A 72,089-nucleotide genomic window follows, 5' to 3' on the forward strand; every position below is an offset into this window, starting at 1 on the left:
ATGGAAATGTATGAATTGTTAAGGGCAGAGTAATTACACTAATGAATAGACCACCAATTTCTTAATCTTCCATTGCTGTATGCCTGACCACATATTTTTCAACAGATTAGGTTTTAATGCTATAAAGATGCCCTAGAAGTGAGTCACTGGGGTTTTGCAGCTACTCCAGGAAACTTTGAGACTGTTGATCTGCAGTGGAATTAAACTGTGCAGGCCTAGTGTTTATACTGAAAGAAATGAGATAGCAGTGAGCATATGATATATGGATAGAGATATAGGTATATCTGTATATGGATAAATCAAACTTTCAGGTTCAAATAATAAAAAAAAAAAGACTCCTAATTGAAAATCTTTAATTTTTTGAGTAAAACCTGGTGACAAACCATAATGCACTAGTAGCATACAAAGCAGTGTTCCGAGTTTAGGCTTGACATTAGAGTGTGTTTTAGGCACTTTCCAAAGATAAAGCTATTTGATAGTCCCTGATGAATGTCTTGAGCTGTAACAGTCCTCAATGAAGCACATGTCCAGGAACCTTCCTGGATCTGGGCCTGTGCAAGGAAATGAGTGAATGGGAGGAAACCAATGAAATTAACAGAGAGAGCTGAAGTCTTTGGGGCTTCCCTCAATCGTTAATTATGAAGAACTACTCTTGAACACACACCAATGACGTGTATAATTTATATGATGTACCTGAAGTTAATACTGCTAGAAGGTTAAATCACAAATTATTCCCTCTAGACCACAAGCGCTGGTCCTCTGACCTCAGCTAAATTATTGCAAGGGGCTTCCTAGCTAGGACAGGCATGGAGACATCTGAGGTCTTTGCAGGATGACAGTTTTATTTCCACGGTGTCTGGGAGTGGTTCACTGGAGGGCTCAGCTCTAGGGAGGTATCTAGAGAACCTAGAGAAATAACCAAGAATCTTAGAATCATAGATTAGTTTGTATTGGAAGAAACCTTTAAAGGTCACCTAGTCCAACACCCAAGAAGGCTTTGATGCAAGCTTGTGTCATGATGGGTACAAAGGAAAAAAACAGGAAAAAGGAGAACATAACACATCAGCAGAATGGTAAAGCCAAAAATCAAATATTCTACTTACCCCAAACCTAAAATAGCTCTTATCTCAGCTGCTTATAAGGCAGAAGAGGAGCCATCTCTCCTGAGCTGCAGAGACTTAAGGAGCTGTTCTGCAGGGGCAGATCCCAGGAGCTAAATCCCACTAATCCTAAGGTAGAGATTTAAGGTGCTATCCCTACAGTTAGTGAGTTAGATAGGAGTATGTCTCTGCACTGAGACAGTTCAGTGTGAGGTAGCCTTGGACCTTTGCAAGATCTTCATCAAGGAACCAAGGTCTTGGGATGTTATGCCCCAAGTTGTGAAGCCCTCAAGAGGAGGATGGCCCTCACCAAAAGTGACCTAGGAAGCTTTTGACAGGGCACAGAGGGTCCCAGAGCACCCACCCAGCTGGAACGGCCCATGCACACAAGAAGTTGATGGAAGTGGGCATCAAAGCAGGGGAAGCTGACTGTGCATCACCTATCCTTGTGATGGTACCCACACCCAAGGACAGCCACTGCTGAGAAACTGCTCTGCTATTGGGTGGCTCCTTCTGGAGGTCTCCCTCCATCAGGCTAGAGGACCTGCGAGTGCATTTACAGCACGCACTGCATTGCAGTGCTCTGTATTGCATGTCTCAGCGGCTGAGGATTCAGGATCCAAGTACTTTTCCAGTATTGAACAGGTAAGCTGATGTAAGGGGCCTGCTATTTTTAGAGCACAAACTTGCTGGAATCAGCAAAGTTTTTTAAGCCACGGGGTGACACTGCAGAGAGCTGGGGAGCCTGTTGTGGCTTTGCTATTTCTGTGCCTGGTTGCGAAGGGTTAGATGGCTATTCCAAAAAACCCCTCTATGGCTCCTCATATTCAACCAAGAGTATTTTAAGCCAAGAGCATACACAAAGTTTTTAAACTGATAGTTATATAGCAGTTCTTTATCCAAATTCAAATAATAATCCTACTTTTCCCTCATTTTCTGATTACCTGTTTATCCACCTTTCATTTTGCCAGGTTTAAGAGTCTCTGCTATGGGTTGTTCTTGAAAAACTTTTTCAGGAAGTTTTAAAATCAAATGCATGTACATATGTATCCCTAAGTATATGAATATAAGGGTCTATGTATGTGTATGTGTGTGTATTTGTCTTCATATGGGCTCTAATTAATATTCAAAACTCACTGTGGATTTTTGGCAAAAGTTGATGGCTTAGTGTGTTTCACTTTTTAATTTTCTTCTACGGGTGTTTGTGTGATTTTGAAATTATCTTTCTTAAGAACCAAACCCACAGTGTATCCACAAGTTGTGCTTACTGCTGCAAACAAAGCAGACTCATTCTTCACTGCCTGGTGTCAGAATATGTTGCAAAGCATGTTAAAATATTTATGTAAGTGCGCATTTAAGGGTTATGGCACATCTGGCACTGGCTGGACACTTCTCTGCATGATGTCTGTGCATGGTTTTGGCTTCTCACAGACTTGCACCTTGAGAACGGTTGTGCAATTTGTGCTGACTCAGATGTATCTACGTGCAGTGAACAAATACGTACGTTGAAAGGCGAAAGTAATCTACTTTCCTTCCAGCCACTGGTAATGCACTGCCTGGCTTCCTCAAGAACTTGGTGCAGATCTACCCACCTGTAATACAATGTCGTTTCTCCTACGGTGCCCTAACAGCTTCTTCTGGGTGCTGTCGAGGCACATTAGCTTGCATCACCTCAACACTGGAAATTCATTCAAGACATTTTTCTGGGCTCTCTGGTGGCCGCTGTTTGGAATAATCCTACTTTGCTCTCCAGCACATTCTTCTGTCTTTAAAATTGGACTGCTTGGACCCTGGAACTGTGACCCCTTCTTTTCCAAAGCCTTTCCCCATGTGGCTGCCAGGTTAGCTGTGGGACGAATAAGCCAAGATCCTTCACTAGATCTTGGCCACAGGCTGGATTATGTGATCCTGCAAGAAGAATGTGAGGCACCAAGAGCTCTGGTTAGATTCATTGACTTTGGAAAGCTTTCCTCAGCTTTCATAGGCCCTCTGAACCCTGGCTTCTGTGAGGTGGCTACACATTTAGGGGCAAACTGGAATAAAGCTATCTTCTCATGGATGTGCAACAATTATAAGCTGGATTCCACCATCCACCACCCTGCATTTGCAAGGACTCTGCCCTCTCCAACACACGTTTTGTTTATGGTAATGAAATATTTTAACTGGGCTCATGTTGGAATCATTGCGTCCAGTGAGGATATTTGGATGTACACAGCCAACGAGTTAGCAACTGCACTCAGGAGCCAGGGGCTACCTGTAGGCATTGTTACACATGTGCATAAAGGAGAAAAAGGCATTGAAGACACCTGGAACAAGATTAAAGAAGTTAATGACGTTAAAAGTAAGTGCTTTAAGTCTCATTCTCTTTCTTTTTTTTTTTAATTATTATGATTTTCTCTACAGTGGCACTGCATTGTTATAGTTTAGAGAATGGAAAATTTAAAGTGGTTTAAATCAAGAAGAACTTTACCTCTAACCTTAATGGAGCCAGGTCTTCACGTACAAGAGCGCTGGACATTTTGTGTTTGATGAAGATAGAGCAAAATAGTCTCCTACAACATGAAAGATTAGTTCCAGCTTATCTGAAAAAAATGATACTTAGTAGAGGGTTGTCCGTGCTTGACTTGTGTAAAGAGTAGTTTATAGGAAGGTTTTATATTAATAATGATTTGTATTCTGGATTATCAAAAATCTCACCCTTTGACACTGTGTCCTTGTTGCCTGTGTTCAGTGAAGATATCAGAAGTGAAATTCAGTGTTATGTAACAGTCTACTAAAGCAGTGGAAGGACTCTGACACACAGCTTGTAGTAAAGAACGATCTTCTCTCTGTTGAGAAAATGGGTGGGGGGAAAAGTCCTGTTTTTCTGGTTCAGAGCCTCGTTAGGAAATCTGTGATGGAGCTCTGATCCTGGATGTACACATCTGTAGTCATCATTGGGACTCCAGTGAGGATGCATTTTAGCTGACTTTGGATTTTACATCAAAGAATAACAAGGGTAGCAAAATGCTGTCTAACTTCAAGTTTTATCAGTACTCAAATCTGTGCTTGAGACCAAATCCACCTTGGGTGGGTTCATCTCCTCACCATCACAGCTCTCCATGTGAGTTACAGATGATGGGCTCCTTTCATAATAAATGGAGAGAACCAGTCCCTTTTCAAATATCATTCATTTGACCAACTTAAGCTCTCTGCTACAGTATGGGATGAACCACTGTCAAGAAGTACAGGTTTCTTTCCTGTAATTCAGAACCCTGAAAATACTCTTTTTCATTTTAGCTTCTACTTTTCCAAGGACACTTTTTCCCCTAAAAAGAGACTACAGCTACTCTAGGGATCCTGCTCTCTCCTGGTTTAGTAGCCATCAGGTCTCCTTTGCAACTTTCCTTTACACCATTGCCCTATTTTTCTTCTCTCGTTGACTTAGTCTTGAGATGCTATCTTGGATCAAATATCAGGAGTGGTTCCTTTCCTGAAGGCCCAGTGAGCACCCAGGAAAGCCTGTTAAACAGATACACCTGTATTTCAATTCTCCCACCAGACATGGGGACATTGGCTCCATGGCATTTTGCGGGCAAAGACACAGACTTTGTGACAGTCAAGCATGAACCAGATGTTTAAACACAACACAGTGTCCAACCTAAAATCTGTATATTTGGTGACAAGGTGAATGGGTGGAGGTTGGACATTGCTTGCAAAGGTGTGGTGTCTGTCAGCTCAGGGCACACAGAGGGAAAGCTCAAGTCTCATGGTCACTGACAACAATGACCATAACTACCCATCATGTTAACCCGTGCCTCACTTCTGTCAGAATTTCTCTCCATTCTTTCTTCTTTACAGCTCCAGAAATATGTACTACTCACAACCTTCTTTACTAGATATTGCAGACCTCCAAAGGCTGAACAAAACAGGTGTAGCTCCCAGCTTCCCTGACACATAACATAGGAATCTGACCTGTAGTAGTCAGGAGTAGAGTAGTTCAGACAGCTCTTTTATTGGGAGGGGAGGGAGCTATTTTGTGTTGAAAACCCCTCATAGATTAACAACACTCTCTGCTGTCCTTGTGTTCCAGTTATAGTCCTGTGCATGCATTCTGTTCTCATCGGAGGGGAGGAACAGGCCACCTTACTTACAAAAGCTCTGGAAATGGGACTAGCAGATGGAAGATACATCTTTGTTCCATATGACACTTTACTGTACAGTCTTCCTTACCAAAACAACTCATTCAATGTCTTTGATAATGACAGCAAGCTCCAGAAAGCATATGATGCTGTGCTGACTATCACACTGGAGTCTGGAGAAAGGACTTTCTATGATGCATTCAGGGAAGCTAAAGAAAGTGGTGAAATAACCAGGGATTTGGAAGCCACACAGGTAAATATTCTTTCTCTTGGGCTTTTCTGGGACCTGTCAACAAGAGACATGAGACAAGCAACCATGGCTAGGCTTCACAAACGAAGATTTGGGAAGGGCTCTACCCACATTTGTTACAAGCACGCTGGTGGCTAAAAAAGCCAATACAAGATAGGCATGTCCGGTTGCAAAAGGCACAGCAGAAGGACTCCTGAGGTGGTATCAGCAAGACATGATTCTTTCTGAGTTGTCTTTTCTCCTTGAGAGTGATCCTGCATGTGTTCTCAAAGGAAGCAGCAGTTTTATAGATAGAAGCAATAGTCATAGAGAAAGCACAGGGGAGAGTCAACCCAGACTGCATGCTTTCATTTTTTAGTGTAGCGTTTTGAGGCAGGTTGTGGTAAATTTCAGCTGAACATCAGGCTCAGAGTCTGGGCTTTTACCATCCTAAAGCAATTTTGCATGGTTTTAAAAATATTTTGAAATTGTATTTTGGGAAGCAACCATAGGAAAAGACAGGTGTTCAAAGTCATGCAAATATTGAGTCTATCCAGAGCTACCTTCGACCTGAGATTCTTCAAACCCTTTACTCTCAGAGCCTTAATGCTCAGCTGTCTCAGTACTTGAGTTTACAACTTAGCCAGTGGGACAATATTTTGTCACAAACCTCAAACTGGAGGTTGGGAACAGTCTATCCTGACCTCAATTTCTCCATGTATTTTTAGGTTTCTCCACTCTTTGGAACAATCTATGATGCTATTTACTTCATGGCAATGGCTATAGACAGTGCCCGGAAGAAAGGAGGCAGAGCCTCCGGAGCTAACATAGCTGAACACACAAAAAACTTCAGTTTCCCTGGATTTACTCACCAGGTAGAGACAGACAGCTGTGGGAAGGGGCTCAGCAACTATGTGATACTGGACACAGATGGTCATGGAAACCAGCTTTTCCCAACCCACATGCTGGACATGTCTTCAGACTCTGTGTTGTCCTTAGGCCAGGCCATCCACTTTCCCAATGAAGTTCCACCCAAGCCAGACTCCAGCTGTTGGTTTGATCCAGATGTTCTCTGCACTGAAGGTAAGGGGGAAAAAAAACCAAAAAAAGTGTCAAATGGCATTGAGTATCATTTCTTTCAACTTTTCTCTCACTCCAGGTGGTTACCCCTTTAGATCAGAACTCTCCAACAAGAAAAGTCTAAATTCAAGAAATTAATATAAAGATGTCCAGTCATCATCCTGTTCGTAATGGGAATTATATGCAGAGATACCATCACTGATCCAAAAGACTCTTTTATTGCTTGTTAGTCATAGAATCATGGAATCATTAGAGCTGGAAAAGACCTCTAAGAGCATTGAGTCCAACCATTAATCTATTATTTCCAAGGCCACCACTACCATATCCCTAAACACCACATCTACACATTTTTTGAGCAGTTCCAGGGACATTAATCCCATCACTTCCCTGCGCCAATAAAGTTGTTGCCACTCTACTGTTGTGGTGTGCTTGAAGGGGTTTTCTGGGTCTAACAGTCAATATCTGCCTATTTTAATAATAACCATTATATACCCAGCACTATGTCCCTGTCCTTCTGAGGGATAGGGCACTAAGAGGATTTGCCCGGAAGACAGTCTTAGAGAGCTGCTCAACAGCAGATGCTTTCACCACCTCTCCTGTTAACCCAGCTTTTTTATCCAGTTGTGGCATTAAGGACATCAGAGCTCACCTCTTCAAGAAAAAATGATAATTATTACTCAAAATAGTCTGAGTCACTGTGGACAACAGAGGTAGTAAACAAAGGCGTAGGGGCCAAGATATTTGTTCTGCTTCCCAGATTGGTAAGATTGGGCACTGTTTTTACTTATTGTTTTTAGTTTGAGGCAACTGTGGTGCAGTTTTAAAGTCACGGGGAAGCCAAAATCTCAGGGTAGGATACGTAGCCTCCTCTTGACATATTTACTTATAATATTAAGCATTTACACCTGCTCCAGGATATGACTGAAACAGACAAAATTAACCACATCTACAGAATACTTCATTCAGTAGCTGAGAAAAACATTCCCTTTGGCTCAGCCATAGCTGGTTTAAATCAGTGTCACTCTATGAAAATTTGAGATACACTGATCTTACAGCAGCTGGCAAGCTATAGAAGAGATAAATATAATACTATCATAGATCTAATTTTGCACTGCTACTAGGAACTATGTAGCAATTTAGCATCCTCTTCCAGTCTATGGAAAAATCCCACTGATTTTCAGGGAGATCAGATTTCATGTTCACACCTTTACAAAAATATAAAGCTCTAGGCATTTGTCAGTGAAACTTTATTATTATTACTAATATTTCAGAGACTGAATTTTATGACTAAAATTAAATCCAGGACTCACTCTGGCTTTTGAAGTTAGGGTTGGAGGGGGATTTGATGTGAAGTTGTCAGGCTGCTGTGGTTCCTAGCTCCAAGTTCACCTGGAGTGGGGCTGTGTTGCTGTTCCCAGTACGTGGACATACACACACACACACATACACACTGCAGAGACAACAAGTCACTGATAAGAGTAACAGATATAAGAGAGCAGTGTTTTTAGAGGCACCACACCTACAACCAGGATTGCAGACAACATAAATGGCCCCATCCTGTTCTCATGCTCCACATAATTAGGCTCCAAGCTTGCTACCAGATCTCACAGCCCCAGCTCCTGCAGACTTACAAACGCACCCTCTGGTAGATGGTCCCAACCTAAATTCCCTAATAGCCAGCTATCAAACCCTTTGATCTCTGCAGGAGGTGACTTCAGACTTGTGATTTCTCACGGGTTGCAGGCTCCAGGACTCATCTTACCTGTTCGTTTGATCAGTGTGAAGTCTGTAAACATCACGCGCAGTCAGACAGCACACTCACCCAGAAAAAAAAAAAAAGAAGGAGTAGGGGTTAAGAAGAAGGTAGGACAGATTGTGATGATCAGGTGCAAGGTTTGCCTGGAAAAAAGGCACAACATGGTTAAGTGTAACCAGCATCCCCATCCTCTCCCATACTTGACCATCCCTGACTCACCCTATCTGTTCCTTTCCCCATTTTTGCCCTTCCATCTAAAGATCCCATAAGAAGTTTCACATAGTCCCACAGTTCCCTTAAAACATTCCCTAACGACTTTAACACAATCCCACAAGTTCCCTCAAGTATGCCATAAGTTTGCTGTTTCCCATGAGCTCACGATAACCTTGCTTTCACTTCTAATTAATTATAAAGATCTGTTTGAGCTTCCTCAGGGCTTTGTATGGTCCCTGCAATGCCCCATTCATCACTGACATGAACTCTCTGGTGTTCGGTAGTGCCTTTGCTATCTCTCATTCCTCAGGGTTTGTTTATCTGGCTATTTTTTACTTTTCTTGTCCTTTCAGTGAGTGTATGGTTCACTGCAGTGAATGTTGTGCTCTGACTAGCTCTCATTCTCATCAAATCCTGTTTCAGTGAATAAAATTAGATGGACTTTGGATGTTTTTTAGCTGATTAAGTGTCTTCACATCTGTAATGATGTGAAACTGTTCCTCTACTTCAGCAAGGGACACGATCAGGGAGAGACCCTTTGGTACTCCTTGATTTTGTGCACTGCATTTCAAGTACCACGTTGCATAAGGGTCCTCTAAAGAATGATCAAGCACTTGTAGGTTATTCTAGGCAATGATAACAAACAAAAGAACTTCTCTTGGATTCTTTCTCAAAGGAGATTTGTTCAGACAGCAGTCTCTGGGGGCTACCTAAGGAAGTTTAGGAGACAGGATCAGTAAAAAACCCTGATTAAATACAAGAAGAGAGCATTACCAAACTCCAAATTATTCCTACCACATTGTGGTCTGGGTTACAGATTCTCTCTGAAAATGTTAGAAGGCCATGAAGGGATGTGAGATGGGAATTTTATACCTTCATCACTGGTTTGTCCAGGAGGCATTCCCTGCTTTGTCCAGCAAGAAAACCAACTCACAGCAGTGTGGCTGGGCTATTCAAAGCTCATTCTCTCTTTAAAAATAAGTTTCTTAGCAAGTGACCACAGCCCAGAGCACTGGGTTTCCTGCAAATCTGCCTCTAAGTGGGTCCAATCCTTCCTTCTCCATGTATGTAGCATTGTGCAAGACCTTTATGTGATGTATTCTAGCTTTGCATTAACACCATTCCATCTAGAGGGGAACATTTTGGCAGGTCCTTTGCCTGCCTGGAATGAACACTGGGTTGCTGTCACCCACTCTTATGAGGATCACAACAATCTGACTTTGTCCATGCTTGAAGAACAAAATGTGTCCTGCAAGCCAACTTGGTGTGGTTTTGCTCATTCCTGTATTCAAGGTGAGCATCTTCTGGAGAAAGGTATCTGTGTCTCCACTGCACTGTGGTGAAGTAAAACCTTGGTCTGCATCCACACTGTCTGCAAAGTGGAGAAATGGGCGTGAAGTATCCACCCCACAGTGCACAGATTTCTTCTCAGATGAAGGTATCCAGGGCTAGATCCAGGCTGGAGCATGAAAACAGAGTGACTTTTTTTACAGAATCATAACATCATAGAATCACAGAACGGTTTGTGTTGGAAAAGATCTTCAGATATTACCAAGTCCAACCTCACCTTTTATGGAGAGGAACACCTTTGACTAGAATAATAAAATAGTTTGGATTGGGAGGGACCTTTCAAGGTCATCTAGTCCAACCCCACACTAGACCAGGTTACACAAAGCCCCACTGAGCCTGGTCTTGAATGCTTCCACAGATGGGGCAGCCACAGCTTCTATGGGCAACCTGTTCCTGCATATGTGTGAGAACAGTCAAAGCCTGGGGATCTACCCTGAACCAGGAAAATTTCAGCTAAAATACTCTGTCTTTTCTGAAATGGACACCACTTTTCAAAAATGTCTTCAGTTTTCACTGGGAAGGTCTAGGTTTCAGAGGTTGCAGATAGGCCTGTGATTTAGGTGCAAGTGTGACATAAAGTCATGAACCTTTTATTAACCCAAATTTCTCCATGTTTGTTTGCATTTGTAGATCTCTGAATACAAACAGAATAAAATAGAAAAATCAGAAGACAGAAAAGGCAGACACAGCAAACAGCTCCCCCTGGAATTCAGCTCATTCACTCATGTTGGCTTCCCTTAGCTCTCTAGTAAACACACTCATGAGCAAAGTATCTGTCTCCAGTGCTTTCTGTCCATGGAATGTTGAGGAGAACATCAACATTCTGCTCCTCCTCTTCTGCTCTTTTCAGCATTAGAAATCTGAAGCAGAGAATGAAAAATCCCAGATGGGCCAGTAACTCACAGTGGCCATAAGTTTGGTACCACATGATAAAGATTTGTCAGCATTTCAGTTCCTGGAGTGAAAAGGGTCAAATGTTAAAAAGTTATGAACTTTGCAGAAACTTTCTCTAAAACTTAATATTTTCCTGTGAAAATATTATTTACTTGAAGAAAAACTATTTTTCCACTGATCCAAGGCTCTAAGTCTGGTTTAGGTAAAAAAAGTGCATGGAAATAAATAATTAGAGCAGTTGCAGTCTCGTGTAAACAAAGTCAGTAAGTATTTGTGTATTCACAAGTTAACATTGCATAAAAATTTTCTTTTGGCATTCTCCTGGCTGAATATTTGACTTTGTAATCTAATGGTCTGATATTGATGTTTTTAATATTGCTGCCTAAATCAAAATGATTTTCTAATTCACTGATTCTTTTCTCCCCTTTGCACAGGGATTGAGCCTGAAGTCATTACGTTGGGAGTAATGCTGATAGTTGCCCTGGTAGTGTGTGCTGTGGGCCTGGCTTCTCTCATCAGGTGAGGTTTGCAGCACATATTTGAGTTGGTGCCATTTTTAACTTCTGGGGGGGGCTCATGCTTTAACCAGCAGTTTAGACCATGCACACAAAGCAGGTGTGATTGTGCTCTCTGCTCTCCAGCCACAAACCACTTCATATTTATGGTGGGTTGACCCTGGCTACATGGGAGGCATCCGCCAAATCCACTCTATCTCTCCCTTCTTCAGCTGGACAGGGAAGAGAAAATATAACAAAAGACTCATAGGTCAAGATAAGGGCAGGGAGAGATCATTCACCAATTACCACAACGGCCAAAATGGAGTTGACTTGGGGAAACTAAATTTATTACCAGTCGAATCAGAGTAGGATAATGAGAAATAAAATCAAATCTTAAAATCAGCTTCTCTCCACCTCTCCCTTCTTCTCAAGGCTTCACTTTGCTCCTAAATTCTATACTTTGTCCCCACCAGTGGCACAGCAGCCAGGTAATGGGGACTGTGGTCAGTTTTTCACACGTTGTCTCTGCCGCTCCTTCCTCCTCAAGGGAAGAACTCCTCACACCCTTCCCCTGCTCCAGCGTGAGGTACCATCCACAGGAGACAGTCCTCTGTGTATGTTAGGAGTTCTTTCTACAGGCCACAGTTCTCCGTGAACTCTTCCAGCAGTCCTTCAGGGTGCAGTCCTTCAGGAACAGGCTGCTCCAGCATAAGTCCCCCACGGGGTCACAAATGTAGCCAGCAAACCTGCTCCAGCATGTGCTCCTCTCTCCACGGGTCTAAGGTACTGCCTGGAGTCTGCTCCAGTGCAGGCTTCTCAAGGGGTCACAGACTTATTTGGGCATCCTCTTGCTCATGGATTGCAAATGGATCTCTGCTCCACTGAGAACCTCCATGAACTGCAGGAATACAACCTGTCTCACCCAAGTCATCACCACAAGCTTGCAGGGGAATCTCTGCTCCATCACCTGGAGCACCTCCTCCCCCTCCTTCCTCCTTGATCTTGGTTTCTGCAGGGCTATTTCTCTCACATATTCTCACTCCACTCTGGCTGAAGTTGCCCAGTTATTTTTTTCCTTCTTAAATATCTTATCTCAGAAGTGCTACCACTGTCGCTGATGGCCTTGACCACCAGCAGGTCCGTGTTGGAGCCAGCTGGCATTGGTTCCATCAAGGAGAATCCCCTCCTTACAAAGGGAAAGGTTCTAGCAGCTTCTCACAGAAGCCACCCTATAGCCCCCAACTACCAAAACCTTACCATGCAAACCCAATACAACTTTACTAGGTGACAGTGGCTTGAGCACTGCAGGCGTTGGTTCTGCAGTCTCAGGAGCAGCCATTTTACTCTTAACACAGTCCAGGCTTGGTAGAAGATTGCAGTCTGTTGCTGTAAGGATTAGCTGGATGATGGGTCTGAAGCATCAGGATGATTATCACTTTGGAAGTGCAAAGGATGGCATATGAACCAAAGACAGGAATCTGCTATGAAAACATGAGGGTGGAGACCAACTCTTTTTCTTACTCCAGATCATTCTTCCCCAATATAATCATGTTTCCTACGCAAGGCTGACCCTCCGTATTTTCTCCATGTACTAAAGAGAAAGAAAATACCTCTAGAGAGGGTTTGGTCCAATTGTTTAGGATGCCTCTTTATTATCATGCTGATTCGTTCTCTGTTTTGAACTGGAGTTCAGATCCCTAATCATTCCCATTGTATAAATATTGGTCTGGGGATGAGACCTTTGGAGCAAATGCAGTAGTCGTCTGGGGAAGGAACTGTTTCCAATAATTGCATAGGTCACACTTGTGTACCAAGTGTGTGTGTGTGTGTGTCCCACTCTATACCCAGGGTAGAAATCAGCCAGAACGGAGTACTTAGTCCAGGAGCTATGGATTGATGTTTGGCAAGGACACTGTGGCCTCTGGAGTAGTCTATCTCTGATTATTGGTGTCTACATGACTGAAAGTAAAATGTAAATAGACTGAAAGTAAAAGGCATTTATTCAGCAGCAATGAGTTCAGCAAAGCAGGGTTCCTAGGTTGTTCCATCCAGCCTTACCTCTCAAATAATTCCCAAATATGTTTTCTCTTCAGTCCTGAATCATCCCTCTGAACCCAGATGATACAAGGCCATCCAGCAAGCAACACCCCAAACAGCTCCCCCACTTCAAGCACACAGATGCTTCTGATAGCATTGCAGGCACTGAGGAGGTTGCCTCCATCCACCCACACTTTGAAACCCAGCTCTATTCCCTGGCTACCAGCCTCTACAATTAAGTAAACAGAAGACAATCTTTCTGCCTACTCTATTTGTAAGCTCTTCCACAAGTACCATGATTGGGACGGCTCAGTCATGAGTAAAGATGTATGGCCATCTGCACAGCAAGAAAAAAGTCCAGCATGACTCAGATAATAATTTTTATTAGGAAAGGGCATATCTAGAACTAAATCTAAACCACACCATAGTCTGTGTTTAAATGTGAAAGCTCTGGTCCTAGCTCTGCCAGGGGTCTGCTGCATGACCTCCAATGAGTCACTCTACTCTCTATGCTTAGCTTTCGGCAGAGGGATGCTTTCCTCCATGCTTGTGGGAAAGGATGTGATTGATCAAGCAAGATTTTTCAGGTGGACCAGTGTAAGATACATAAGTTATGAGTTTTTTGCATGAATATGAGTTGGGTGGCTTGGGACAGTGTGGTTAGAGAAAGATTATAAAAACATCGTCCCAGGTAAAGCCTGTGGTTACATGGATAAGGCTCCCTCTGAGCCCCAGGAAACTCTCTGTGCTCCTGTAAAACGCCCCAAATGGTACATGGAGTGGAAAAATGAATTGTGGTGATGCGGGGGTATTTTATGGAATGGAGTTCTTCTATAGTAGAGTTAGCAAAAGACATTCTACAGTCCATCTTCTCAGAATCACAGAATAGTCAATACCAGAGTATATTCTGAGTTGAAAGGGACCCACAAGGAACATAGAGTCCAACTCTCACTTGAATGGCCAGGTGAAAATTGAAACCACAATCTTGGCATTATTAACACCATGCTCTAGCCAACTGAGCTAATCTCAGTGTCAGAAAAGTCTTAGGGGAGTGCAGAGCTGACACCTGCTTTAGTGTTAACAAAGTTCCTTAAACAAGAAAGTGACACTGAGGGCAATAGGGAAGCATTTCCTTCCCTTCTCTGCTCCTGCTTGGGGAGCTTTTGACTGTCTAATAGATATAGTCTGCTTTGTGCTCAGTGTTAGACCTTGATGTCCATTGAAACAGTGGGTTTAAAATGATGAGGTGTGATGTCACATGTGCCATACTGCTCATCCCATATAGCTTTTCCCTCTGTGTAACCTTGTGATCATTACAAGAGCATATCTTCCTCTGTGCTTCATACAACACAATACTGCAATGTATATACTCTGACAGCATATTTCAACAGTAACTTGTGTCCAGACAGCTTTTATACATTACCCACAATTCAGCATCGATTCCTAAGAAAGGCTGGTGTGTCTGAGAGTGGTTTGCTCACCAGCCAGGCCAGTTGGACTAATGAAACCTATTTTTGTGTCCTAATGGAGGATGATTTGGGATATGACAAATAAAACTGAGCAAAACAAAATATGCATTACACACACATCCAATTAATATTTGTAACCAGATTAAATCAAGTTGTCTATTTGTGATCACACCATTTTAGGTGGTATCTTTTGTAGTCTGTGAAATGGATAACTCTTGATTCAGGGGATTTCAGTCCAAGACAAGGCATTGTCATTTGTCCCCTGGTTTCACCAGTATCCAACCCCATTGCCACACCATGTGGTGTGGTACCTTAAAGACCATGTAGTTCCAACCCCTCTGCTATGGGCAAGGACACCTTCCACTAGACCAGGTTGCTCAAAGCCCCATCTAACTTGGCTTTGAACATTTCCAGGGATGGTGCTGCCACAGCTTCTCTGGGCAACCTGTGCCAGTGCCTCCCCACCTTCACAGTGAAGAATTTCTTCCTAATTTCTAATCTAAATCTGCCCTCTTTCAGTTTGAAGCCATTTCCCCTTGTCCTGTCACTCCATGACCCTGTCCAAAATTCCTCTCCAGCTCTCTTGTATCCCCTTTCGGCACTGGAAGGGGCTCTAAGGTTTCCCTGGAGCCTTCTCTTCTCCAGGCTGAGCAACTACAACTCTCTCAGCCTGTCACCACAGGAAAGGTGCTCCAGCCCTCTGAGCATCTGTGGCCTTCTCTGAACCTGCTCTGACAGGTCCACAACCTTCTTATGTTGGGGTCCCCAGAGCTGGAAGCAGTACTGCAGGCAGGGTCTAATACTGCAGGGAAGCCAGATGTGGGGAATTCAGAGGCAGTGCAAACTGGTTGCCTACCTAAAAATGATAACCGTGACTCTCCAAACCTTTCAGGCAGAGTATATTGAACAATCAGCTTTTCAAGGGTCCGAACAAGATAATAGTGACCTTGGATGACCTCATCTTCATCAACCCAGAGTTACATAGAAAGGTAAGTCTTCTACTCGTGAAAGTAATCTGGTGGAACACTAGAACAGGTTTGCTGTGTGGTATTTTCATACCCATGAAGCTCTGTGAAGGTATTCACTTCTCCATGTCATTTTTCCCTGCATATCAGAAAATTTCCCATATGTTGAGTGGTTTTGAGTCTCATATTAGATGTCAGAGCTTTTATGATGATGTAAAACAATATCCTTGATTGTGTTTATTCTAACTGCCAGGGCTTATTCTTTGTTCTTAAGGTTGGATGGTGTACTATAGTGCATGTCCATATAGACAAATCATTCTCTACAATAAAGTGTCTGCATTCAAACCTATTGGAAAATGTTTCTGGTCTGTGCTGGCTCCTACCCAGAGCTGGTGACCTCCTGGGGGATGATCCCATGATTTACTTATCAAGAAATCTGTGGTCCAAGACAGAGCTGGAGTGGAAGTCTATATCCAAAGGTGGTAGCTGTCTTGCACCTGCTTTCCTTGCCTTCCAGAGGCTGACCTTGGACAGTCTGACTGATGCAAACAGCATAGCAGTCAACTGCAGAAGCCTGAAATCTGTAACCCGCTCCTCTTCCTTGAAAAGCACAGTTGCCACCCACGAAACCTCCAATGTGGCTTTGTATGAGGTAGGTAGAGACCTCATGCAGCCTTCTCCCACTGCTTCTGTTCACTGAACTGCTTTAGTGGGAAAATCTTGGGTTACAGTACTGTAGGTCCCAGAACGGGAATTCTGTGAACAGACTCCAAGCATGAAAATAAGTTATTCCCAAGCATGGACTTACCAGTGCTTAAGGTAAGTAAAGGTTGGAATACTCTACCCCAATCCTCACCCTGACACTTGGATTCATGCGGGATGGTGATATTCAACATCCATATGCATTGTCAGGTCTGGTCCCTGTTAGAGAAGTCACCATCTAAAGGCACCATGAAGAACCTTTCTTACAAGACCATCTTTAGCTGGTGACATCTCTAATAAGGAACTTTCTGACAAGACAGCATCCAAATACACAAATAAAGGCTCTCAAATTCCCCTTTGTGCCACTAGGACTGTATGGAGCTTAAGCAGAAGCAATGGCCAAGAATTTTCACCCCGTCCATCAGTTCTTACCTGAAAATACAGCTTTTTGAAAAAATGGCACGGTAACTTTACCTGAAGACGAGCAAGATAAACTGGATCTATCATTAATGACAGAAAAAAGATCTGGCCAGAGTTGCTTTCCTTTTTAATCAATTTATCATTGTTTATCAGATACCAATACACCTTCCAGGCATGAAGTTCTGATCCGGGTGAAAGCCCTGCCTCACCCCTTTCTTGAGGATTTGTGTGAATATTCTTATTCAGGTGCAGTGTAGAAATAATCTACTGCCAAGAACATTAAAAATCCTCAACCACTTTGAAAGTGAAGGATCTGGAATTCATACCTGGGTCCCAATGTTAGCTGTTGCTCAGAGACTTGCTCTGTCATTCATCCACCTGTACTGTGATTAGGGGACTGGAGCATCTCTCTTATGAGGAAAGGCTGAGGGAATTGACCCTGTTCAGCCTTGAGAAGTGACAACAGAGAAGGGACTTCATCAGTGTGTACAAATATCTCAAGGGAGGGTGCCAAGAGGATGAAGCCAGGCTCTTCTTGGTGATGCCAAACAATAGGACAAGAAGCAACGGGAAAAAACTGATGCACAGGAAGGTCCATCTGAACATGAACTTCTTTACTCTGTGAGTTACTGTGCGCTGGGGCAGGTTGTCCAGAGAGATTGTGGAGTCTCCCTCACTGGAGATATTTGAGAACTGTCTGGACACAATCCTGTGCCATGTGATCTAGGATGACCCTGCTTGAACAGAGAGGTTGGACTAGATGATCCATCAGTGTTTATTCCACCCTTACCCATTCTGTGATTCTGTGATTATGGACAGGGAGACTGGGTGTGGCTGAAAAAATTTGAGACGGGAGTGATTCACAATCTGCGGCAAAGCTCCACCAGCATCTTAAGGAAGGTAGGAACAGGAGATAAAGAGATGTGTGGAGGGAAGGTTTCTCTGGGGGGACTTTTGCAGCTTCAGGGTGTTCTTATTCTCCTTGTCTCCTGTTTATCCATTGAATCCCACATCATGGTTGTCAATGAGTCTTGTCCAATCTGGTAGAATGGACCATGCATGACTGCATCTGACAAACTTACCAATGATCAATATGTCAGAGTCAGCAGTTTGCAAAACCTCACCCAGGACCTGCCACTTCAAAGCTGGTACAATGCTAAATGTACGATGAATCCTCCAAATGACCTTGCCTGCAAAGGCAGAGTGGTTTGGGGGAGCTCATCCCTGTGCGATGTGAGGCACTGGTAGACACTTTCATGTATTATATGTTGACAGTGTGACACAGAAACAGTTTTGCATTTTTCTGGTATTTGCTTTGTGTCTCCATCCAAGATGCCTGTTAGAAGTTGACTTTTAGTCTTAAATCTTATTACTGTTGCCAAATGACAAGAAAATATATTTATTTTCCAAACCCAAGGCCATTAGTTTTTGACAGCTATCACTGACATAGCAGTGGCATTTTAACGCATATAAATACAACAAATTTACCAGGTCATGTCTCCAGAGGCAGTGTTGACAGATAACTTTGGACCCTCTAGTATGGAATTGCTTTCCAAATCAGACCAGACCCAGAGCAAGATGCCACATGCTGAACTCAATCTACCCCAGCAAAGCCATTTTGGCCTATTGAAAGATTCAATCTGGCCTGTCTAAAGAGAAAACAAATTTCTGTTCAGTTTGCTTTTGATATCTTTCTTTCTTTGTCTTAATGGATAGACAAAGGAAAGCAAAGCTTGAAAAGAGCACTGAGTAGCCAAAAATAACCATCAAAAAGATTGTTTGCTTCCCCATCCTTATATGTAAGGCTGTTTGGGAGTACAAGAGTGATAAGGACATCTAATGATATGAAGAAGCTGCTAAGTAGATGTCTGGCTGACTTGGACTAGCTGTGATTCACTGTCTTGTTTCAGATGAAAGATCTGCGTCATGAAAATGTGAATCTGTTCCTGGGCTTTTTCTCTGACTGTGGCATCTTTGCCATAGTGACAGAGTACTGCTCCCGAGGAAGCCTGGAGGACTTGCTGAGAAATGAAGATATGAAACTGGACTGGATGTTCAAGTCCTCTCTTGTGATGGATCTAATTAAAGTAAGTCCATTACTCCTGCTGAGGCATGATCTGCATGTGACTTTTATATTGACAGAGCTATTTGATCCAGAACTTTGGGATTTTTATAGTAATGCAGGGAAAACCAATGTGAATGTAATTATACCGATACACAGCATCTTTAATGGAGAACTCTTACCCTTATTTTGTTGCTATCTGAGAGAGGTTAACTATTTCAGGTAACAGGACTACAGCCACACAGCAGGATAAGAAGTTAAAACTACACATCAGGCTGTAACTGATCACCTAGAACAAAGAATTTTGTGACAAATTCATACTTTTCAAAGGCCCTATCTTATTGGAAATCAGAAATGCATCCACCATAGAACCAGTGTCCATCCCCTGCCACAGGATATCTGCACATATGGTCACTTTAGTAGAGTGTTCGCATCCTTCCAATCATGTCCCACGTGTTTTCATCCCATAATGGTAAACTACTAATCTGGGACACACAGTGTTCAGAGGGTAGATTGCCAGAACAATTCTTGCAGCCTGTGATCCACCTTCTGAACCTCCTGCAGGGAGCTGGATAAGGGCATCCAGCTCTTCATGGTTTCCTTTGACCTAACCATTGAGTACTACTTGTGCCCGCTTTCTTACTCTTGCCTAAAAATGAGACTTATGAATGCACCGAGTCCTAGGGCTACAGAGGGAGGCATCTGACTGTTCCTAAAACTGTCAGACCTTTCCAATATTACTTGAGGGTGCAGACAACCTAGTTCATGTTCCTAATCCATTTCTGAACCTCCCCCGTAGTTTATTGGTTTGACCATGACTGCATTTGACATAAAGTCAATGCTGTATCTGATGCCATCTAAGGTGACAATCTGGCTTGGTGTCTCTGAATGCTGATTAATAATATAAATCCTAAGGAACAGCCTTGGGTTTTTTCTGTGTTTCATAGGGAATTAGATATTTGCATCACCGAGATTTTGCCCATGGACGTCTCAAGTCTCGTAACTGTGTTGTGGATGGCCGGTTTGTGCTGAAGATCACCGACTATGGTTATAACGAGCTCTTAGAAGCACAGAAATGCCCCTATATTCAGCCATCCCCAGAAGGTAGGTGACATGAGGAAATATTCTTTTCGGAAATATTTTTCCACTGATTTAACAAATGTTTGTCCTAATACAATTTCAGGCCAGTGGCCACATAAGGATTTACATGCTCAATCTCATGACATCTTGTTTCCTGTATGTCATTGTTATATGAAAGGATAAGCTAAGTTTTTTTTCAGACTTCCTAAACGTGAATAACAGAGTGTCATTGTAAGGAAAATAGATTTTATTGTAAGTTGTGACAGAATGTAAGCTTATTGCAATTGGAGAAGGATTTAACTGTCCCTGAAATCTTAACAGTACTGAATTTCTGTGACCAATAGAATTGGCTTCACATACTTAGACCCAGCCCTATATTTGAAGTTTTACACTAACCCACATGCAAAGACCCTTTTTGTTAAAAGAAGCTATCGGAAACACAAAATTATGCAGATGTCTTTGAAATAGGTCCTCTACACACCAGTTACCAAAGGCTATCTCATGAGAATCCCACCACTTAGGAAGAACATCTCATGGGACCAGGTCTGGAGACTTTGACAGGATTTCTTTCACATGCCCCTTGTTTTGGGATTCCTCTGATATCTCAATTTATTCTTGAAACATGGTTTCAAGTAGTAGGTAGTGTTTTGATCCTTCTGTTGTGGGATTTGATGCTTAAGCATTTCCAGTGTCTCAGATAGGGCAGTTACCAGATAGAAGACCTTCTCCTCTCTTACAGAAGTTAAACATATTCGCAGTAGTTGAAATGTTCATTATTTTCATTATTCAGAATGCACAGTTACCAGGGTAATAATAGCACAGTTTCAAGATTAATTTCTTGATGAGGCTGGATGTGTTTTACAGCTGTGTTCCTCATCACTTGAACTATTGGATTACAAAGACTGATTGTGCTTCAGATTGTCACAAACTGCTTTTGCAGAAACTACTTTCATCTAAGAAGTACTACAGAAATAATGGTATTAATTGTTTGCTTTTTAAAAGAGCAACAACAGTAACAAGAAATCCAGGCTTCAGTGCCAACATTTTGTCTCAAAGATATTTTAAATTAAAAAAAAAAATAGTTAAACCTTTTGGCAATGGTGAGATGACTTCTTATGCTGAAGTTCAAGGCTGCTGTTATGTGATAAAATTTGTTGGTATTGAACCTTTTTTTTAAAATGTAGAGTGAAATCTGGAAAATTCAATTTTTTTGTCAGGATGGAAGTTTAATATTTCTAATACATCACAAGAAGTAAAAGATTTGGTCCAGTAAATAATGAAGGACTTTCCAACCTTTCCTCAAATTACTGAAATAAGGTATTCCTTTAAGCACTTACTTTGCAAGAGTCTGAGATCAAGTGTAAGAAACGTGATGCTCTGGAATTTTTTAGAATTGCTCTGGACAGCTCCTGAGTTACTGAGGGACCCAGACATGCGCAGAAAAGGCACATTCAAAGGGGACATTTACAGCTTTGCAATCATCCTACAAGAAGTGGTTGCTCGGGGTCCACCATACTGCACATCAGAACTCTCAGCTGAAGGTAGGCAACAGTATATTTTTAAGGCTTTGGACAGAGCACTCAGAAAAAGTCTGGTCAAGCCCCTGGGCTAAAACATTAATATGGAAATAATGTATCAATCTCATGACTTTTGTCAGTGACAAAAGCTTGTTTTCAACAGTATATCCATAATAAAAATCAAACTGTGTAGTTCTGATCACAGCCTTGGGGCTCTGGGTACCCCTCAAGAGGCTTCAGGGTCGGCCTCAGTCAGGCCACTGCAGCACCTCCATTTCCCTGTCCAAACTCCGACTTTTTGCAGTATGGGTTGAAATCTGATGGTATAATTTTCCATAGCTTCCCACTCCTTAACTTCCCATTTGACAGTCCATTTTTATGTGCATAACGGGGGTTGAAGTTTTTGAGCTGGACTCCTTGCCAACATTCTATTTTGTCCACCTGCCCATCGATTTTTCCTTAATTCTTCCCCCTTTAAAGAGGTTCTCTCTTCAACAGAGTTTGAAGTGATATGTCATAACCTTTTACTTATATATAAAGTGACTTGGGAACTATTCATTGGTGCAACCATGTTGTGCATGCATGGAAAGAGTAAAGTCACTGCAGTCTGGGTCACGTCACAAGCAGTTGAACAGGGAGGGACTGAGAACAATCTAAATTGAGCTGATTCTAGTGACAACCTGTTCTTAACATGTTTTAAGCTGGGTGGTCACCAAATAGGGTATGGCCATTCAGTATCTGCCACTTCAGTGCCTGAAAAAACAGGGCCTCGACCTTGTTGCGCCTGAAGATGCTACAACAATGCAATGACAATGATGATTATGATGTATCCCACCCTGCAAATCAGAGCTGGACCTATGATATAGCCTATGATGTAATTAGCTCTTGTCTCCTGCAGAATCTCCAGCAGATATGAACACAGTTCAGTCCAATTTCCAGCTTGATAAAATGATAGATCTCTACTCGTTGCGTTTTAATCCTCAAGGGGCTTTCACTTCCCTTGGCTGCCTGTCGACTTATTTGGGCCAGGTGCTTCGATTAGTTCATTTGGTGGAGACTGGTGGGATGAACCAAAGAGCCTTAAAGTAAACTGTCAACACTGAAAAGCTTTGGGTACTCAAAGCAACAGCTGTGGAAATGCAGAGCTCCTGCCAGAGAGAGTGGTTTTCTCTCCATTTGACTGCTCGGCACTACACAAAATGAAACTTCCAAATAAAATAACTTTGGTGGGGTTTTTTTTAGGGACTGACTTCTCAGTGCTTAAAAGCCCAAGCCCAGTTCCTTACTAGTCTCATTTCACCTCTAGATTGGGAGTAATTTCCCAGATGTTTTGAACCCAAACTCTCCCCCTTAATATTGTTTCCACTGTCTCCATTCGCATAACCTCCTACATACTGGTTACCAGCTAACCATGAAGTGTCAGAGGCTGCTATTCTTCCTGTCTGGGCTCAGCCATAAACCTCTGCTGTTTTAGAAGACTGCCAATCCTAGTGGAGAGTCAGAGGGAATTTCATTAAACACACGCCTGCAGGCTCACACATCCATCTGTCACACATTCTACCCCCATCCAGCCACTTTATTGCTCATAACCTGGTTCTCCAGGGACAAGAAAGCAGATGAATCTCTTTTAAATCCTTCAAGAGACTCCTGACAGAGTAAAGCAGAAACCTCCAACTTCATTTGGCACAGACATTGGGTGCTGAGAAATAACAGTAACGGCTGAAGAAGCAAGCGAGGGACAGGTGAAAAGTCCTTTACCCCTATTAAGACCCTCCATCTCACAACATGCTTCCCATTCTTCTCTTTCTCACAGAAATTATAAAGAAAGTGAAGAAGCCCCCTCCTCTGTGTCGCCCAAACATAGCCCCCGAGGTGGCCCCCCTGATGTGCCTCCAGGTAATGAAGCAATGCTGGGCTGAAGCCCCTGAACGACGTCCAACCTTTGAGGAGATATTTCATAAGGTTGGTGAATACAGCAGTAGGTGTAATTCCATTGTTTGTACTTGGCGGGGAAGTGTTTTGTTGTTTTGGGTTTTTTTCTTTAACTGAGTTATTAAAGAATGAAGAAGTGGAAGAGCCCTAGACTTGTCCTGACCTTGAGGTGGTGAAGCAGCCTGGACATGGGCTTGATGTCTTCGCATCTGCAGTGTACCTTCACAGATTGTCTCATGGAGATCAATGATTTGTAAATTTTAATAGCACATTTATATCTTTTCCTTTTTTTTTTTTTTAATCTACCGAAGTGTTTAAAAGGTGAGGAAAAGGAAAATTTGCCAAAGATTGTTAAACACAAAGATACAACATTTGGCATAGGAGGTCTCTCAGCTCCAGATTGGTGGAGGACGGGAGAACATCCCAGGGAAATATGACTGTACTTGATCCCAGTTTGAAAAGCTTTCTTAGACATCTCTTACTGGCCAGTCTCATGGGCAGGCATTGGCAAAATAAGCCCCCTTTCTGATCCAGTAGTTCAGTTCCTATGTCCTTATGAGGTCATAGAATCATAGATTTCTTAAGGTTGGAAAAGATCTTCAAGATCATCAAGTCCAACTGCCAACCCAGACCACCACTATGTTTGACACTAAACCATGTCCTCAAGGGCCACATCCACAAGTTTTTCAAACACTCCAGGGACGGTAACTCCGCCACTTCCCTGAGCAGTTTGCCGCTATGCTTTACAACCCTTTATGGGAAAAAAGAATTTTCTTAATATCCAGTCTAAACCTTCCTTGACACAACTTGAAGCCATTTCCTCAAACCAAGTGTTAAACCCCAGTCTAGCTTTACTGGGTGCACACTTTGATTTTAGACTTCAAGAGATTTTGTCCATATGAATTCTTGCAACCAACTCTGGTTCTTTGATACTTTGAGTTCATGTCCGGAGAAAAGGCTACACACTTTTCTCTAAGAGACTTTTTCTTTTAATTTGGTGAGAAAATAGGCATTTTGGCAAAAAGGGGTTTACAGAGATTACATGCAACTTCACAAAAGTATTACAACAGGCTACTAGGACTTGCTATAGCGTAGGGAACTTTTGTTACACCCAGCAAACACAAAACCCTATACAAGCTAAATGAGATACCCACAACTTAAGTGAAATACAGAAAATAGGTGTTTAAGTTACCCACAAGAGGAAGAAAAGAGTAAAGGAAGAGAGATTAAGAGAAGAAAGAATAAAGAGAGAAAAATATAGTTACCACTGGAAGATCACATGTTGACAACTTCAAGGACCTTATGCGTGCCTCTTTATCTACTGTGGCCCCTCTCTCTTGGCAGGACCTTTGGTTCTCTGACCACTCGAGTGTCTTCCTAGCCAAAGGGAGGGGTTCTGAAGCCAATCAGGGGCTCCAGGGGGTGTGGTGTGGGCAGGCTACCAGTCAGGCCTTGTTGGTTGACAGGCCAGCCACATGGGTCTCAGTGCTGCCCTGTGCTCTTCATGGGCACAACCGTGTTGGCTACAGGCCTTACATGTGCCTTCCTGCCATGGGCCTGCAGATCATCTGCCTGCAAGCCTAGCCTAGCCCTTCCCCCAACACACATGCTCCCCCAGAAGGTGGTTCTGACCCAATAATTACTGATCTACTGATTTGCTTGGTCTAACACCAAGTAAACAAACATCCATAATTTTTACCTTTTGGTTCTATGAATCTGGGAATAATTTTAGACCCAGTGACTCCACTGTTGAATCTAAGGCAGCTTTAGAAGCCACAAGTTATCCAAAGGTTCCAGAGATTCAACTTCAGGTCAGGAAGAGAAATCACTACAAGAATAGAAAATGGAGGTGGCAGTACACGTACATGCCAGAGTGTAAAGCTGGATTTAAGTGCAGTAACATGTAAGCAGGTTGTAAGTGTTCCTAATACGCTGAAATTTGTACCTCTGAATGCAAAGATTTGCAAGTCACCCTAAAGATTGGTCATGGGATAAATGGGGTTGCAAACCTGCAGCCTGATAAGACTCCATAACAACAATGTTGACAACTACTGTAAGGTGATGTAAGGGAACTGTCACTGAAAGTTCATAGATGAGCAACATGCTCCTGGGCAGCTTCCATAGCTATTGATGCAAATTCACCTTCTAATTTGCCTTTTTCCTTTATTGTTGAACTCTTCCCATTGATAAAGCCAGTCCTTAGCACTGAACCTTGAAAATAAGTGTTTGCTTTTCATTCCTTTCCAAACTTAGAGTGATACAGTGGTGTAATGAGATGGACAAATAACTCTACACTTTTATTTTCCAGTTCAAAACAATCAACAAAGGGAAAAAGACCAATATCATTGACTCAATGCTCAGGATGCTTGAGCAATACTCAAGCAACCTGGAAGATTTAATCAGGGAGCGAACCGAAGAGCTAGAAATTGAAAAACAGAAGACAGAAAAACTACTGTCACAAATGCTTCCCCCGTAAGTACTGGTACTTTAGGTGGTATAAAGAAAACCCAAACCAAACCAAATAACCCATAGCTTGACTGGATAAAAATCTTCCCCAGAAGTGAGCAACACTGTACAGCTGACCCCTAATTTTGGCCAGCACCTTCCAATCAAAGTAAGAAACTTTAATCAGTACTTGTTACAGCCATATAGAACTTTGTATTTAGTGAAAGATACTCTGAACAAGCAGGACAAAAGAGTTTCAGCTCTTGGGCATGCAGCAGAAAAGGGTTTGTGCCCTGCCAACTTTGCTGGTGTTGTTATTTCAGATCAGTGGCAGAAGCCCTCAAGACTGGTGGCACTGTGGAACCGGAGTATTTTGACCAGGTGACTATCTACTTCAGTGACATCGTGGGCTTCACATCCATTTCAGCCCTCAGTGAGCCCATTGAAGTAGTTGACCTTCTGAATGACCTTTACACACTGTTTGATGCTGTTCTTGGAAATCATGATGTTTACAAGGTGAGAAGTAGTTTTATTCTATGTCTCCTTTCCATCTTTTTCAATTTTTTAATTTATTTTTTTTAATGTAATGGTATTTGCTAGGTGGAGACAATTGGTGATGCCTACATGGTTGCTTCAGGACTACCAAAACGGAACGGGAACAAGCACGCGGCTGAGATAGCCAACATGTCCTTGGACATCCTCAGTTCAGTAGGAACATTCAAAATGAGGCATATGCCAGACATTCCCCTCAGGATACGAATTGGGCTGCACACAGGTAAGCAGCAGCACCCACCTGCACCTGAACATCAAAGAACTCCTTCACAATTGTATTTCCAGCTTCAAATGCTTTATTCGCTCCTGCCCCCAAAAAAACACTCTTACAAGACACGTTAAAATCTTCCATATCAACAGGGGCATTAAAATGGAAACAAAGAGGGTTTGTGGAGGAGAATGGCTAAGTATCATTTCAGGGAGAAATTGTGTATTCTGTCCCAGTTAGGAACTGCATCCAGATTATTAGTCACAAGGGTTTCATTGTACGGATGGATCTTTGATGTGCCATAGGATCTTCAGTGGTGGGATACAAAGACATCCAGTGATGTCTACTCTATTCTGAAATTAAAAAGCACAGAAAAACTGGCATATAAAGTGAAAGAATAAAAAAATTGGTGATATTTATTACAGGTAGGACATACTGGAAGAAAAATATGATACAGATCTTAAGAAAAAGTTATGTTATAAAGAAAACAAATTATCTCTAATGTAGAAGTCATAATCTAGTCAATTAACAGAAAAACGGCTTGTTTAAAAAGAAAAGAGGAAGTTCTTTTCTTTTATAAATCTAAAAAATATAATTAAACTCCAAAATAAACAAAAAAAAAACAAACAAAAAAACCAAGTCTGCCATTACATAGGCAAAAATATGATTTTTAAATGTAGGAAAATACATCTGCTATTATCATGGAATCAATATTTTTACAAGAGATATGAACCTTCATAATTTTACACACTTTGTAGTCATCCACTAATAGATTTTTCCCATCTGTTTGTTACCAGACTTCTTGCCTCTTCCTCTACAGTATCAGGTAATGCCCATTGTGGGAAGCCAAACAATGAAAAAGACTGCCCAGGAATCTCACCCAATATTACAGGAGGTTTAATCCTCCTACCTATCTGATAATGTCCACATTTTTGCAACTGTGTCATGCAAGCATTTTACAGATGTCAGTACTCTGGTTTCTGTTATACATGTTGGGAGACAGAAGGAGAAGAAAGGAAGTATCTCACCCAGAATATCCAAAGAACAGACCTGTGACTTGAGCAGAGTTAAGATTAATGTTTCATATCTCCTAGACCTTGCAAGATCTTCCTTTGGGGATATCTCTTTAAAATTCATCTCCCTGCTGTTTTCTTTGAAGTTTGGGAGCCTTAGGTGGCCTTTCACAGAAGTCTAAAGTGTTAAAGGAATGATTGCAGGAGCACTGTGTATTTAATACTCTATCAGAAATTACGTGAGACTATGGCCCAGGCTTATCTTGCCCAGAACAGGAGTCTCTGGAGCACAAGGGGCACGTTTTCAACATGGAAAGAGAGGAAATTGATGTGCAACATCTGCTGCTGCCTGTTGACAGCAGGTCTGCAATGTGTCTTCCATACAGTATGCCAAAAAATCTATCCCTAGGTGATATGTACAGGGGGTAGTTATATTTTTTCTTGATTTTATGAACTCTAGGTAGCTGGAATGCAGAATTGCTAAGAATTGTTGTATTGGGTGTGAGAGGAAGAGGGGGAGGAGTTGGTGTTTTCTTTCTAAAGAAGCAGGAATCAGATCTTGTTTTGCACAGATCTAGCAGCATCGTACTGACATGGGAGCAGCCACAAATCCATGTTCCAAAGCAAACCAGCTCTCTGAGCCACTGAGCTGACAGCAGAGTTTGATTAACCTTAGACCTTATTTCTCCTGAGAAAAGAAGCATGAAGAGGGAATCATCAGCATCATGAAAGCATTGAGGAGGCACTTGGGGGAGAGGAGAGTTTGGCTGACACTTTCACTGTACTGGAAAGGATGGAGAATGGGTGTGACCCCCAGTTGTGCAGTTCAACTGCTCTCTGGAAAGTGGTGTCAAGAAAAGCTCATGATCACCTCTTTGAAAAAGCAATAAATGCAACTTGGGCATGTGCTGCCCATATCCTTTCAACCCCAATGGAGAGCTGCACCTCTGGAAACTTCTCCTGGCCCATGTCCGTGGTCCACTTATGGCAATGCATGGGTGAGGCAAAGTGGACAAGAAGACCAAGGTTTGGTCTGCAGTTTGTCCCCTGCTTTAAATGAATCCTGGAATCTTGTCTCTCCACTCTTGACTTCACTGCATGTCCAGGATAACTCAGTTGACTCAGCTGTTTCCATACCATCCATATCTGGGCTGGAGCTGGACAGCTGGGGAGAGTGGTGGTGAGAGGACAAGCTTTTCCGCTGAGGCTGAATATTTGTTTATCGGTCAGGCTCTCTGGCAGTCAACCCTGTACTTTGCAGCACCACTGATGGTTGTTGCAGAGTATTAGCCAGAACCTCTCATTAACTGATCCTTGCAAGCCCTGGCAAAGAGCCATTTCAAAGCAAACCTGTGAACCTATGTAATTAAATAACTAGGCCATAACATTCTCATCACAGGGTGTCTGGTTTCCTCTGAAACTGGTTACTGTGGGAGACTTACCACTGGAAATTTTTACTAGCCTTTTGCTGAAGCTGTCTAGACAAGGGAGAACACACCCAGGCAGTGAAGGCAGTGAGTGAATTAAGTCTTAGATGCTTTCAACACAGAGAAGTCTTTTGGGAATGGTTATGCCATAGGGTTGGTTTTGAACTAGGAATTTCCTGCATAGGTACCTCAGCCTAAAAATCTGGCCTCTCCTAGGTTCCCAGAAATGGCTAGATGATTGCACTGACTGAGTAGGAAACCTGAATTTAGGCACCCACATGGAGGTATTTCCAGGGTTTTTAGGGAGCCTGCATTCTTTTTGAGGACACATAAGTGAACCCTGGAGAACTGTTCAGGTGCAGGAATAGAAAGTCTCTCACAGCTCAGTTGACCAGATGACTTGTCTCCACTGACAGCAGTAGAAGCTTGACTCCCTTTACTTGTGCTTCTTAAGATGGAATCAAATCCTCTTCAGTGAGGACTGTTTTTTTTTGACAGGAACCATCTTTTTGTGTCCCTGCAACACCTACTACAGAAGGAGCTTTGTTCCTTACTGAGATTTCTGACTGCTGCTGTCATGTCATCACCACAAGAAAAAGAGAGGAGATGCTTTCTGAGAAAGTGTTTTCTCAGGGAAAGCTCTTATTGAAGCGTGAATTAAAAAGTCTCCAACATGACCCTTTTTTATGTATATGTCACATTAGCATGCACAGATTAAAGACCACTTAGGTAAGCGTTAGGTCCTTGGCCCAGAAGTCTTAACAGGGCCCTTACAGTTATGCTATAGAAGTGCCTATAGACTAAAACCTGAAAAGACTTCCTGTGATGGATATAGCTCCTCTCCTGAAAAGCTTGAAACAAATTAGAATGTACCAATAAGGATGGGAATTAAATTGGAAGGTATTCTGAGGAACAGCGTCTTGTCCAAAGTTCATTGACGGTTGAAAAAACCCAAACCTTAAATTAGGTTTTTATGATTTCTATCAGTCTCTGCATGCTGTGTTTGATCCAGATATGCTGTTTAAATCCTTGTAACATTTTTGGTATGACCCATTCTTCCTGTCTCTTTTTTTTTCTGATATTTAATCTAGCAGTGCTTCATCAGGTAAGAGTTAAAATCTGTCTCACCTCTCAGTTTGCATCCTCATAAAATATATTAAAATCCAGTAACTTTGTGCAGCAACAACTTTTCAGAGGTTACAACAATAGGGGTTCTTGCAAAGTTTCCTGTAGGTTTCAGCTATGGAGTTTCATTGCCCTTAAGATGTATCTGAAAGAATCAATTTTTGTAAATAAGGCTAAAATCACAGTAAAATAACATTGTACTAAAACAAGTACCTGATTGCTTCTAAATTAGGCTACAGTTATATTTGTTACTGTTTTAAAAACAAATAATTTAACCCGCCAAACCCCCAACACTTTAACATACAACCTTATCTATAGCATCATTTCAGGTACTGTTGATGATGTACAGTGTTCCCATCTCTTGTAAACTTGCATGGCAAAAGATTTCCTAGATATCAGTTATACTAAATCTTAACTCAGAAGGATCAAGACATTGAAAAGGCAAAGACATATCTCATAAATGCATCTAATGGAAAATACAGTGCCTCCTGTCTTTTCTTTGCAAGAAACCCCACATCTCCTTACATTGCTTTTATTTTGCAAGCCTGATATTTTATACTGTGGGTGATGAAATTTAGTATCTTATCTTTCAGAGTGCAGTCTAAACATTAGCTAAGCCATGTGCCATGGATGACAATTGTCTACGGTGTTTGTCTGTCGCACATTTCATCTCTCAGTGTGTGCATGTTCTTGTGAATCCTGCAGTGAATCTTGTGAATCCTTGTGAATCCTTGTGAATCTTGTCTCCATGAGAACTTGGCATCAATTCTTTGGAAGCTACTTTGGAAGTGAATGGATTTTGTACAAAGAATGAAATAAAAGAAAAAAAACCAGGTTTTGGCTAGAAAGGCAAGCTAATGATGATTTCCTTTCCCAGGAGGGGACACAGGGTGGTCCAGAGTGCTGCCAGCAGCTCTGGGCTTCCAAGGCTGATTTTTAATCCTGTTTCGTTGTGATACAGGGCATATCACAGGATCTGAACTTTCATCTTCTCACATGGAAAAAGGTCTTTTTAAAATGAGACTATGGTAGTCCTTGAGTTTCTGTGAACTCTGGACAAACTTATCCCAGATGATGGTAAATTGAGGTCCTACCACGCATGACCTTTCTCAGGCATAAAACACCAGTGTGCAATCCAGACCAGTGCTTAATTTTTGATTGCTTATAGCAAGCACTAAGATCAGTGAGATCTTTGAAAACTTTTCTTCTGCATTTACAAGTGGCTTTTTGGATATCAGAGGAGAGGATGAGATTTGTTTGTCAGTGAGCCCCAAGATTTGTGCAGTACCATCTGGGTTACACAGATGATGTGTCTTTCAGGGCCTTGTGTGGCAGGCGTGGTGGGGCTGACCATGCCACGGTACTGCCTCTTTGGAGACACGGTGAACACGGCGTCACGGATGGAGTCCACGGGCCTTCGTGAGTATTTGGGACAGTCCCTGGGGTGGGTGGTTGAACTAACTTCTCAAGAGAGATGAAGAAATGCACATCTGTAATTATAAGCATTGCAACTGAAAAAGGGCAAGTCAAATGACAAAATTCAAAGCAGCCTGAAGGACAGGGCATCAGCTTTGCAATTGTAGGTCAGCCTTTATGACCCTGCCTTCAAGACCCTGCCTTCCATCTCCAGTCCACTAATTTGAATCCCATCAACTAAAATCAACATGAATCTTGCCCTAGTTTTCTCTGACATAGGTTGCATCTTGCTTTCAGTCAGTGCTGAGAACCCTTAATTCAGAGCTGTTCTTGCACAGTAAAATAATGCATTTACCTGTCACGACCAGTACAAAGCAAGGGTTGAAGCACACAAGGGCGTTGCTTCCATCATACCCTTGGTTGTAGAAAGTCTCACTGAGATGGAAGCAGCAGGAGCACTGCAGATACAAGAGCATTGTTATACATTAGTAGAAATGCATATAGATAACTAACAACAGGAAAACTGTAGGTTAGTCTCTCAGGAAATGTAGCTCATAGCTATGAGGTCTTCCTCTACATACTCCAACTGATGTTCTTCTTTTAGATTATTATACCAAAAAAAAATTAATTGGCTCATCCCCCATCATTCAAGAGGAAAGGGAATTTGATTGACACAATTGAAATAAAAGCTCAATAAAAACAAAAAAGAAAAGTATCTTTGAACTTTTCTTTGAAAGAAAAGTTTTAGAAACATTGTCTGGCTTGTTCACACCAGCATAACAATAACAAATTTCAGGGAGTTCCAGCAAGGGCTGTAAAACAAGTTGGGAGAGTTAGGAATTCAGTAAGATTCTCCACCTTTGCCCTTTTTGTTCACAGACTTAATGGTAGCTCTGGGTGGAATCAATTACTGAAAGCCCAGACAGATCTAGTTGCATAGCCACATTTTCTTTATGTTCCCTTGCAAACTCCATCTCTCTGCTCTTCATCCCAGCTTTCTATTTATGTTGGGTGTCTGGAGCAGGACAGTTAGTTATTTTAGGGTTTTTTTCCCATTCCCTAGTTATTCTGTGGCAATAGATAAAACAGCAATCCAGCTGACAATGTCACTGGAAAAATCACTATCTTTGTTGAGCTGGGCTTCTGCAGTTAGTGTGTTTGGTATCCATCTGCAAGAAGCCCCCAGTGTGGATCTCCTCTGCCCCTGTGCTTGTTACAGCCCTGCCTGAAAGGATCCATCAGTCAGCATTGAACTCTATGTAGAGGAGCACCACACAGCTACACCGGCTACACACCTGCATGCTTTGGAGCACTTTTACTCATCAGTATGAAGCAGTGGGGAATTTGCAGCCTGTGTGCAGCATAGTGATTCAGCTGTTTTGCTTTCTGTTCCCAGCTTACAGAATTCATGTCAGCCAAAGTACAGTGGATACACTTCGGAGTCTGAATGAAGGCTATGAAATCATACCTAGAGGGAAAACAGAACTGAGGGTAAGAAGGGCCGGGGCTGTGCGAAGCACTTCACAAGGGAGTCTTCTTGTTTAGAGAATTTACATAGTAAGGTCTTGTTTGGCCTTCATCCACCACTCTTCTGCTAAATCCTTCCAAAATTGTCCCTTCCAGTTGTTTCAGTACATGAGGTGGTTATTGAAGCACTGTGGGGTTGAGCAATCAGCTGTATGCACTGGATATAAGTATTTATTTAGTACTCTATTTAGTTCACCTTAAGAGAAGCTGCTACTTCTCACAAGAAGTACTAAAGAGTAGTACAACAAGAGAGTACTAAATAATTCAACCATCATTTCTACCCTTACGTAGTTAATAGACAGACTTAGAATCTTTATTTGCCTTAAACATCTAGAATTAAAGCTCTGAATACGGCCTCGGGCCCTCAACAATCTTTCATGACAAGTGGATTCATCTCATCTGAGTTCATATGTCTGCAAGTGGAGATCGGAGGTAATTATTCCAGGTTTAGTCAATGGAAAGAAACCTTTACACAGTTAGTGGAGATAAATTGGCACTTCAGAAAATTATTAACCTGACGTACTGTCAGGGTCCAGTTTATGTGAAGATGAATGGTTCCTCCACTTCTTCAGTCAAGGGTGATTGACTGATATAGATGCCTACAGTTCACCAGATGTATCACACCTTAAAAGCTAAATCATCAGTGGTGGGAGAGGAAGTTATATTCTGATAATCAGTCCAGAAAGAGTTGTAAAATCTCTCAATTAATAATGCTAGTGCTGCCAAATAAGGTGATTAGAGATCCTGTAGTTTCCCATTTCTGTTAAATTGTGTAGTTTCAATGACCCAGATCACTAGGAGTCATTTGTAAATGACAGTTTGAATAAGGATAATGAATATCCTGCTTTAGGATAATGAAATTCAAATAATCCCTGAGCTGTTTGGAAGGACAGCCCAAGATTTCCAGCCATGGTCTGTCTCTGGAGATATATGAAGCCAGAGAAATCCAGAGGAAATTACGTATTGAGCAGAGGGCAATCAGAAAGCTGCTCTTTATCTGGATTTTTTGTTTTATTTTAGGGTAAAGGAGTAGAAGACACATATTGGCTAGTTGGGAAAAAAGGCTTTCTGAAGCCCTTACCTAAACCTCCTGAAATAAAACCAGGGTAAGTGTGACTCCATCACTGTTCAATACATTCATTATAAGGTCCTTTTTGGAGTTTGCGGGCTGAATATCTGTCTTTCCATGTTATCTGTTTGCAAAGTCTCTATCATTTTCCTTAGGTGACTTGTATGTTCAGGCATAGTACTGAGACCGAGAAGTTATGTGGTTTCTTCAGCTCCTCTCCTTAGTGGCAGTTCCCAAGTGACATGGAAGCTTGCTACTTCTCCCCTATACTCCCTTGGAGACTGAGCACCAGGGAGTTACTTCCTTAATCTCCTTCATACTCTCTGTGCATATGGGAGACGCACAGGTATGGACACTTTTAGGTCTCTGCTGTCATCAGTGTATGGGTGACACTCAGATTTTTCTCTACCTCCATCAAAATTCCTGCAGAAGACACCAACCTCATCCAACATATAAATATATTTCTTCCCTTTCACTCTAATATAAAAATAAAGAGACTTTGTGTTATAAATTATGGCACCATTAGGTAACTGAAGACTTAATGATGTTGCCTCCATACAGGTGGTGGTGAGCAAAGATTGATCACACAAAATTCATTAAGTCATTTTCTAGCTTTGCCATGCCTGACTTTGCAAACAGAGTACTCCCTGTTCAGCTGTTACTTGCTGTATGCCTGGAAAGGATGTTGGGGTCAGGACATAAAAACAGAAGTCAGATTTGTTTGACAAGAACAGCGTAGTCACCCACATTAAAAGCAGTCAGTTTTGACTCCCTTTATAGTCAATAAAGAGAAATATAAGCTATGGTGTCTGATTTGATTGGCTTGCTTGGACGTCTGTATTAGAAGATGAATTACCCTTGCAAGGTGCCTCTTTTGTTGACTGTAAAGAGATCCTACAGTGACTACCTCAGAGATAGATGTCTGACAACAAACAAGGTCTGTTTTAATGTGGCTCTGACTTCTCCTGGTCAATCTTGTTCTAAGTATTACCTCATTTCCTCTTAGCAAAATGAAGACTTCTTTTTTTATCTCTCTCTGCACACTGTAGTCGCCTTGGGAGGCTGCATACAGGGCAGTCCATGTGCTCAGAGCCATCCCAGAGCTTTCTAGGAGTAAGGTGGAACTTACAGTATTACAGTACTTGGGGACATCATTTTAAAATTGTTTGGGTGTCAGTCAGGGTGAAAATAGTAGTTTACTGAAAGGCAATTTTGAGAGACAATATTTTGTAGGCCTTGAAGGCATTTTACTGTTAATACTTAACAGAAGTGAGCTATTGAATAATGTGTGTTGATACCAATAATGCATTATTCACGGGAAATATGAAACTTGGAGGAATTTTGCCATATTAGCAAGATGGGCTAGCTTACCATGCAACCAAGGAAGCACTTAGACTTTTACTTTGAGAGTAGATTCTTCTCATCCTGGTTTTATTATCTTAAAGTCATGATTTAAGCCTCTGTTGACTATTGAGATTCTTTTCATCACTCTCAAAGATTCTGGCCTCTGGTCATGTTAACCAAAGTCAAATTAATGCAGGGCTGAGCTGTTTCTAAACATGGATTGTAAACGGCAGAAAATGAATCAGGTCCAGGCACAAAATAAGAGAAGTAAAAAAATGTTCCCATGGATCAGAAGATCTTGAACATCTGTGTGTAACCTCTGTAGAGTCCACCTGTAGCACTGCAGAGAGGGAGGTGGTCTTCTGCTCTTGTCCCAAGGCACAGATCTTCACTGTTCTTTTGCAGTATCTCTGTCCCCACAGATCATCATGCAGCAGTTGAATGAATGTTACAGTAATCATAGGAAAAAGTAAAGTTATACAAAAGAGAATTTGTCCTAGTGAAGTGTCATAATGAAAGTTATACCCCATAGGAACCAAATGTCAAATGACAGAAAGAAGTAACTACTTGTTCCAGCAAGGCAAATATTCGGAGAACTGCCTCATGCATCAGTTGGGCTGTTATCAGATAGGTGTCAGACATTATGTCCTGCTTTTCCAGCCTTATCTTGATGGTTCAGTTTTTGGCACAAAAATGAAGTTGTGTCTCTCTTGTTGGCAAATATGGTGGTTTCAAGTCACGGCCTCATATACTTTCATAAGGATTTCCTAATTTCTGGACTTTTGAGCTGAATAAATTCTTTTTCTAGTCATCTTTTCTCCCTGTCCTCAGGCAACTCCTTTTCTACTTAGGTATTCCCTTACCATGAGATCTATGAGCACTTGCTTTTATCTCACACTTTATTTTGGGACTTAGGTGGCCTAAACATCTACAGGTGGGCAGTTTTGGTGGCCACGCCAAGAGGTGTCTCCTGCTAATGAAGGTTACTAAATTGTCCTTGATCTTATGTCCATACTATGGAATTGGAAACCTTTTGGCCGTGGATTTAAGGGTCACATCCTAGGGATGGAAATTTTGAAGTTCCTTTTTGAGCCATAAATACCTCTTTATAGGTCTGGTCAGATCTCAGTTTTTCCTGCTTTTCATGGGAGCTTTAGGTTAACTTTGCATAACATAGAACAGGGCACACAGTTCCGTTGGCTCTCTAGAATTTTTCTTGCTTCAAGGCAAATTTCTACACCTACACCTGATACTGCCACAGGAAATAATGGCAGATTGGACATAGAGGAGTAAGAAAATTATGAGATAGCAAAAAGAAGCATGCTAAGCAGTCAAGCAGTAGACTACCTGTAGGATAAATATTTTTTTGAGATTTTAGTCAGATAGGTTTAGAGGAAGGCTATACCAGGAGACTAGTTAGGTAGCTGAAGAGCAGACATGATAAAAACACAAAATTGCGAGTATATAAATGTGGGATATTTGAAGTTGACGATGCTCTGGGACAGGCAGAGCCTTGGCAGCACTGGTGGAGCACTCCTCTTGTCCCAAACAGCAGAAAAGACATGAGCTTATGCAAAACTAGCAGATATAAGCCTGACCTGGACTAACTCACAGATGCATTTTGTAAAGCACTGAAAAAATATCTAGGAAAAATTCATTGGCTAATGAAATTCAGAAGAAAAAAACAAGCAAAAACCAAGCAAGCCTAAACGAAAACAAGAGCCAGGATCATGTTCATTTGCTGTTCCAAGGAGATAAGTGACATTCTCAGCCTTCTGAATTTCCAAGTTCAACATCCTGGTTCAGAAATCCTTTGCTTTGGTACTGAATACAGTGTTCAAAAGCATCAGAAGTCCTCTATCCCAACAGGTAGTTTTATCCAGAAACTTTCCCTTTCTAAGATTATTCTAAATTAGTTATGGAAAGTTAACTGGAGGGGGAAAAGTAACACAATTCAGCAAAGAAAGATGCAGATTGTTGATCCTCTCAAGGGTTTTTAACTATGAACTCAGTGCCCAGGTAGATCATATATGATAGTTTTTGATTTTTAACATTGAACCCAGATTCCTGACCTCATATGAAATCATGCAGTAGGTCTTAAGTCCAGAAGGGTCAATAGGTTATCCAGCCCACCACCATTCACAGCAATGAGTGCAGCCTGACATGAGACATCACTGAAAACTGAAGATGCAGGCATGGATAGGAGTGAGTCTGGGGGCTCTCTCATCCTCACATACATGAGGATCATCCCTGGAGGAAGCACTGAGATCCTTGTTTGAAGATAAATGGGTGAGAAACAGCGAAGGATGCTCAAAGAATCCATCTCCTAACACCAAATAAGAATCACCTTTTTATGAGCCGGGAAAAAGGTACCCATTAGGAAAACATGGCTTTTTCTTCTACTCAGCACAAGGTTCTCATTGTTCTGTCTGTATTGATGCACCATGGTATGATGGGAGTTGATTGGTAGAGAGCCTCTGCTGTTGCTGTTGCTGCTGATGTGTCTTTCCCGGGAGAAAGGATTTTATTCAGGCTCCTATTTGAAGTCTTTCATCTGATGCTCTTTTAAATCAGAAATAAAAGAGCTTGTGAGGCAAACAGCAGTAAAAAACTTCTGTTGCCTTCCATAACTGGACTTATGAAACAGTATCAAAATATTTCCTAGATAAACTTTAAATAACATATAACAAGAGCTATCTGGGGAAATCCAAACATCCTCTAGCTCATACTCATAGACTTGATCACCGAATCTTAGGACACATGCTTTTTGCTTCACAATCAATCCCTTCTTTTCAAATTATTTCTGACCCCCTAACATGGCAGCAAAATAAAGAAAAAGGAATATTTTGATCATGGCTGTGGCATAATGATTGTGAGAAAGAAGAGTTTTCTCTGAAATCTGATTGAGGGGAGAGGGAATAAAAGCTGGTGACATCTCCCTTTGAACAAGACTGTCTGACTTGTGATATGGTTGCTTCAGGTTTTATTTTTAAACAAGCTCTTTTTGAGCAAGCTGAGGTTTCTGAAGAATTGACAGGAATATTAGAGAATTGGTGCTGACAGCAAGAAACCCTAAATGCAGTATTCAGAAAGGAAGCAAAGTCAGGACTTTACAGATTTTCTCCTGCTGGCTTTGGAAACAAGGTGGTAGGAAGAGAGGACCTTGGAAAAATAACAGCTGTCTTAAAAAAGACAGAGGATGGGGTGGAGGGTGCAGAACCAGACCTTTCCAGTTGCTCAGACATTAGTGAGTTCAGGAGATGTGCAAGTTCTATTTGCACAGGATCTTTCTTTTTGTTATTGAGCTGTGGATGAAAGGCAAGTCATTATCATAGTTATTTGATACTTGTGTGAGCAATGTTTGAGGTGGACCTCAATCTCATACTGTGCTTCATCCCTAAATACCCTGATCAGGTCTTCACCTTCTGTGGGTCACAACCTGCTGCGCTATTGTGCAGACACAGGCAGTAACATCCTCCACTCCTCTGTGGGTGAGTCCTGCCAAGTGGATTCAAGGAACAAACCACTCACACTCACCCTGTGGCTGAATTTTGCTACTGCTTGCAAAAAGGGTCTGGACACAAAGATTCCTCTTCTCCCTCCAACAGTCAAGATTTAATCTTATTAAATGTTATTTGCCTCCATCTGATCTGGTCATCTTGCATGTCTTTTAAGAGTCAGTGCAGGGAAATAGACATTTCTAGGTGCAGATCTTCTGTCTCACAAAGGATATCTGCTTTGGGATAAACCCCTGCTGTGTTCTGGCAGTGTCAGCTTCCCTCCACTGGCTGAGAAGGGAACACAAGATGTTTGGCTCAGATGAAAATATCTCTGTTGCAGAGAGACAAATGGCAGGAAGCTAAATCCCACTGAATTGTGGATTCCCAGAAGTCATTCCTCATTGAGCCCATCAGGGTTATATCCTTCTGGCTTCCCAGTCCTTTGGACAGAGCCCTAAATGCTCCAGCACTCATGAGGAAGTTTATAAACAGGGATTAATGTTTCTAAAAAGAAAAAGGATGTTCCCAGAGCTGAGGATTTAGGTAAGGAATGGGAGGACAACTTGACTAGACATTTCCATTTGTAGAACAGAACTGACAAAAGAGCTGAAACTTGACTCTGATCTCCCTCAGGAAAGGCTTTTAAATTTGTGGTAAGCTTTCAGAGACAGCTGGCTATCTCTAGGGACAGTTAAATAGGATTTCCATTAGCAAATGTGCCCATACTTTTGAGAGATGAGAGCTCCTGAAAGCAACACCTCTGGAAGACCAAAAGGCACTGAGACAGGAACTGAACCAACCAAAGGTGAGGTCTTCACAGCAGTTTTGTTCTTTCCTTTCCTTTAATTAATGAGGGGAAGGATCAGTGGAATAATGGAATCATTCTCCCAGGATTCATCTTGTCTAATAGATTCTGAAACAGCCATGATAGACATATAATTTGTGCTCCTCAGTCAACAAAGTCATTCATCTTGTCCTGGGAGAAGTGTCTAAGAGTACCAAGAGACCTCTGGAAACTCAAAATTTAATTAGCTGACCTCACTTTTTGTAGTAATTCAAGTTGAAAGGATACAAAATGGGAATAAATAAAACCAGGACCAATATTTGTTTTCCTTTTTCTCACCAGAAGACACTTACCTTTCACTTGGTCTACATTACAGTCTGTTCTTTATTACAGATGAAACTGAACTGGTTCTTTCTCTAATGGCCTGCCTGTTCACTGCAGGTATAGAGCTCATGGGTTACTCCCGGAAGAAATTGCAGAGTTCAAAAGGAGGAAAGCTGAAAAAGCCTTGGCAAAAGGGCCTAGATCTGAGGTAGTAGCTGTAGGACAGTCCCAATGTAGCTCTTCTGCTTAGTGTCTGCTTGCATGTTGTGTGTCTGCACTTTGCTGGTTTCAGTGTCTTTTTTTTTCTTTTTAATTTGTTTTTCTTCCTTTCTATTTTTTTAATATGTTGTATTATTATTCTAAAGTGTTTCATTCAAAATGACAGCAGTAAAGCTGTCTAAAGATAGTAGTAGCCTTGTTGGGTGATTTCCTAGTGAGTTTATGCTCTACTATCATATTAATTCCTGAAAGGCATACAGTATTACTGTGTTTACCTGCAGTGTATTATCAGTCCATTGAATGTTGATGTGCACTGTGCCAGGAGGAGACTAGTACATGGTAAACACAGTGATAAAACTGTTAAAACCTGGAAAAATCCAAATTACCTATTGTTACTTTCCTGTAATGTATATCTCCTGCCTAGTATAATCCCATATCTCATGACATGAAAAAGGATGCAGCTCTGTTATTAATCATTATGGTACCTACGAGTACAAGAAATAATGGATTTAGGGTGATTTGGGTGAAATTCAGAAGTTACATTGAGTATTACAGCATGACCTGAGGTGTCTGATCAAGGAGGTATTACCAGAGCAAGGCTGGCGTGTAAGCTTGCACACCCACACATGCACATGTGTGGTGTCCCCTGAAAATGGTGTATGATTAGATTTTCTTCATAGTATCTCTAAAAACATCAATAATGCTTCTGCTCAGTTCCTCTGAACTAATGTGTATTTAATTTCCACTTTCTTAAAAAAAGGAGAGGTGGATGAAAGCCCAGAGTACCTAGATACAGGATGGTTACAAACCCCTAAGATACAGGCTGATCAGGCTGATAGATGACTATGAAGACTAAAGCTCCATCTAATTTTCTCATAAGGATAAAACCCAGCAGATAACTTTTGGCTGTGTTCCTCCTTCCCAACCACAACTTTTAAAGATTCAGTGTGTGTTACTGGGCTGGTTTATCTCCCTTAAAAGATTTTTAAATTTTGAGGTTCTCCCTATCAAGGACCTGGGCAGAAATTCCTCCTTAAAAAAATAAAAATAAAATAAAATAAAGGATTTAAATATGGGGCCCAGTCCGCAGGGACCTGCAATAAGCACTACCATATGAGAACAATGGCTGCTAAATATAAGCTCCAAGGCACGGAAGACTGCCCTGCTGATTTACACCTAAGAGTACCAGCTAGTCCTCCAAGGCCAAAGACAAAGAGCATCTCTCACTGGGGTTAACCCTGCTTGACAAAACCTGCACATATACTGATACATAAATATTTAGTAGTTATATCACCCACAGGCTGATTAGTAGTATATTATGGAGAAGAGAAGGTCCTTAGTAGCCAACTTGGCTCAATCCATGGGAAATAGCTGAAAAATCAATAAGGCATTCATACCTGGATCTTTTCAACGGTCCTAGTTCAATCCTTCTTGTGTGCATGAAGCTTTCAATGGAGGCAACTAAGTCCTCAACAACTAGTTATTCCCAACATACCTGCTTGGTGGTTCAGTGATGTTTCCAGCTAAGCTACTTTAAATGCTTATGGTGAAAGGGAATATGCCACCAATAACCTTGTTTTTTCTTGGCAGCAATAAAGGAACACTTTCCATAGATCTCAGATATAGTGATCCATGGTCCATTCACTCAGCGTATGATCCTGTTAGTCTGGGACCATAAACAGCTGACAGTCCCAAAGGGTTCTTGCTGCAATAGGATAGGAATCCCCATCTTGGAGTACTTATATTTAGGAGTATTCATCTGGTCTGGAGTCTAGAGGAAGGTCAAGACTCTGATCTTCATGCTCAGGAATCAAATCCTTTAACATAGAAGGAGTGGCTGTGTACTCTGCTGTCTTTAGTGGACACCTTATTTCAAAGAGAAGTGATGGTTCTGGATGGATCTTGGTAAAAATGTTCATCAAAGCATGAGGAACACCTGAGTGCATCTCCAGTTACCAGAAGATAAACCCCTTGACTATATCACTAGTGACTCTTATACTTTGTCCTGTGGTAGGATCTGTGACCTTAACACGTACCTTCCAACCCACTCACGTGAGTGGGATTCAGCCCAGAGCACCATGTTTGTAGAGACACTTGTGCAAGGCTGTAGATGAAACAGCAGCTGAAGACCACGTAGGATAAACAATGGCATCTCAAACACTGCTGGATAATATCCTCAGGCAGATGAATCCCACCCATTGCATCTTAAAATACTTCTGATAAGGAGAAAGGGATTTCTCTCTTTAAACTCAAGACACAACAGAGAACTGTCCCACAGAGAGGTCAGACTCCCTCGGATCTGTGGATTGATCTCACTTTGGAGATGAGACTTAAAGTCCATGCAAGTCAGTCAGAACTCATTTTGGAGTTCTAAGTGGTGAGATTTCACCCCAATTCGATGGGTAGCTGTTGTGTTTATAGAGGGATCCATGGCGTATGAATCTTAGTACGCTCTGTATTGCTCTTTGCTGACCTTTAGATATTTAAGCATACGGGTACCATACAGGTATCCTGCATGGACAAAAGTCTGGGATTACCCAAAAATACAGAGGTTCGATTTTTCAAGTTATTTTCTCTCCTTTTTTTTTCCTTGTTCCTCAAGAATTTGACTCTCCTTCTATTCTGATCTCTCATACTGTGAACTCAGCTTAGCGACAGGAGATCCTTCAAGATTCTTTCTTGTTCAGGAAATACAGTAAACACCCAAATAATTGCATGTTGCTGGCCAAACCATAGACTAGCAAGGTGCAGTTGACCAGCAGATAAGATCATAGAATCATAGATTCATAGAATGCTTTGGGTTGGAACGGGTGTTTCAAGGCCATTTAGTTCAACTCTCCCCTTCCCTCCCTTCCCCTCCCCTTCCCTTCTGTTTTACAGCCACAACTGGCCAGACGTACTGACTAGGAAACTCAAATCTGTCCTGAGGGACACAAAGAGAACACTAACAAAAGCAACCTTTAAAGAGCTGGGGAACATGAAGGAGTCTGATATAAGTTTCGAAGAGGATGAAATTTGAGAAGAGCACAGCAAAGAATTAGTAAGATCGGGATGGACACCTCGAAGCCAATCCAACAGAGCTCACTCTCCGTTTAGTTCCCAATCCCCCAAAAGCAGTATAATTAATGAAGCCTCTTGGCTCTTGCAGAGGGTGAACCTGAACAGGCAGATGAATCCTGACCATCTTCTCTAGTGAAACTGGGAACCAACTCAGAGCTGTATGTGCGCATTTTTTCGGGGGGGGGTCCACTGGGGAGGAACATGATGGTGATGATGATGGTAGTTACAGCTCTTCATGAGCAACTGTCACAAGGATGAACTCGAATATTTTAGCTAGGTCTGCGTAGCAGGACAAACAAGTCTGGCTGCTTTTGGGCCTGGATTTGAACAATAATGCCAAGTGCTAAAATGATTTAACTGTTTTGCATTAAATAATTGTTTTCCTGTTGTTGTAGCAGACTCTGGTTTCATGAAAATCATTGCAATTGAGAAAAAAATGTTTTGGCCAACAACAAAAAAATATTTTTACTCTCCCACAGGTGGAAATTCTGAATCAAAATGTTTTGTTCTTGTATGTCAATTTAAGCTGAAACATTCTCTTTTAAATTGACATTTCAGCTGCAAAAGCCAATTTAATGCTATTTTCAAACTGAAATGACAGTTTTGAATTGAAACAGTTTGGTACGAATCAATATTTATTTCAAATGCCAAAATGAGATTCTGCTCAAAATGTCAAAATATGTCATCTTTGTAAATCCAGATCCAACTGCAAGAACATATACAGGATATCTAAAACATTTTATGTGTTTCATCCCAAAGCAAGATGAAAACAGAATGCCAAGATATTGCAAAACTGAAATGCAGTTCCATTAGCTGAGTAATACTAACAAAATACACTTTTTTTCCTGAAAAAGTGGGGCTGATGGAACAAAGAGTACATCACTAAAGCAGTTCAAAGCCTAAAACCCATCAATCTTTTTCCTTCCCAGTCTCCAAGTGGTCTCTAAGGCACTTGTCTATAAAGGAAGCCTCCCAGTGGGTAAAAGACTTTCTGTAAAGGGTCAACATTTGGCCTGTAGGCACTTCTCACAGAGCACACTTCATCAAGGTAAAACAATTTTGGTGGTGGTCCCTTCTTCTTCTGGCTTTTTTATTCCTGTTCAACATCTGGCTTCTAATAAACTTCTGGAAATTATTATTCTCTCTTCTTCAAGGCTGAAGAGAAGAGCAGGTATGTTAATTCAATGAATATTACCACCAGAAGGTGCTCATTGTGGACACTGAGACCTTTCTCAAGCTCAATTTGCACTCTTCTCATCAGAACAATCTAAGCAGATTTTTACCATTCAGATAATAAATAAGAGTCAACAACCACTTGACAAACATTCTTCAGATATTGCAAATATCTTTATGGAACAAGGCTTCATAAAGCTGAGGAACATAGTGTTTTCTTTACTGTATCAAGTATAAAATGTACACTGCCAAAGTAGAAGCTGTTTGGAGTATAAACATCTGAAAAGCAAAAACAGAAGGGAAATCCATTAATACTATTTAATAATAAGATTTTACTCTATGGCACCTGGTTTTGTGAAAGAAGTTTTGCTTATTTTGTGATGAGAGTAGATATTCCAGGTGGGAGAAGTTGGCCCTTGAATGACATCTGTTAAAAGGCTCATACAACACTTGAGCTGACAAATTAGGATTAGGAAAGCTTTCACTTCCTGCCCTCTGCTCCCCCTCTGTTTGAGAATTCATTCAGAAATAAAGTCCTATGGAAGAGACATGGGGCAGGTAATTCTGACACAATATACCTCAGTATACAGTTCGAGGGAGGGACATTACTGGGGTTGGTTTGTACAAATGTGAGTTTAAAATCAAACAATTTCTCCATAATTCATGTCTTTTCCATTATTTTCACATGTAAAAAACATTTACCAGTGCTGTCCTGCTACATAGCACAGTGGTTTAAATCAACCTGAATTTTCCATCTGAATATGACTGAAACAAGAGGATTTCAATCCATCCTTCTGCACAGTTTTTTCCTTCAGCCTGTAGTCTTTTAAAATAAACAACATTCTTTGAATTTATTTTAGAAAATAAGATAGTAAATCTGTGGGAAAGGGTAGAAGAGAAGCAAAGTTCTATTCACTGATGACTTTAGTAATCCCAGGATAATTCTTAATTCTCTTTGAAGCCAGTGGTTTTTTTTTTTCCTCTTAATTTCAACAGGAAGAGGCCAAGGACTCATCCCTGAGTGTGACCATCTCTACTGTTAGAAACCCATAAAATATATTTATATTTTTCTGACATTATTCTGTTTAGATAGATTTAGGTTCACTCATGAGATTTCTCCTAATACTAACTACGATTACTGTATAAACCTCTAAGTTTGTTAGTTTGCTCCTAAAACTAGTGTTTGGATGTTGCAATGAGGAAGATGTGGGCTGGAAGCAGCAAATGTAAATTTTTGTAACTCCACATGAGACTTCTCAGCTGACTCTGGACAAGACAGTTGGTGGATTCTTGGGTAGTGAAGTGCACACTGTAGAAACCACTATCAACAAGAATCTATCATGTGATTGCTGGAGGTTTTACACTGATGTTATAGAGTGAATTTTAATAGAGTTGTGCAAACCCACTGAGAACTGTAGAAGGTGTATTTGTATGCAATAAACACTCTCTGAATACAGTTCATATTTCATACAGTATTTTCAGCAGTCAATTTATAACATATGACAATAAAGATCCTTGAAGACCTATACCTCCACCTGAAAATCTCATTCTAGTTTGTTTATTTACCTTCAGCTGACTTCTCGGCTTATTTTTCAGCTCTCTGTGCAGATAAGGCACCTGTGGAGCCCCCTGTTCACATATTTGCTTGATTATACAGTAATTTAGAGGCAGGTCTCAAAATGCACAAGTCAGAGGCAGGACAGTCAGGGAGAGAAGGTATGAGATGCAGAAGGACCCCAGGAAGATATGGAGCAGCCACAATGTGGATGGGTGTCCAAACAGCTACAAGGGCTCATGTCTGGGAAAATTTCCTGTGACAGGGGATATTAATGCAAAGAGGGGGCAATACCACTCCCCACAGCACATTTCTTATTAGAAAATATGAAGGTGTTTCTCTGAGTTATGAAATTACAGCCAAGTGAATGCAGGTATAGAGCTGAAGGTGAGTAATCCCAGGATAATTCTATGATTCTGTCCTCACACCAGCAAAGAATCTGTTAAATAAATGCATGGAAAACATCACATCAACCTGCTCCTTTCTATCCATTCAAAGGACATAGTCTGGCAAGGGCCTATGCACAAGCAGATTCTTACACTGCCCTTTACCTATACACTCACACACAGTGGTCATCAGCTGGATGTATCACTGATGAAGGTGTGCTAAGGATTACCTACTGGTGTAGCCACACATCCTTTCTTTCCCCTTCAGGCATGCCAGAAAGCCCTACTGTGGTACTCACTAGCCTCATCTGTGTTAAAAATAATGGTTTGAATCATATAAAGGAATTATAAAATTGTTTAGGTTGGAAAGGACTCTGAGGTCATCTAGTCCTACCGTTAACCCAGCACTGCCAAGTCCACCACTAAACCATGTCTCCAGGTGCCACTTCTGTATGTTTTCTAAATCCCTCCAAGGATGGTGACTCCACCACTTCCCAGTTCCAATGCTTGACAACCCTTTCAATGAAGAAATTTTTCCTAATATCCAGTCTATCCAAACCTTCTCTTGTACAACCTGAGGCTGTTTCCTCTTGTCCTATTGTTTTTTGTCTGAGAGAAGAGACTAATCCCCACATGGATACAGCCGTCTTTTAGGTAGTTGTAGAGAGTGATCAAAATAAAAGAATACATGGAAGAAGGCAGAGAAACTGCAGCTCTTCATGCACAAATTCAAGCTCTGTGAAATGATGGTTTTAGATAAAGCTCTTACAGATAAAACTCAGCCTGATGAAGAGCTATAGGCTTGCTAGGTCAGCTGTAGAATACAGAGAGCTTGATGTACAGGGAGGTTGGATTAGCACATAGAGTTGAAGCAGACCTCCCAAAATGCACTGAGAGCCATTCCATTAAGGATCATTTCCAGACCCTGGGTGTTTGCAATCCTCTCCTCCAGCCTTCTGAAGCTGCTGGGTGAGCAGCAACACACAGTGCTCCTAGGCCAGCAACTGCTGAAACAAGTGAGCAGGGAAAGCTTTTCTGTATTCATCCCACACCAGGATACTCCTCCAGCCTTCTTGCAATGACCACAGGAGAGAGTTCCCTGAGCTGACGAAACCAGGTCCATGTTCTCTGCGGTGTAAGAAGCACCTGATGCTTTTCCTCTGATGCTCATTACTTTACAGATGTTGGTATTAAATTTCATTCACCAACCTTTTTCCTCATTCATTAGATTTTCACAATCCTTCCCAAGCCTGACGTCATGCTATTTGCAGATGTTAGCATCCCATGCTTCTCCTTCCTTCCCTGAACATCCCTAAATTCTGTTAAAGAGTACAGGACCCAGTGGAGGGAGTATGAGGACCACCCACAAAAGTTCTTACACAATGCATCCTGATCATGCGATTCTCTGCTTAGTTTCCTGACTCCACATCAGTCATGATCCACTTTATCATTGCTTGGTGCAATGAAGTCTCCTTTCTGCACAGGACCTGTTTGGAATCACTTGAAAATCGAGAAAAATTTTATCAGCTGGTTCTCTTTTATTACCTGTTTTCATTGACACATTACAATTATTTTATTTAAAGGAAATAAATTCCCCTTTTGCCATGATTTGTTCTCTACTTGGGGCTGCCCAGAAGCCAGACTTGATAGCACAGACATCAGGCACAGTTAAAAATCTAACAGATGCTGAAAATAATTACACTCATTTTCATAAATCTAGATGTCTGAACCGTGTTCATTAACATAGCCAGAGAAGCACAGGAAAAATTGATTCAGGGCCAAGGACCCATGCTGAAATATGTTATATCCACATAGGCCTGATGCCCAAATGGAAACCACAATACAATGTATGAAATTCCAGTTGGTCTTGAACAGAAGGCATTTATTAAGTGCTGAAGCCTGTTTTTTCTATTGTTGTTAAAATTTGCCAAGTTGCAAATGTTCTGCAGTTTTCAAGTGGAAAATGGTCTGGTTCTCGGACAGTTTGTTTCCCAGACACCTCAGCTGCCCATCTGCTGGGCTATTCCAGTCACCAATTCCAAAGCAACCCTGGAGGCAGATGTCTCAACTCCAATCTCCACATAAAATTTCCTCCTTTATTTATTTTTTCATTCAAATGCTGGAACTGAAATAGTATTTCAAAATATTGAAATCCTGCAGGAAACCAACTGACCTTTCTCCACACTCACCAGAAAAATGTGGGCAGGAAGAGAAGTCAGCAAACAGACTCTACAGCTAAAGCTCCAGCCTTGAGGTCTTTTCTCACCGGAAGAAATGCACTGTCTGAACAACACAGAATAATATCTGATGGCAGATGTACAGCAATTAGCTGCTTTAATAACCATAGCTTATCAAATATTTCTTCTGTTGTTGTACCAGAGGTGTTAAATCATGGACTGATAGTCTAGTGCTATAAAAAATTGCTTACATTTCCCTGCATGTGAGCTCTGCTTTGGTACATTATTGCTTCAACAGACAAAGCTAAAAACTATTAATCTGAACAATTCTGACTTTAAAGGAAGGTCAGACTTGGCTTGGAACATGCATTTTGTGACTCAGAGCTGTTTGCAATAAGAAAGCATCACAGGAGCACAGCATTCTTTGCCAGTCCTTGTTTTGAGCTGTCTGTGAAATCTTGGCACTGTGTACCAAGAACGCTGTGTTGAAATAAAACTTTTGTTTAACCTACTTGTGTGGGCTCCCTGTGGAGGTGACTGCCTGTGCTGCCAAATCTGTAACTCTTAGCTCCCCAAACACCATCAGCACATAGAAAGAACCAGAGGGAATAACCACAGGTTGTTATCCAAGTAAGGCGCCAAAGCTTATTCATGGAGACATGTCATCAAGGTTGCTCAGGATCACTGCACCTGTCAGGACTGCAACACAGTCAGAACAAAAGGAAAATATGACCTAATACTCATGGTGGGTCCAAGGCTTGGGTCCAGTCTGCATTTCTCACACTGTGGAGGGAAGGGATCAACCTGAAAACCTTCTCCTCTCTACCCCTGCTGTTGTACCTTTGTCCTTGTGGCTGATATTGGAATGGGTACAGGCTATCCAACACTGGTGTGTGTGTGGAGAGGAACCAGCCACCAGAAGGTGGGCAAGTGGAAAGGAACTGAGTGAAGAATCTCCCCAGATGGGTAATCCTCCAGCTGTGGTGGAACAGTAGGTTTCATATCCTGCAAGATCTCGGCCAAAATATTCCCCACATCTGGAATAACAGGAGGCCCTAAGCATTGAGAGGAGCAACCCTTTCCTTGTCTATCCAGACTTTAGTGAAGCGTTTGACACCATTTCCATGGAAAAACTGCACTGTCCGTTGCGTTAAAAATTGGCTGGATGTCCAGGTCCAGAGAGTGGTGGTGAATCCAGTTGGCAGCTGGTCACAGGTGGGGTTCCCCAGGGCTCAGTACTGGGGTGAGTTCTGTTTAATATCTGTATCGATGATCTGGATGAGGGGATCGAGGGCACCCTCAGTCAGTTCACTGACAATATTAAGTTGGACAGAAGTGTTGATTTGCTGGAGGGTAGGAAGGCCCTACAGAGGGATCTGGACAGGTTGGATCAATTGGCTGAGACCAGTTGTATGAGGTTCAACAAGGCCAAGTGCCAAGTCCTGCACTTGGGTTGCAACAACCCCATGCAGCGCTACAGGCTTGGGGAAGCGTGAGTCCCGTGACTGTGGACATCATCTCCATGTTGCCTAATGCTACATGAGGGGTCCAGAGACACAGTGTGCTCATCCCTGCACGTAGCTTCAAGACAAATTCAAAGGCAGATATGTAATCAGGATAATAATCTATAGAAGCGTTTGCACATCTCAAGGGCTCCAAAGACTGAAGGCTGTTCTCCCAAAGGCTAAGTCTGTAGTTTCACTTGGAAGTGCTGAGTGGTGAACTAAGATGTTGATGAGAAGCTTCTCTGTTTCACTTCCCTCTGGACATAGACAAAGCTCATCAATATGAATATCACCTTTGCTATCCTTCCCAGTGCAATAGGTCATCCAAAGAGAAAAGTCTGGAACACTGTGTTCAGCCTCTTATATTTGTGTAAGTCCTGAATGCTGCATTGTTGAATGCATGTATCCTCACTATCTCATGTGCAGGTGCTGGACTCATTTCTAGGAGCTGTGAGGGGCTGCATGGCAAATCACTGTACTCTTTGCAACTACGATGGAAAATGAGTGGAAATATGATACTGAATCTCTGCTGAACTGAAAAAAACCTCACCAAGTGTGAATGAGTATATGTCCTCCAAGATTTCACCTTTCTCTCTGTGCCCTCCTGTTATCCCAGACTGGCATTATATAGGGAAAAGCATATCCATGCTGTGGCAGTTATCTTTATGCTGTCCCATATTCTTTATAAGAACTGGTTCCGGAAAAACATTTTGCCCTTGATTTTGTACAGCTCACTCAGTTTCAGCAGTTTATTCACAGAGAAGAAAAGGACACAAGAAGACCTCACTGGTCTCTCAAGCTGGAACAAATATTTCACTGTACTTCTCTTATTTTCATTCTGAAATATTTCAACTGAGTTAAATTTTAAAACGAACACAGGGAAATCTTCAGCCTTATAAAAACCAGCTACAGCCAATGACAATAATTAACTACTGCTCACATCTGTAACATTCAGATTCAAGGTACAACTCAGATGTAAGCACTTTATGCTGTATAAGTCATTGCATATGTACCCAATACATATGTACATATATGTATGTGAATATATAAATAGATAGGTATGCATACAATTATTCAGCAACCATTCACCACCAGAGGGCAGGGGAAGAATACGAAAGTCTGTTGTCCTGTGTGATACTGCACATGTCAATGTGCAAACTGTTCAGTGGCCAGAAGGGTATCACCACCGTTTTCTTTGTCCATCTCCAATGACTTTCTTATCATAGAATCTTAGAATAGTTTGGGTTAGAAGGAGCCATTCAAGGTCATCTAATCCATCCCTTCTGCAACGAGCAGGGACACCTGCAACGGGATCTAGTGGCTCAGAACCCTGTCCATCCTGGTCTTGAATGTTTCTAGGGATGTGTTTGAGGGATCCTATTCAGCACTGATGCAGCCTCACCTCAAATATTGTGGCAGTTTTGGTCTCTGCAATATAAGATAGGCAATAAGCTCTTAGAAAGCATCCAAAGGAGGGCAACAAAGATGATGAAGGGCCTTGAAGGGAAGCTGTAAGGAGCAGCTGAGGTCACTTGGTCTGTTCAGCCTGAAGAAGAGGAGACTGAGGGGAGACATTGCAGCCCACAACTTCCTCTTGAGGGGAAGAGGAGGAATAGACACTGATTTCTTCTCTGTGGTGACCAGGGACAGGACCCAAGGGAATGGCCTGAAGTTCTCAGGGGAGGTTTATGTTGGATATTAGAAAAATGTTTTTCACTCAGAAGGTGGTTGGGTGCTGGAACAGGCTCCCCAGGGAAGTGGTCACAACACCAAGTGTGACAGAGTTCAAGAAGCGTTGGGACAATACTTCCAGGCACATGGTGTGACTCTTGGGGATGGTTCTGTGCAGGGCTAAGGGTTGGACTTGATGATCCTTGTGGGTCCCTTCCAACTCAGCATATTCTGTGATTCTATGATTCTGTTTGATCAGAGATAGGTTGTCTTTTTCACCTATGACATCATTCTGGGGTTACAAATTTTTATGAGAAAAAGGACATAGGAGTTTACTCAGCTCTTCAGTGCTGCTGCCCTCACTACTTCTATTTGTGTTTGATGGGGGGCAGGGGATACATGTTTGAGCATAATTATCCGTGCTTCTGTGTTCCCCATATTTCACCATTCCAGTGCACTAAACTTCCTAGTGAAAGTGTAGCCTGTGCACTAGCTTCAAAGTTTTTTCTGAGTACACCCCACTTTTGAAATCTAGAAGGGGATGTTCAGGAGCAAATTACATTTTCAGTGTTTGGAAAAATCAAAGAGATAGATGAGCAGAGTTGTTTCCTTCAGGTTGTTGCATTACATCTTTCTGTCTCCACTGAAATAACTCCAACCTTCCCCTATGTCTCCCAATGTATCCCCTGCTTCATTATTTGGTTCAGAGGGGTTGTTAGATGGTACAGGTATCTTTCTCTTTCACCAGTACTTTTCAGCTAAAGTACTGCACACAGGGACTGCCATGATATATGGTTTTTGCACAGCAAGGACCATGCTCAGGGACTAAGTAAGGATTTATATATTTTTCCTTCATGCAAAAAAAATTCCCAAATACATCATTGGGGGTAGGAGTTAGATTATTCGTGAAAAGTCAACACACTGTGCAGGAAGCAAAGACATTTTGGAAATAACCCAGAATCCAGCTGTGGGATATAAAAAAACCCCATGATTTCAATAAGTGATGACATAGTGGTGAATCAAGGGGCTATGGGAAGGATCAAAGGGTTTAAGGAACAGGACAAAAATAGAGCATTTCTAACTCAGTTCTTCTCTCCCTATGATTATGAATGCAACCTTCTTTTTTTTTTTCAGCATTTGCCTAAAAAAAATAGAAGGAGCAAAAGACAGAATAGATCACACTCTCCACTCTAACTGTAGTGAAATCCTTTTCTGCAGGACCTGAAGATTACCTGTATCATGATCAGATTCAAGGCCTTGTAGATATGATGCCAGTAATCCCTTCACTATAGCTTCCCTGCAATAAAACACCACATATCCAAAAGAAACACAGTAAAGAGGTGGAAAGAAGGGACAACAAAAAGGAAAAATTTATTATTTTAATGGTGGTTGACAGCTTAAAGTCATTTTTGTAAGGTCTGATTCAATAGCAGGGACTGAAAATGCTGGGGGGATAGACCAACTTTCCTTTTCATTCTCCTACTCAAAAGAAAACAAAAAGAAGGAAGAAGAATGGATGAAATTTCACAATTTAAATTAAGCAGGAGATTTAGAAACAAACATGATCTTTAACCCCACTGTCACAGAAGACAGAGTAAACAATTTTGCAGCTTGTCTGGCACCACCTAATTCATAGATCCTCCTACTAGTGCAGTGGTACTGCAGAGGTATAGGAAATATTTGCAAGAGAAACCACATCAGTCTCACTTGGTTTGCATTTCAAGATGAATCAGATTTGTCACATGCAGCACAGTTTCCTGAACCTGTTCATAAAGCTTTGGGGTGTTTAAAGCAGAGGCTAGAAGATATCCCTGGAAGTGGCAGTGGAGAGCAGAAAAAGTCCAAAGACATCTGAAAAGTCTGTGCAGGATGCAGGCTCCCTCCAACCAACAGGCAGGGCAAGTGCAAGGCAGAAAGTCTCTGCCCTTATTTCTGTCTTCTTGAGATGTTCACCTGGCAACTTTTCTTGCAAGCCATACCTCAAAGTCTCGCTGGGCAATGGTGTATGTCTGAGGAACACAGGGGTTGGAAAATAAAACCAGAGAACCCTGGAAATAGGGTTTTCCCCCCCATAATACAAATAAAAATTCCATTTACCCCATATCAATCCCCCCAAAATTAGGGGATTCTCTGAAACCCCTGTGATTTGAGTTTACTTATCTGGGATTTTTGCCCATGTTTTCCTTCTCTTTTTTTCTCTTACTGCCTCACTGCCATATGCCCCTGCAACCTCCCCATCTAGCATTGTTTTCTCCCCAACTTATTTTTGTTATCTTCTGTGTTCTCTCAGAAGACACTGCAGAAGACCCATATCACCAAAGTCACCCCATCTATATCCTGTGGTGGTACCTGCTTAAGCTGGAAGTTTCCACAATATCTGCCATTCCAAGTGATGTACAGCATCCCTCAAGCATTCTATTAATGTCTTGAACATCATTATGTGCATTTTGCTTTCTTGCTCAGTTTTCTGGCATTGTCTGCCTAGGTGCGAAGCAGTGCTTGGGGATCCTATGATCCAAGAGTAACAAGATGAGCCGGGACTATGCCAACCCTTCAAATCACTGCATCGTAACATGGACGCAGCTAACTTCTCATAGCTGGTTATATGAGTCTGGGTAAGTGTGGAGTGTCCCAGAAGAACTGGACATGGGTAAATTTCACAGTTTTTTGGGTGAATTTCCCAGCTACTTGGGTTACTGTTAGCTAATTTGGAGTTAGCTAAGGTATGTCTCCTTTGCAGTTTAAAGTGGAACTGTCTGCATCTTGCAATGCCAATGATTTCAGGGCCCAAGGCCAGGTGGACCTGAGGAAGGCTGTGGATGGCGCAGAAGGGACTGAGTCAAACCTAGTCTGGGGAAATGCCAAGAGCTGCAACTTCTTTGAGTTCAGCTAAAGTCACAGTTCCTGAGATCTGCAGGCACCATATGATGAGGCTGAGATAGGACAAGAATCACAATTGACCTGGTGACCAGGACAACTTCACCATTTTGCTCACCACCAGCACCAACCCCAAGGCAAGCCAAAATCCCAAAGCTAGAAGCATCATCACAATCCCAGCAGCAAAATTCCCTCAACAACAGCAGGAACAGAAAGAGTGGCCAGAACAAAGCTCTTGACCTTCTTTTCCTCATGTATTTTTTTAAAAGAACAGGTTGTAATTAGAGCTGGAGGAAATGGAGCATAAATATCAAGCTTTGTTTAGTCTGGGGAAATATCATTTATAATTAGACATGGGCATCTTGTTGACAAGATACAACCTATTTTAATCATTAGGTAAGCACATGATCGACTTCTGATCTTTTGCAGGTGTTTAAAAACTGCCAGTTCTTCCTGGTTGGTTTCTTTCCTTCCCCCCCCCCCGCCCTTTTCTTTTCTTTTTTAGTGTAATTTCTAAAAAAGTTACTGGGCTAACGTCAGTTCAAAATAATGATGCTTATACTGGCAGGGATGTCTTGGAGCATCTCAGTAGCTGGGAATTTTGCTTTCTGTTCATGCACTTCCGTTTGTCTCAATGCCAGCCCCACAAACCAAGCCTGTTTCTCTCTCCTGTGAAACAGTAGGAATCTTCCGAGACTTTGAAGGGGAGGAGGTGGCCCAGGGTTGACTGTATGACCAGCACTGACCTGTGGCCTTTTTTTGAAGTGGGATTTGCTGGTTGCCACATCCTGCTGCCCTAGTATGGAGGCATCTAGGATTTGTGCATGGCAGGTACTAGCAGAAATTATTGCAGGTTTGGTGCTTGTAAGCAATTCTGGTGGCACAATCCTATAGGTCTTCAGGGTATGGTGTCCCTCCTAGTGTCCTCAGGTTGTTTCATGGGGTGTGCATGGGTACATTGATGCTGTTAGATAACCTCTTTCCCCACAGTCAACCACAATGAGGGTTAGCTCTCTTATGGGCATCCATCCCCACCAAACCAGCCTATTCCCTTTAAACTGGGATTTCCTTCAGGGCCTGCTTCAGGTTTGGTTGCTTCTGCTCCACACAGTCCTCCTATACTGTTCCAGAGCAGTTTTTCATGCTGTCCCCACATTATTCGAGGCATTCTGAAAGAAAGTTAACAGTGAAAGAACAATCTCAGGGCTGTGCAGGCACCATCCAGAGGTAGACATCTGAGTGCTACACAACCGGACATAGCCAACCTGCTCTAAAGAAAGGAAAGGTCTGCGTGGATTAGGCCAGGGATCACTCCCTGGGAGAGATATCTTTAGCGGGAGAGAAGTGGAGAAGTATCAGCACTCAGGTGTGACTGGGTATCAACCCAGTTGGGTTGACCCAACTTTCTACAGCCCACACACCAGAGGTGGAGGTCTAACAACAGCAGGATCTGTGTGAATAATTTCTTCTGCTTTCATATAAGTCTGAAATTTGTTATTGGGAGACTTCCAATCTATTCTGTGTCAGGCCATTTTCCTGTTAGCACCACTTGGAAAATACAATTGGACCCACATCTCTAAGCAGCAGGTACACAGCCATCCTCTAGGCTTGGCTGCTGTGTCATAAAGTTGGCCATCAGGTTGGCCTGACGAGGTTACATGTGAGGAGGGGATACAGTATCTCCTTGTGCTTTGGTGAGCTCCCATTATCAGTCCCAGTCCCATTATTCAGTCAGCTCGACTGAATTATGAGGTGAGTTTCATCTTGGGCAGGAGATGTACACCAACGCATCAATATCAAGTTGATGCCAAACCAAGCATCACAGCCACTAGGCACAGTGCCACACGATGGAGTGATAGTGGACTCCTAGTTTACACATGGCACAGGTTTGTTGTTTACACATGGCACAGGTTTGTTGCGGCTTTTGTACCACATGATTGCTCATTGGTATTGCCCTGTATTCTTGGGACCAGCTATGTCCTGTAAAAGTGCTGTTCTGAGGTCATCAGTAAGGGTTTGGAACTACTGTACACAGGCAAGCTCCTCCACATAGGCTTCTGTTACCAAGACAAGTCAACAGGAAATTGTTCACTTACTATTGTTAAGGCATTTGGCCTTTAAAAATATGCTATACATGTACACAGGCAATATCTATTGTGGTATTAAAATTTTTATTGTTTACTTTACTATTCAATTGATTATCCTTGTTACATTCTTATTGCAATAACACATGCAAAATGTACTTATTGTGATATTTAACTAACCACATCTTTCACATCTGTAGACGTTTTCATCTTGAATCTCCCAGTATGGTGCAGACTTGAAGTAACTCTGACAGGAGCTGGTGTGCTACAGAGAACAAACAGTAACCTATTGCAGAGAAATAAAGGCTGGAGCCAGCACATGTTTAGCAGAATCCACAAAGCTGCTTGGTACATGGTATTAAAGGTCATGGCTTTTTATTTGATTTTAACAAGCAGATCCAGGAAAGTGGGACAGAATTGGTGCTGTCCAGGAGAAGGGAGTTAGTACTCTCTTTTTTTTGGTCCATCCAAAATCCTCGGTCGTCATTGATCTCAGTGCAAAGTGTGCAGAACACACAATGCTGAAGGCAAACCTCTCCTTCAGGGTGGAGGTGGAGGTCACTCAGTGGAGATATTCCTCACGCATCCGGGGAAGAAGGTGGAAGGTGTGCAGTGGTCCCTGGGAGATTTGCTTTAGTCCCTGGTGCCTGTGGGAGCTCCCCAGCGGCGTGACCCAGGGGAGGTCATGTCCTGGCTGCTGAAGCCAAGACTCATTTTGATCCTAAGACACCCATGGAGGAGCTGGCAAAACTCCATTAGAAGTTTGCTCTGCTGCAAACTAATGTGAAGAGTCCAGTGTACACCTGCCCAGGTATCAGGGCACATCTAAGCAGAAGAAGACAACACAGGCAATGCACAGGTCCCCCACTGATTTACACAAGCGTATTTCTTCTGAAATAAAAGGGAGCCTCACATCCAAGGAAAAGAAAGAAAAATCCATCCCATTGACTTTTCTGGAAGGCATTTATGTTATTACTCATTCAAGTATTAAACTGAATTTATCCTTTCCCCCAAGGGTGCATTTGATCATCTCACTGCTGTGCCACAGAGACACACCTGAGCTGTTGAGACACCAAATGTGAGTTTTCCCTATTGTGAAGCTTCCCTCCCATATACCATTTTCCTACACAATCCATCCTGCATGGCCTTGGAGTTTAGGGTTTGCAGCTAGCTCAGTGTCCCTCATTTACCCTACCTCCTGAGAATCTGCAGGCTGACAGCTGTGAAGTAGGCATAGATAACTTCAGAGACAAGCACATGTCCCCAAAGCCTGCAGATAGAATTTTTTGTGGTATTCACAGACTGTTTCATATGTCAATATGAGAGTAGCATAATTACCAGCTGAGAAACTGCAGGAAATAAGCCAAGATTGAATGAACGAAATGGAAAATAAAGAAAAGAGTAGAGGACACACACATTTTAAAACAATTATGGAGGTATGTATTCATGTGCTCGTGGGAGCCTGGGAATATATAAGAGATTATGACTGCAAAGGAATGAATTCAAGGACCAGTCTGTGGGGAGTATTTTTTTTCCCTGTGACTTCAAACTTCTCTCAGAGCTCACAGAATTTTAGTCAGCTGGCATGCAATAGAGGTACGACTCCCCTAAGGAAACTCTTCCTCAGCTTACTCTGGAAAAGCTCCTGGGAGAGCCTGGGAGGCAGAAGGCTGCAAGCAGAGGCGAAACCTCCTCCTCATTCTCCTTGAGCCACGGAACAGGTACGTGGAGATGCGTGTGAACGCGGGAGCGTGGTGGAAAGTTGAGCTTTTGACTGTGGGAGAGATGAGGGCTCCAGTGACTTAGAGCTGCAGCCTTTAAAATTAACACAGATGAGGAAGTTACACTATAAATAAAATATTCTGTGTTTATGAATAGGCTGAAGAACTGGCTAAACACACTGTGTAGATGGCTTTATCCACACAGCTGTATATTTAATCCATAAGGGACTTGCACTGCAGCGAGTTAGATCCCTTATGTTAAGGAGGCACTGGTTAGTTTATAACAACACAGTTGTCATATGCAGAGTTTGTTATTCTTCTCTGTGCTTACAGCAATGAAAGATGGGGACATGTTTGGGCATTTTTTCTTTCTTCACAGGACTTCAGTCTATTTATGGTATCACTGCATTGTAGTGCTGTGAACCAGGAGTATTGCAGAGATCAGCATTGTGCACTGATTAAATGCCATTCGCCCATCTCTCTGAAACTGAATCCTAATATAGCCTTGGGCAAATCACACAGTCCTGGGGAAAAATGACCAAAAGGCTGTTTGGCTCATCTGCTCTTCTTACTATCAGCACTGTCATTGAGCTCTCCCCGTTGGGGCAAGAGGTGTGGGATGGCAGGATTATTTTGCTACTCTTAAGATCTTGACAGCTTGAATGTCACCTTGGGTGAATGATGACTTACTGAGAGGGTTTTGCTGCATCTGGACTGTTATCAAGGCAATTAACATTTAGACAATACTTGGAACTGGTAAAGTTTTAGAAAATCCTAATTTTATAAAAGTCACAGATAAATTTATAAAGCCAAAGCCTCTTGTATTTTTGATAAAAGTGTAGATATGTTTCCCTTAAATAGAATCAAAAGTTTGACTTTCCACAACAGTGGAAATCTGTTTGTGTTTTTTTTGGTTTTTTGTTGTTTTTTTTAAATAAGATGTTATCATTTCAACTTTGAAATCAACTTATTACTCTAAAATGCTAAAATCCTTTCATTTTCAATAACAAAAATTCACAACCAGTAATCTCTTTTTAAAGCAGATGGTTACATCTCATTGACCATATAGTTGCTCGACTTTTTACTAATACAACGATGGATGGTTTCAATGGGGAATATCAGTATCGTGCAACCATGTCTTTGAGAAATAATTTTCCTCACCTCATTTTGTCTCCTGTCAGGTCATATAAATTAAATACACCTTTTCCCAAACACTGACTTAACTGCCAATTAAAATAAAAATGCTGAATTAAAAGCCTATTTTTCTCTTTTTTTCTGCACTAGGATAAGATGGTAAGAAATTATTGTTTTAGTTCCTGAATTTGAGTTTCCCCCAGAGCTTTGGTCAACAGGGAAAGTATTTCATGGTCAGATAGTTTAATTTGCAAATGTCACTTTTTGCTGATGTGTCTTCATTTTCCCATCTCCTAGTATCCCTTGACCCAACCCATCATTCAATAAGTGTCCAGGCCTGTGGGTTTCATGCAATTCTGGTTTATTTAAATTTTCTTTCCTGGAAAGAGGAGTATTAAAACATGGTAATAAAATGGGGAATCTGGCTAAACTCTGTGTGTCTGATTAATTGAAAATGTTAATTTTTAGTGGGGACATGCTGTTGGCTAAACACGTAGTACAGGTGCAGATGAAGAGAGGACAGAGAGAGAAAGGAGAAAGACAGTAGCTTCTAAAGACAAGAGAAAAAACATGCTGGGGTCACAAGAGATGTAGAATGCCTTATTTTGACACGTGGACTTGACGCCAGAGAGGTATGAGGCTGCATCTGCCCATGAGACACTAAGCAATGGCACAAGCAAAATGAACTAGGAGAAGCAACTCCTGGAGAAGTTGCAGGGTCTCGAGAGCTGGAGCTGTGCCTCCTTCTCAAAAGCTGTGGCTGAGGATGACATCGGCTATTTACTTTTCTTAATAGGGTTAATATTGAAATCTCCAGCTCCCTGGTAGGACCAATCACCAGGGAGCTATTCCAGCTGAAAGGGAGCAAGACTCATACTACTTCTGCGCTTGCAGTTCAGACCCACTTTCTGAGGCAAAAGTTTGGTTTTTTTACTTAACTGATTGTGAGATACTGGATCCGAATCTCGCTGAATTATTGATATGAGTCGGAACCAACTCACTCTGTGTGTGTGTGTGTAAGGACTGGGCCTAGACCCACAGGTACGTGGTAAGGCCTGCACATCAGGCCTGCTGGGAGCACATGGCAGAGCTGGAAGGCCTGTGGCCAACATGGCTGAGCCCATGGAAAGCACAAGGCAGAGCTGAAGGCCATGTAGCTGAGCTGTCAGTCAAGGCAGACCTGCCTGGTAGCCCACACACACACACACACACACACACACCCCATGTCCCTAGAAACTGTGACTTGCACCCCTTACTCTGGCCTGGAAGGCACTGGAAGGCACTGGAAGACCTGGGAGGGAAAACTAAACTGAGACTCTGTATGAGCTCTCTCTTTTCTCCTGCAACCTGCATCACGCAAATCATCGAATCCTGTCGGTAACTGTTTTTCCTTTTCTCTGTCTCCTTATCTCTTTCTTCTCTCTTTCTTTACCCTTTTAATCTGTTTTCTTCTTTTACTCTTTTCCTTTTCTTGTGAGTAACTTAAAACCAATTAATTGTGTTTTACTAAAGCTGGTATATTGATTCAGTGGAATGGGTTTTTGTGCTGGGTGTTTTAATGCAATGCTTTTTCTTGGTTGTATTTTACTCCTTAAAAACTGTTTGCCAAAAAATCTTATTATTCTCACTACATTGAAATACTTTCTCTTAGAGAAAAGTGTGTGATTCTTTCTCTGGATGCAAATTCAAGGTTATAACAAACCAAAAGGCTTTTTAAAAATCTTAAATGGAATGTATCCACTCTGGGCAGTTTATAGCTTAAAATCTGTAGTGTGACACTGATGTAAACTCTTCTCTGAAGAGTTTGATTCGTATGGCTCAACACAGGATTCAACCCAGAAGCAGTGCCTTAGAAAACAGCAGTGTTATGGATGGACAAACCCTAAAAGTTCTGAAGGTTCAAGACACACAATATATTTTTGTTTCTCTGAAAGCATTAGGAAGCTGCAGCAAATTACAGTCCAGCTGGTGAGAGTCAGTGGCTGGGATTTGCTTTTCCTTCTTGCTCTGGGCCACGCTGGGAAGAGGGTTTGGAGGAGAGGAGATGTAGGTCTAAAGAGGTGCCATTGGCTTCATGTGGCATAGGATGTAATTCAGCTGATGTTGACAGAAACCAAGCAGGCAATGACTGCTAAGGAGACCACTGAAAAATCAGAAAGGGCCTGATTTCACACAGTCACAGGTGCAAACCCTTTGACATCAGTGGAATGGGAGAGCCCTTGCTATTTTGTGCGCAAAAGAGCTTGATTCTCCACTCTGCCAGATGGAGATGAGACTGGCTGGCTGCGGCTCTGAGCAGCCTGGTCTAGTGGAAGTTGTCCTTGCCAATGGCAGAGAGATTGGAACTAGATGATCTTCAAGATCCCTTCCAATTCAAGCCATTCTAGGATTCTGTGATTCTATGACCCAGTCTGTCTGATGAAGGTGATGCTTTGCAGACATGGCTTACCAAGCCCATACCATGCTAATATTTCAACATCACTTCAAGGTGTAAACTGCTGGGTAGCCCAAAGCACAAAAATAGTGAAATTTGGAAATCAGCCAAATGCTTCAGGGTCTTTGAAACTGGTTTCTGTCACATCTCCTTTAGAAACAGAAAAAGGTGGTAAGGACAGCACTGATTTTTCCCAGTGCAGCTGGTGTCCTCTGAGGCTGTGATTTTAATGAAGGAAAGTCCTGAACAGCAGAATCAGTGCATGCCCTTCCCTCCTGCTTTGGCATTTGTTTCTGTCCAGGCTCTTCTTCACGGTTCAGCTGGCACAGCTGCTTGGCCACTCGGTAAAACAGCTTGAGGAACAGAGCTGGCTTATTAAAAAGTGCAACCAACAAAACCTCTACTATTTTTATCCCTGCAAATCCAAACTTCCCAAAGTTCTCTGAACATCCATGTGTAGAAAATGTGAAGTTACAATCATTCTGGTTACTCACTGCTCTTCATTTCAGGCATATTAGTATTCCAAATAAAAATATCCCATTTAATTCTTTTTTTTTCCTCTTGAAGGCCTCAAATAATTGAGGTTTTCCTTGTGAAAGTGTCTGTGCATGTTAAGTGCTATTGCACACTGCTGACAAGGCAAACTCTAAACATAGAGCATCCAGAAGGAATTTAAACCTCTGGACGCCAGTCCCCAACTTTGACAAGAGTTTTCTGCTTATCCCAAGGGGATTGCAGATAGAGCTTAACTTCAGGAAGCATGCCAAAGGGATCAAGTGAAAAACAGCACTGCAGCCAGCTGCAACCTAGGGAAGCTCAAGACACAGTGTACTTGGGGGAAGGTGATCAAAATTAGTCTGATGAGAGCCCAGTCAAGGACAACCAGTCTGGGGTTGTGATAATCCCACTGGCAGGCTGTTCTCCTGAAAACTTAATGTGGATTTGTGCTGGTTTAAAGGTAAACCAGTAGGAGAAATGAACTCAACTCAAAAGAGATTATAAGTCAGAATTACAATTTAGTAAAAATAAAATAATAAATACAATTATTCAGACGAACAATTGGTTTTAGCCCACAGAACTCAGATGTATAACCCAGCGCCCTGGGGCATGAACAGAGTGGTGTTTGTTGGCCTCCGTGCTGAGCCCCACATGATCCCTAGAGTCCAAAAGTAAAAGGAGAGGAAAAACTTGTTGTTGTGAGTGATGGTTGCAGTCCAGTCGAGGTTCTGGTCTTCCTCTGGATCTCATAAGTGGTACCAGAAGTCCCAAGACCCCAAGATTATATACCCTCAGGTTCAGGTAGGAATGCCCAGTACCTCCCCCAGGGCAGGCAGTTCCACAATGAGTGATTGTGAGTCGTGAGTATGAGAACGGGAACATCCTCCTATCTCACAGGCCTCTTAACACCCAGCTTATAGCCTGAGGGGTCAGATGTGCTCTGGGCAGCTGCTGCAAATGGTCTATTGTTAACAGTTTCTGGGAAATGACATGGAGGGTGTAGAACACACAGTTTGGGTTACATCCACACAGTGATGAACTGGTCCCAGCTGTTCTAACTAGGACGGGATTTTTCTGTCCATTGCACATAATCATGACCTAACCTGTTGTTTTTGTCATAACATCTTCATAACTAAACCAGCAGCCTGGTCTAGAGGAAGGTCTCTCTGTCCGTGGCAGATGGGTTGGAACCAGATGATCTTTTAACCCAAACTATTCTGTGATTTTATGATTCTACGATTTATGCCTCTCATTTCAGAGAGCATTGCAAAGCAAACGAGATGCTAAGAGCCCATCTCTGAACAGAAAAAGAGTTCTTTAGTCCAGGACAGGTTTCTGAATTCTGGGCTTTATATTTATCAGCCATGAATTTTAAACTTTTAATCCTTAAGTGTTGTTTCCCTGAAGATGCAGAGAGAGATTTAGGTTCAGGAGGCCACAATGCCCCCAGGAATGTAACTCATAGACACAAAACCCTAAAGTAAACACGTTGCCGTGCCTCACACATGCAGACAGACAGTGGCAGTGGCAATAATAAGTCACTTATTCCCCCACCAAACCCATGGCCCAGTTGTGGCAGTTCCTCTGGCAAAAATCTCCCCATTTCTCAACTTCTGTCTCAAGGAAGGGCTTCAGGATGTTGCACAGCAGACAACTCTATTCAGAGAGGAGTGTGGAGAAAGACAAGCAGCATAATTAAAACAGACACTGTTCCAATTAAGGTTATTTCACTAAAAATACCTCTGTTCTGAACTTATGAGTGAGTGCCTTGGCATCCTGAGAAGCTGAAGAACAATTCCATTGGTGCCAGGACTGAATCCATTTTGAAGATCAGGATATGGTTTTTAAAGAGATAGTAAGTGGTGTTTGAGGATGCAAGAAAACCTTGAAAAAACGTAAATGTGAAATATTCCATCTTTTTAGCCCTGAGGGCTCTAACTTGGCAGTTAAAAGTCTTGTGTGGAAAAGGATCAGACCCTGGGGAGTTTGGTTTGTGTTTTGTGTGTTGTCTTGTATTTAACTCTCCTTGGCACAGGAAGACATCTGTGTTAATTGTCTAAGCAGTAACAAAAATTACCTGTGGGAGAAATTTGGAAAGTGCTGCTGTTATTAGCTGCAAGCAACATCTATAAAGTAGTTTCAAGGTTATTATTGTAGTAGGGATGGAGACAAGTATTGTTCGGGAATGGGAAATGGGAAAACTGGGATTAAACCCTAATTATTCCATGGTTTCAAATGTGTCTTGAGGCAAATGACTGTTCTTCTCTGCCTTTGCCCTCCATTTGTTAAGCGGACATGCTGACGTGGTTTGCATACCATGCTTTTTCCAGACATTCAATTGTTTGACACACTTAATAAGACTCCTTGGGGATGATGTTCACTGATCCCACTTATATTTTTCAGCTGGGGATGGGTGATTTTGAAGTACTGTGATGGAAAGCGGTGACACTCAATAGGTTTCAGAGTTCAGTCTTGCTCTCAGGTATGCCGGGATTTTTATCACAACTGCCAGTGGGAGCAAAGTGACACTGAGCAAGAAGTTGCTTCAAGTCTGAGAAAGCTTCAGAGCAGTAAAAGCTCCTTTAGGTTGAGCTGTTGCTACTGCTTCTCCCAGATTGTTTTTGTAAGCTGTGGTTACAGACATCAGTGCCAGCAGGCAGGGCTTAGTGGTGATGCTCTCTGACACCAGGGTACTGCAGGCCCTGTGAGCCCTGAGCTCCACGCTGGGGGAAGGGCGGGGGGCTGTTCAGACCTGCCCAGAAGGTAGAGAGGAGGGGGACGCAGTGCTGTGTCACACTAGGTGTTACTGAGGAAGGTCTAAATGTTGTCTGGAGAAAAGCTAATCAGGAAAAGCTCCTCAGCTGGACAGAGAACTGAAAACCACCCTGGGAAGGGAATCTTCATGTTCAAGAAGCTTGGGGTGTATCATGACAGCTCAGGGGGAAATAGCCCTAAAAGACGTGTAGATGTGGCACTTGGGGACATGTTGTAGTGGGGGTCTTGGCCATGCCTCGTTAATGGTTGGACCTGATGATCTTACAGGGTTTTTCCAACCTAAATGATTCTATGAGGAGTAGCTTACCTTACTCTGGTCAGAGTCCATGTGGTCTCATATTGGAAGAGACCACTATGTCCTAGTGCTTTTCAGGGTGTGACAGTCACCTTAGAAACACCTTGAGAGACAGCATCCTTGCTTACTACAGATGTCTTACACAGCAAGCCATTACATCAGATTTTTGTGTTTAAATACATCAATTCCCCAGTTGCTTTATAAACTTGAAATGCAGGAAATTTCGAAGCATGTTAAGATCCTCAAATGTGTCAGGTTTACTATTTAAGAAGCAAAGGGATGATTTTTTTTTTTTTTTTTTTTTTACTGATGGTGTAACAAGGGAAGACATTGCAGAGTGCATGGGTCACATGCTGTCCAGCAGGGTGGTGTCCTGTTGTGGGTAATATCCTCAGCTTAATTCATTGCATCTAAACAGAAAGCTTTTCTGTTTGAGGACTAGATGACCTTTAAAGGTCCCTTCCAATCCAAATTATTCTATGATCTCCTTTCAGATGCATTTAAAAGCCTGCCCTGACCTGAGATGTATAAAAAAACTAGTAAAAAATGTTAGAAAACTAAAATTTGGACAAAAAGTTCTCAGTCCATTCTTTAAGCTGCTTGTACTAACTCAACAAGGATGAACATGTAAAAGCTCTTTGGTACCCTGGGACTAGATGAGTAGAAAATGTTGTGGATAGAAGTGGAAACTGTTCCCAATGGTAGTTGTTTCTGAGAGATGCCTGTTCACTTTGCTCAGAACTTCAAAAACCCCAAAACTCAGAACCCCCAAACTTCAGCCTAGTGGAAAGCACCTGAGCTGCCTCTATGGGCAGAGTGTGGGTAACTCAGTCCTGAGTGGTTGTCCTTCTCCATGATGCCAGACACACTGCCCAGCATGAGTATCTGGACTTCACTGAGTGGTCTGAGTATCATCTAGGCAGCAGCTGAAATCACACTGGGACAAACCAATTAAATGCCTTGGACCTTCCTTTCAAGGGCTCATATAAATCTCTTTTCCCACCAGACTCGAAGGAATGCAAGGCTGCAGAGGTAAATCGTTAAGCTCAGAGATGAGTTGATTTATTGCGCTGCTTGTCCATCTCCATATTTGATGATGATCTGGTGCCAGCTTTCACATGTGTTGACCACTGTGTCCCAGTTGAAATCTAACAGTAATTAATTTTACCTGCAGAACCATGAGACTGTACATCATCTTCTTACTGGCAGTGGTGAATACAAGAACCGCAGAAGGGACATCCTGTGAAATGGTAAGGCTTTACTCAGGCCCCTTGAAATCCTGAATGAGACTGAGATTGCCATGTTACAGGCACTGTACAAACAGCTATAATCTCTGACAATGGGAATCCCCCAGGACCAGACTCTCCATGATGGCAGAGATGGGATTTGGGCTGTGTCCTTGTTGTAGGGACAGCACATAAGAGTGGTGGAGTGGGTGAGGTTGGAAGAAGGGTCACTACCTCCGTTTTTCTCTAAGAGGGAGCTGGCTAAAAGAAATCTGACCTGATTTCCCAAGACCAGACAAGGATTCTGTGACTGAGACAGAGAAAGAACTTAGACCTAAAATCAACTCCTTTATATCAAGCCCATGTTCTTTGTGCTTTAAATAAAGTATCTTCTGTGAAATGCATCTATACCAGCCCTTTTGTAATAACAGGGAGACTGACCTCCTCTGCCCTGACACAGCATTGCTGCCAGGGAAGTTGTACCTGACTTCTGCTGGAGGGAAATGAAGTGACAAAGCCTCTTGACCTAGTACAAAGTTTGTTCCTTGAATTTTTGTGAGCACCTGGAACAGTACTATGAATGTTATTCAAAGCAGAACTTTCTCCCTTCCCTATCAAAGTGCTTCTGATTGTATCAGGCCATTTAAGAATAACTTTTTTTTCCTGAACGTTGAAGCTGTTCAGCACAAATCCTCAAGAATTTCCAAAATAGGGAAAAAAATTATTTGCTAGCTGTACACAACTCCCTTATGGGACTCATTCCATTCCTGTCCACCCTGATGTTTTGCTGCATTTCCTGAATTCCAAAGGAATTAAGACCTAGTATATATAAAAAGATCTTGGGAAGGTGTCTGGGCAGCTCAGCTCATTGGCTGGAGAAGGAAGACTGATGAAGCCACTGTCAACATGTCAGCTCGGGTCCCATGTATCATAGTCATATGAAGGCTGGGCAAGACGTGCAATAACCCAAGCAGATTCATCCCCTCTCATTTCTTGGTGGGTCACAGACCAGGCTGACTGCTGAGGAGTAAACACATGCTTGTTTCCACCACTCCTTTGCTTTCATCAAGCCAACAATCCAGAGCTGTGTGCAGCTAAACTGGGATAAATTTAGCTCTGACAGAAAACACACTGCAGTCAAGGTCTGGGATGCTCATCTGATATAAATTAACAGCTCAGCATTGCTAATGTCCTTTCTGATTGTCTTCCTTCAGACGATGTTTGGTCCTATGGAAGGTGGGTGTAAATCCAAACACAACTTAAAGAAAGAGGGAGCTACTGGATTAACTGATGGTCCGTTGAAGTCCTGCATTATCATTTTTCGTCACAGCCTTACTGTTCTACTTGATACCTTCCCTGTGATGACACTTTAGAATAGCAAAAACTCAGAAATGGAAACTTTCATTCCAAGTCTCCTGGAAGAGGAATGAATCAGAAACTTATGCCCTTCTCTGACTCACCACTGGTGCTCCTATCATTGAACTAGAGTCCTAAAAGAGGAATTGAACACTTCCTACCAGACTCCCCCCCCACAGTACTGACATGCACTGATTGTACCAGTTATGGCACATCTACTTATTGCAAGACAACAAGGCACAGCTTAAATGTCAGGAGCTTCTTCCTAACTCATGTTGCCTTCCGCAGGCAGGTAGGGCTTCAACTTGATCATGTTCACATCCCAAAGAATGATGTTTCTGCTATTTCGTGTTAACTGGCAAAGGATAAGCTTTGAAATAATTTATAGAAGGGAGAGGATTTTAGGGAATTCTATTTTACCTTGCATTGAGGTGATGCAAGAATATGTGCCTAACTGGTTATCATAGGTCAGCTGATGTGGGATACCTGGGCAAACTGCTAAGGTTTGGCTGTGTAGCTGGGGAGTTCTTCCGAGACCAGTCGTGGACACCATTCAGGTGCAGGTCATTGCCAAGTGGCTCCAGCCCAAATTCTTTGGTTCAGCAAGTTCATAAGTTGATAACATAGAACACAAGTGAAGGCTTGGATCCAGCCACTTTTTTATAGGGCTCTTACTAAGGTGAATGACAACTTCCACACAGTGCTGAGCAGTGAAGAATTGGAGTCAGAATCCGAATGATGCTCAGCTTTTGAACTGTTGGGTCATTTTTTGCCAGCACATGAATGGGACCAGACATTGAAGGGGTCAAGTGCTCCTCACCCTGCAGTACTTCTTGCCAATGGATGTGGAATAAACTGATGACAGCAGTGGCAAAGATGATGAAGTCAGAACATGAGTAAAAAAAAGCCTGAGACTTTTCCAGTCTCAGGCTGCCAACCCATTGGGCTAAGACGTGAGAGGAGGAGAGATACATCAAACAGATGCTGTTTGCTCCAATCCACTGAGATGTACTTTATTTTTCTTTCTACTGCTGATGAGAATGACATTCACGCTGTTTGAGCCTCAGGGGAAAAAAGATGGTGCAAAATACAAGAAATCTGGTGAGGATGAAAATAGTCAGTGAAAAAGAATGAAACTTTAAAAAAATAATGGGAGGGGAAATGTTATAAGAACAAATATCAGATAGTAGGAGGTACAGATTTGATCAGTCTCTTTTATTACTGGGAAGGTTCTATGGATGTAAATTCAAGGCCAAATCCTGCAAGATACTTGGTGATCTGGGACTGACTACTCACCCATCAACTTCAGTGAAAACCTGCCAACTGGCATCAACAGGAGTTGGATCAGGACTTTGCTAAGATGCTCATTGCCCACAAGGAGTGGAGGGGGTTTAACACTTGTTGAGATCTGGCTCAAAGTGTGGGAAGAAACCTGGCATCTGCCTTAGGCTGTGAAGCACCTGCTGCTTTCTCACTCTGTATTTTTGTATCCTTCTGGCTTCTCCCTCTTCAACAAACCAAACAAGAAGAGGCTTCCTTCTTGTGCCTTGGAGCTAAGCCAACTCAGGACATATTTTAGCTCAAAATGAGCAATTCTATGGGGACTTTGCAGTAAAGAAATAATTTCAGGGAGAAGCCAGAAGATTTCCTTCTTTTTTTCCTAATTTTTTTTATCTGGGTGAGATTTAAGTGACTTGGAGGGGGAAAAAAGGAAGGTGTTCAGGGTTTAATAGTCAATTACTTGGGATCTTTGGGAAAAGATGTATCACATGAAGGAATCGGAGCAGTCTGTATGTATCTAGAGTTTGAATAAGCACTTAATGCTTCTCTGGCATATTTGTGTGTGGTCTCCAAAATTCAGATGATGCAAAAGAGATTCACAAAACATTGACTAGTGCCCCACTTCTCCTAAACAGATCTGCCACTTAATTCACCTCAAAGTTCACATGAAACAGAAGGGGCTTAATATTTTTTACTTTAAATGTTTCTTTAAAGTCTGAAAAGCATTGTGTCATGGAATCTGGATTCTGTTTCTCCACTGAAGTTAAGATTCAACATATTTCTTTCTTTACTTCTTTCTTTTCTGATCTTTTCATGAACACTGTATGCCCCAGACACCCAAATATATTCATAACAAGAGTTTTCCTCCAGTGAACTAAATGCTGCTTAAGCCTTTCACATTCCACTTCCTCGCACTACTGTATGTTCTCCTTAATAACAAAATATAGCTTGACATTTATGCAAGGATGGTCATGTTCATGTTTCTGATTTTACTGATGAACATACACTCTAAACTTTGGTCTGGGCACAGACTCAATCCTAGCTGCAATTAAACAGACTTGCATCCGGAAGATAAATTTAACTTTGATGCTTGTTTTTTTCATATATCTGCTGCTGAGAATTGGCCTGAAAAGACATGACCCTCACTGCACATCACAGCTTTTTCTCTCTCAAAAGCTGGCTTTACATAATTTGTCTTTTCCATATTGTATCATGGGTGTCTTGTATGGCTGGTTTCACAAGGTGTGCTCCCCACGCAAGAAGAAGGAAACTGGAGCCTTAGGAAAAGGGTAAACACGGATAGTAAAAGCAGAAGAGTTTAGAGATTTTCATCAGAAATACTTCAGTTGTTAAATGACCAATTTGGTTAAAGACGCATCGCTTAACTAAGCCATGGCTAAAGGAAGACATGATCAAATATCTGAGGATGTGAATATGAAAGGGAGACAGGGTTTGGGCTATAGGATCCTTTTATGTTTTTCCACTTCTTTGCTTTGGGACCCATGCTGCCAACAGAGTGAAGCTCTTCTAAGTAGTACTTAATATTTCAAGTAGAGTTTGAAAAATCCGATGCAGTGACAAAGTAAGAAAATTAAACATCAGAACTAAAATGAATAAATAGTGCTTGATTGCAATGAAAAAAAGGGCAAAACTTCTTCACTTGGGACTATTAAAATGAATCCAGGATAAAGGTACAAGAAGGAGAACATTTAGTAGGTATCACATGCAGATAAAATGCTACTGTTGTAAGTCAGAAATGTCTTTAAAATGAAATGAGTGCTGTTAGCTGCAAAGAAGTGTTAGGATTGTTGTTCTTGCTGTCTGAGTGCTCAGAGAAAGTGGTGTGATCAGTGTTTCAGAAGAAAGATCTGCCTAGATGCTGAATGTTATTTTCCTTGTATTTAATGCAACCATGTTTTTCATTTGTTGTGTGACAGCCCCTCTTCTCTCTTTTTCTGGCAGGCAAACTCACAGGCATTTTGCCACAACAAAGACCTCCACCAAATCCCTCATGAGCTCCATCTAAATGTAAACAAAATAGATCTGTCTGGAAATCTGATTCAAAGCATCCCTGAAATGCCATTATCATTTTACACTTCCCTCCAGTGTCTGGATTTAAGCTCTAACCAGATAAGCTTCATCACGCCTGGAGTGTTTGCACACATGACGAGCTTGCTGGAAATAAATTTAGCCAAGAATCACTTATATGAGCTTGCTCAGAATGGAACAGAGGGGATTGGACTTTTACCCAAGGTGGAAATAATGGACTTGTCGCACAACAGTCTGTACAATGGGATGGCTGAGTATTTCATCAAACAAGCTCCAACACTGCAGTATCTTTCCTTGGCAGACAACAGTATTGTAATGATATCACACAAGATGTTTCAGGGATCTCCCAGTCTTGTGGAGATAGATCTTCAGAGTAATATCATCATGGAAATAGAAGAAGGTGCTTTTGAGACTCTAGTGAACCTTTCCAAACTCAATCTCTCCACAAATTCAAT

The 72,089-nt window shown here is 41.9% G+C and overlaps 2 protein-coding genes across 2 annotated transcripts in view; both read left to right on the top strand.

Moving 5' to 3' along the window:
• Positions 1-2,702: 2,702 nt before the first annotated feature.
• Positions 2,703-43,443, top strand: GUCY2F (guanylate cyclase 2F, retinal). Its single transcript, XM_017830070.1, is given in 19 exon segments — positions 2,703-3,441; positions 5,173-5,474; positions 6,179-6,533; positions 11,178-11,262; positions 15,639-15,735; positions 16,229-16,363; positions 17,653-17,733; positions 18,744-18,920; positions 19,843-19,999; positions 21,367-21,516; positions 23,306-23,454; positions 25,733-25,896; positions 26,193-26,385; positions 26,470-26,644; positions 31,515-31,613; positions 33,007-33,101; positions 34,158-34,249; positions 40,282-40,366; positions 43,258-43,443. Coding segments are annotated over 19 exon segments (3,357 nt in total). The 3' UTR covers positions 43,285-43,443.
• Positions 43,444-58,482: 15,039 nt separating this feature from the next.
• LRRC32 (leucine rich repeat containing 32) overlaps positions 58,483-72,089 on the top strand; it is a 15,083-nt gene continuing 1,476 nt past the window's right edge. Inside the window, 3 exon segments of the mRNA XM_017830068.1 lie at positions 58,483-58,586; positions 66,897-66,972; positions 71,548-72,089. The exon segment at positions 71,548-72,089 is cut by the window's right edge and continues 1,476 nt beyond it. Of these exon segments, the coding sequence (XP_017685557.1) occupies positions 66,901-66,972; positions 71,548-72,089 (614 nt within the window). The 5' untranslated portion in view covers positions 58,483-58,586; positions 66,897-66,900.

This window comes from Lepidothrix coronata, unplaced genomic scaffold (genome assembly GCF_001604755.1).
Source record: "Lepidothrix coronata isolate B3197 unplaced genomic scaffold, Lepidothrix_coronata-1.0 Scaffold174, whole genome shotgun sequence".
NCBI lineage: Eukaryota > Metazoa > Chordata > Aves > Passeriformes > Pipridae > Lepidothrix > Lepidothrix coronata.